This window comes from Eumetopias jubatus, unplaced genomic scaffold (assembly GCF_037043125.1).
Source record: "Eumetopias jubatus isolate StellerSeaLion01/CBP00866 unplaced genomic scaffold, mEumJub1_p1.0 scaffold_9, whole genome shotgun sequence".
NCBI classification, from domain to species: Eukaryota; Metazoa; Chordata; class Mammalia; order Carnivora; family Otariidae; genus Eumetopias; species Eumetopias jubatus.
The window spans coordinates 22019790-22090931 of NW_028274815.1; the positions used below are offsets into that span (position 1 = coordinate 22019790).

At 48.4% G+C, this 71142-nt stretch overlaps 1 protein-coding gene across 1 annotated transcript; it reads left to right on the plus strand.

Annotated features, from left to right (window-relative positions):
* The first annotated feature begins 10464 nt into the window (after nt 1-10464).
* DPYSL5 (dihydropyrimidinase like 5) lies at nt 10465-60143 on the plus strand. Its single transcript, XM_028099628.2, has 12 exons — nt 10465-10737; nt 35550-35708; nt 37971-38150; nt 38970-39038; nt 40554-40598; nt 42368-42443; nt 43439-43595; nt 48654-48795; nt 49987-50129; nt 52246-52453; nt 58100-58268; nt 60058-60143. Exons 1-12 carry the CDS (start codon nt 10477-10479, stop codon nt 60141-60143), a joined length of 1695 nt encoding a protein of 564 aa, XP_027955429.1. The 5' UTR covers nt 10465-10476.
* The last annotated feature ends 10999 nt before the right edge of the window (nt 60144-71142 follow it).

Here is a 71142-nt window from a genome sequence, read left to right on the forward strand (position 1 = left end):
CTCTCCCCATGGCTGGGTTCTGCCTCTAGAATCTCTCAATACATTTTGCACAAAACTCTGCATGACCCAAACCAGGCCCACCACTCAGACCAGCCCTCGATGCTGACGCTGGCCTGGTTGGAGAGGAGTCTAGATGAGTCTCAGGTTTCTGGGTGGATGATAAGGGATGGCGCGGCTGGTTTTGGACAGGCTGAGTATGCCTGTGGAACATTCCAATGAAATGGTCTGTGGGCATTTGAATGTTAAATGCCCTCACACCCTCATTATTGGCATAGAATAGGTTCCAGATTCCTGTTTACCCTGGAAAGCAGGGTCCTAAGTATTGAAGAAGTCAGTCATAAGGCAGGTAAAGTGTGATCATGGGATGTGGGGAGAGGTCATGCAGCGGAAACAGCTGTGAGCTTGTCTTTTTTATTTTTACCTGTCACCTAATTGTTATTTTCATGAGTTCATACAAATTGACTAGAAACGGCGTTGTGTCTGAGGATGGGGGTGGGGTGGAACGAAAGAGATGCAGGGACAGCAAGGGAAGTGACGATGGTGAGTCCACAGGTGTTTGTCATTTTTCTTTATACCTGAGGTGGACATTATAAATACCATTTTAAATCGACTCAGGAGGGCGCCTGGGTGGCTCAGTTGGTTAAGCGACTGCCTTCGGCTCAGGTCATGATCCTGGAGTCCCGGGATCGAGTCCCGCATTGGGCTCCCTGCTCAGCAGGGAGTCTGCTTCTCCCTCTGACCCTCCCCCCTCTCGTATGCTCTCTCTCTCTCTCATTCTCGCTCTCTCAAATAAATAAATAAAATCTTTAAAAAAATAAATAAATCGACTCAGGAGTTGATAAAGCCAATTAAGAATTATAAAATTACACTTGCTTTAATATTAGTTAAGAATTGTTTAGTGCTTTACTGTTTAGAAAGGCAGTTCAGTTTATTACAAAATTAAATGTATTAACCTAAAGACTTAGCTGCTTCCCACTCACCTCAAACTTCCCTTTTTGGCTTTTTGTGTTCCAGCAAACCTTTCATTTGTTCTCATTTTTCATCTCCAGAGAGCATCCCATTCCAGAATCATCCCAAGATGCTCTAAGTGCAAGCACCCCCATCTCCCCCGACAACCCCTGTTAAATTCAGCTCATCCAGCTCTGTTCTATTACTCTTTCCTATGTGTTGATCAGAGGAAGAAAAATAGCTGCATATTTTAGTTTTCTTTTCCTAACCACTGCCATATATTGCCTTTTGATCCTTTGGCAAATGTTACCTGCTTGGAGCAAAGGAAAAGCCACATCATTCAGTGTGTCCCCAGCGACCGGAACTGGCTTCCCCTGCCCCTCCAGTTAGCAGCCCATCTGCCATTAGGGTTGGTTTACGTGTTGTCCCAGGGCGATTGTGTAGCTCTTGCCTTGCATGTGCCTTGACGTCACAATGACCGATGGTCTATATAAAATCACACATTCTTCTGTGGGCTGGACCCAAAGAGGAAATGTGAGTCTTAAACCAATGCCTATTAAAAAGGAAATACAGGGGTGCCTGGGTAGCTGAGTCATTAAGTGTCTGCCTTCGGCCCAGGTAATGTTCCCAGGGTCCTGGCACCGAGCCCCGCATCGGGTTCCCTGCTCAGCGGGAAGACTGCTTCTCCCTCTCCCACTCCCCCTGCTTGTGTTCCCTCTCTCACCGTGTCTCTCTCTATCAAATAAATAAAAGCTTTAAAAAAAATTTAAAAAAAAAAGGAAATACATACCATACAAACCAATTCCTATCAAGTTCGTTTTAAGGTCCCTCTGCAGGAAGTGTTCCCTTTGCACCGTTCTGGCCCCACGTGTCTTTGTGGAGCCCCAGAGTCCCCCGGCATCCTCCAGCTGAGCTGCCGGCAGGAGACAGCTGTGCAGGCCAGACTGCAGGCTCTCCACGTCTCGCACCTCCCTGCAGGCACAAGGGAGCTGGGGAAGGTGATGACAGAAGCAGGCAATTGCAAGACACAGTGTTGGGGTTGGCATTTCCTTGGCAGGACCACACTGCGCGCCTTCTAGGAGCATGGAGTTGTGTGCGTTTCACGAACGAGAAGCAGCAGCTGCCATAACCTTGACCATCCAGCCGGCAAGGTGCCCTCTGTGCAGTTCTGTGCTGGAACAGCTCACGGCAGTAAGAAACAGGAGGGTGGGCAATATGGGAAATTGTCCTTTATCCAGCAAGACGGTTATTAGGTAGCAAATAGCATTCATTGTCACTGTTTTAAACAGAGAGGGGCTTTCTTGGGAAAGACTGCACTCCCAGATTATACAGTGCTGTTTCCCCAGCTTGCACATCACCTTGGCTCTCACCCAGCAGGGGTTCAGGAACATAAGGAATCCATGCCACAGGATTAGGAAATTGGGGGAGATAAGCTGCCTACAGTTGGATAAATCTTGGCATATCAAAGATATCCATCTTGCTGTGGAAGGCATCATTTCTTCCCCACATAAACTGTGGAATTCCTAAGATGTGCACATTTGCAGTGTCCCAGCATCCTGTCGGGCCTGGGCTGCCTCTCCTATTCAAGGTCACTGTTGGTGAAGACCAAGGACTGAAGGGAAAGTCAGGGTAGACTTGATGAATCTCCACAGCTCTAGAATTCCATAGTTCTGAGTTATTCCTCCTAATACCATTTAACTACCTGGCATGTTTCCATTTCTGCCTGGGAGGACAGCCATGTGGTTTGAATTCTTTCATCTGCATAGACAAAATAGCTGGGTGATCAACGTTTTTGGTTAAACAAATGGGAATGTGGGATGCAGCCGGAAGTCCTTAAAGGAGGTGATATTTATTTTAAGGCACAGTTGTTACTTAATGATGATTTGATTATAACATTCACTTCTGTCTAATGTAGTATCTTGGTCAGCTCACGCTGCTATAATAAAAATACCATACTGGGTGGCTTAAATCACAGAAAATTACTCTTCACAGCTCTGAAGCCTGAGAAGTCCAAGATCAAGGTGCTGGCCAATTCACTTGCTGGTGAGGACTCTCCGCCTGGCTTGCAGATGACTACCTTCTGTCTGTATCCTCATATGGGGTGGTGGTTCCAGGGGAGGGGGTGGAGAGAGAGAGGGGTGGGGTGGTGAGAGAGATCTCCTGTCTCTTCTTATAAGGGCACTAATCCCACTTATGAGGACTCCACCCTCATGACCCAATTCCCTCCCAAAGCCCCAGCTCCAAATACTATCACACTGGGATTGGGGCTTCAACGTAGGAATTTTGGGGGTGATACAAACATTCAGTCCACAGCCTATGTTGTAAGCCAGTGGGCCAGATATTGGCTCTGTCTACACAGTAACTGTTTGGAATAAATGAGTGATTTGAAGCATCATAAATTAGTAAAACTGATACCAATCATGACCACTGACAAGAATGTCTTCTGAATACAGAGGGAGAGACAATCATAGTTAGTGGCATTTGCGAAGCTTACGAGCATGTATTTCAACAATTGTGCTCAAATCTTTTCCCTTCCAAGGGACTCTCCTAAGAGGGCCAAGGTATCTTCCCCACTCATCCACCCCCTCACCCCATTATGTTCACAAACTCATACATACACAGACAGAAGAAGGCTTGCTGCAGAAAATGATGCCAGGAACATGTTTTCTTCATTTAGTTTAGCAAAGACTAGCAGGGAAAGCTGGAGGAATGTGGTGCTAATGAGGTTACCGGGGGAGGTGAGAAGCATAATGAATGTCAGCCGTCAGTGGTGAGGGGGACTGGGCGGGATGAGGCATCTTGGCCACCCAGACAATTTGGAAATCCAGAAAGGTGTGGGGGTGGGGGTGCTGGTGTAGTAAGACCATCCCACCATCACCGGACAGCTCATCTCACCATTCACACCTCTGGTGTCTGGTACTCCGTGAGACACCCCCAGTTTAAACTAATCCCTGGTGACTTAGTTTTCAGGCTTTTAGGCAAGAAGTGTCCTGTTACCCGTTAGTCACTTGGTAACAGAGTTTGGGTCTCTGTCAGCCACTAGACCGAAGCTCTTGAGAGCAAGGCCCATGTCTTCTTCAGAGTTGTGTCCGGTGCTTGACACTGGAAGAGAGTGAGGTTCCAGAGTATTTCAGGGCACACAGACGTTCATTTTTGTTCACACGTAGTCCTAGTGTGTTCTGAGGCCTCAGTCACCCCAAAAGGCTGACAGCCTACAGGCAGTTTTGGTGACAGCAGCCCCTAGTCTGAAGCTGGCCGTCTGCCAGAGGGTGGGGATAGAGCTCCCAGCATCCCCAGAAGTGGCTCCACCAGGCGGCCTGAGATCCAGGCTTTGGGTCGCGCCCCCTCCATGTTGGCAGTATGGCGCGTGGCCGGAAGTCTAGGCTCTGGTATTAGTCTGCTCCAGCTGCCGTAACAAAATACCACAGACTGGGGGTCTTATACAACAAAATGTATTTTCTCAGAGTTCTGAGGCTGGAAATCTGACATGAGGGTGTCAATATGGTAGGTTTCCGGGAAGAACTCTCTTGCTGGCTGGTAGATGGCTCCTTTCTCACATGGCCTTTTTTAGGGCTTATGCAAAGGCCGTGGCGGTGGTGGGTGGGGGATGAGCCCTTTGTCTCTTCTTATAAGGATACTAATCCTATGGGATCAGGGACCCATCCTATGACCTCATTTAACCTTAAAAACTTCCTTAGAGGCCTCATCTCCAAATGCGGCCACACTGGATGTTAAGGCTTTTGAGTGTGAATTTTGGAAGAACAAAGCATTCAGTCCACAACAGCTCTGGACAGTTGTCTGGCTTTCGGTCCCTACTTTGTTACAAACTAGCTGTGTGACCTCGAGGACGTTCCTTTAACTTTTCTGAGCCTCAGCCATCCCGGGGCAATAATGGGACATTAATGGTGCCTATCTCAGGGCTTTGTAAGGATCAAGTATGATAAGGTGCATGATGGGTTCAGTGAGGACCCAGTATATAGTAGGTGTGCACTGATTGTTAACATTATTAGCAGGGTCCTCTAAGTTCTGAGAAGGAGTTCCTTCTGATGTTATTCTGGGAATCCTGTCTCTTCAGAGCCAGGTTAACCTTCAGGGATTTCTACAAGGAAGAAGAAAAAGACAGGTTGGGTGGGGGACCCAAGTTTATCCTATATAGTTTGAAAATACAGAAAACTATGAAGAACATAAAAATCACCTGTAACTCTTCTACCCAGAGCCAACTCTGATAACCTTTCCTTTAACTCAGACAGACCTGAGTATGAACTTCTCTTAAAAAGGGGGCTAAGGTCCCTGCCTTGTTCCTCCTTCTCAGGGTTGGTTGCCACGAAGGTTGAACGCATGTGAAGTGCCAGGCACGGGGTGTTAGTTTACTAAGAGCGGTTGCTCTCATTTCTGCTGAAGAAGACATCCTTGGCGTTTGATACCAGCATCAAAGCTCAGACAGGAATTCCCAGTAATTCATTATCACATCATCTTTCCAGGACCCCCACCCTCCAGGTGTACACTCTGAAGCATGTGTTCTAGATTGATAAGCAAATCAATATTCTCCTTTACAACACTGACATAAACAATAAGCCGTTTCCCAGCGTAAATATTGCTATTTTTCCTCTTGCCCTAAAGCAGCTTTAAAAAGTGAGGATTATATATTTGCACAGGGGGCGTGGCGGGGGGGGTGCCTTCTTTCGGCCATCCCTTCCACCACCATCACTTCCCTCCTCTAGTGCAAACTGAGAAGTCGCATCTCTCCTTTCATGGTCACACTTGGCCTTGGCTTCGTAATGAGAGAGAAGGAGATTGCATCTGTCAGCCTTTCTGGGCTTCCTTTGGCCAGAGTGGTTGTGTCCCTCACCTGCAAAGAAACTCATTTCCTAATTGCATATTGAATTAAAACTCCAGTTTTCAGATTTTAGGACAAAAGATCAAATATACTCCGTTTCATCCGGGTTCAGACAATAAGCTTGTGGCTGGAACTGTCCCATCTTCCCATCTCTCCAGCCTGACTCCTCCCCACTGCCTCTTTGCCCACTACCTTCCTCACTAGGGGAGGGGCCCCTTCTCCCCAGAGGTTGGACTGATACCTGGGAGGGGAGGGGAGCAGGTGCTCGTGGGAAATAGCTGTTGCTGTGTAAGGGAACAGGGTTCGCTCCCACCACCTGTCTTGTTCCCCAGCACCAGCCTTGCCCCCAGCAACAGCCCCACAAGGGGCTGACCACCTAACAGCAGGAGAGCCTCGTGGTTGACCCCGAATAGGCACAGCCAACTTTCTTGGTGTGGAGAGTCCATGCACTCCAGCCTGGTCAACTTGACAAAAACAAACTGCTTAACCAAGTGTGTCCAGGGGAGCAGACTAAGATCACCAGATAGTTGACCCGTCTCCTTACAAGAGGGTATTCCTTCAACAGGTTCTAGGCCTTTTCATCCTGGGACACAGCCTTCTCACAGCTTACCTGATGGCAGACAAACGAAGTGGCAAGAATGAGAGGAAATATGTTTCTTTCTCTGCTCTGTCCACAGTAATCTGCTGTATTGGAAAAGGGATGAAAGCTGAGCATTGTCCTGGACATAGAGTTGCCAGATATCCCAGAAAACAAATATGGAACAGCCTACCACTCACTGCTTTAAGCCGTTCGATCGTGTTGGGATGCAACAAGTAGACGAGGCCATTCATTCATTTGTTCACTGGTTTTGAGTATCCTCTACTCGGGGCTGGGGCTGAAGAGGGAGCAGAAACAATGATCCCTAATAAGGCTTTGGACCTTGAGAACCTTAGTTCAGAGGTGTGGAGAGACTCCAGGGCCATGAAGTCTGTGAAGGTGGCAGAGAGGGAAGGCGTCTTTATAAAGGGGGGCAACTGGATTAGGTCCTGGAGAATGAGCAGTTTACCAAGTGGAGAGGTGGGCTTCGTCCATGCCCCGGGGAGACCCTGCAATGGTGAAGTCTCCCTCCTCCTCGTCAGACTTTGTCCTATCTTTCCTAAGTCTAAATGAAAATCATTTCTGTGCAGATACCTAAGGGTCAAGAGAGTTGCAGATGCGACCCAAGGGTGCTCCCTGGACGGGATTCTGATTAGCTCACCATCACGGCGGCTGTCTGAACACCGACCCCTTCCCCTGTATCCAGCCCGCTCCCCGTCTCAGGCCGCACAGCGGCTCCTCCACGTCTCCCCCACTCTGCTCACATCCTCTTGCCCCTTGCTGCTGCCAGGAGCTCCCCGCATCCCACCATTCAGAGCAGAGAGAACACAGACGTGTACCCCCACCTCTTCTGCATCTTCACATATCTCCTTTCTACAAGCCTTGACCTTAACCTCTCTTGAGTCTGTCTCCTCTTCTGTGGATGGGCATAATAATACCTTTGGAAGGATCAAATAAAATAAACCATCTAAGTCGGTGACAGAGACCTGGCTTCCATTAACAATGGCCATCGTTCTTCCATGCTGCAAGACCTTCCATTACAAGTAATCCCTTGTCCTCTTTTATCTTTAATCAATCCTTTGACTCTTTCCTAGCTCTTTGAAAAAAATCTTAGATCTGTCCTAAATTGATCTCTTCCTTCAGGCATGCTGTCCTCAGCCCATTTTATGGCTCCCTTTACTCACAAAGGTCTTGACAAGTTTCCATAAACTTGCCTTCAGCCACCATTTATCAAAGACTTGCTCCACTCCAAAACAGTGGCCAAGATCTCCCTGTGGTCCTTATCCCCCTCCCCTGCATGGCCACATTTAATGCTAAGGAGAGGGAGCTCCAAGAGGAAGAGAATGGTTAGTGGTCAAATGCGGCCACTCAATGGATGATCCGTTTTGAGTTGATTTTTGTGTAAGATCTGAGATTTAAGTCAAGGTTTATTTTTTGCTTATGGATATCAAATTGCTCCAACATCATTTGCTGAAAAGACTATCTTCCCTCCATTGAATGGTTTTTTTGCACTTTTGTCAAAAATCAGTTGACTGGGCGCCTGGGTGGTTCAGTTGGTTAAGCAACTGCCTTCGGCCCAGGTCATGATCCTGGAGTCCCGGGATCGAGTCCCACATCGGGCTCCCTGCTCAGCGGGGAGTCTGCTTCTCCCTCTGACCCTCTTCCCTCTCGTGCTCTCTATCTCTCATTCTCTCTCTCTCAAATAAATAAAATCTTTAAAAAAAAATCAGTTGACCATACTTATCTGGGCTATTTCTGGATCTTTATTCTGTTCCACTGATTTTGTGTCTATCCCTCCATCCGTACTACCCAGTTTTGATTACTGGAGCTAAGGTAATAAATTTTGAAATCTGGTAGACTAATTCCTCCCACTTTATTCTTTGTCAAAATGATTTTATTTTATTTTTTAATTTTTATTTATTTGAGAGAGAGAAAGAGACCCAGCGGAGGGAGAGGCAGAGGGAGAGAGAGAAGCAGACTCCCCACTGAGCAGGGAGCCGGACATGGGACTCGATCCCGGGACCTGGGGATCATGACCTGAGCTGAAGGCAGACACTTAACCAACTGAGCCACCCAGGCACCCCTGTCAAAATTATTTTAGCTTTGTCATTTCACATAAACTTTGACAATAAGCTTGCCTCTATCCACAAAAGATTTTTGCTGAGATAGGAACTTCATTAAACGTGTGTATCAGTTTGGGGAAAATTGACATCTTTACTATGTTGGGTGTTCCATTCCATGAATATGGTGTGTCTCTCCACTCATTTTGATCTTTGATTTCTTTCATCAGCATTTTGTGGTTTTTTTAGCATATAAATACTATATATGTTTTCTTAGATTTATGCCTAAGCATTTTAATTTTTTTGCACGTACATGTGTTCATTGCTAGTATATAGAAGAACGAACTTTTTGTATGTTGGTCTTGTACCTTGCATTCTTGCTGAACTCACTTATTTGTTCTAGGAGATTTTTTTTAGATTCTTTGGAGTTTTCGCCACAGAAACCATCATGTCATCTGCAAATAGGGACAGTTTTATTTTTTTTCCTTTTTGATCTATATGCCTTTTATTTCATTTCATGTTTTCATAGCTGGCTAGCACTCCCTTTGTTGAACAGCAGTGAAAATGGTGGGCATCCTTGCCTTGTTCCCAGTTGTAGGCGGAAAGCATGAAGTCTTTAAGCATTAAGTCTGATGTTAGCTACCAGTTTTTCGTAGATGTTCTTTATTAAGTTGAAGCAGTTAACTTATTCCTACTTTTCTGAGAGCTTTTATCATGAATAGATGTTTGAATTTTGTCAAATGCTTTTTCTGCATCAAATAATATGTGATTATGTGATTCTTCTTCTTTAGCCTGTTAATAGGGTGGATTACATTGATTAAATTTTCAAATACTGAACCTGACATTGCATCCCTGGAATAAATCCCATTTGCATGGTGTAGAATTCTTTTTACTTATTGCTGAATTCCACTTGCTAATATTTTGTTAAGAATTTCTGTATCTGTATTCATGAGGGATATTACTCGATAGTTTTTTTGTACTGTCTTTGTCTGGCTTTGGTATCAGAGTAATACTGGTTTCATAAAATGAGTTGGGAATGTTGGGAATGTTTCCTTCTCTTCTCCCTTCTGCAAGAGATTGGCATTCATTCTTTAAGCATATGGTAAGGTTCTCTAGCTTTTAAAAATAGTGGTTCTGGGGGCGCCTGGGTGGCTCAGCTGTTAAGCTTCTGCCTTCAGCTCAGGTCATGATCGCAGGGTCTTGGGATCGAGCCCCGCATCGGGCTCCCTGCTCAGCGGGGAGCCTGCTTCTCCCTCTCCTGCTCCCCCTACTTGTGTTCCCTCTCTTGCTGTCAGATAAATAAATAAAATCTTTAAAAAAAATCGTGGTTCTGGGGGACCCAATCCGGAGCAAATAAAGCTGAATCTCTGGGGATGGAACTTGAGTGAAGGTGCTTTTCCAAAGCTCTGCAGATGAGCTTATTAACTGTGCGGCCTGCTGTGGAGTTCGGTGTGGTAGTGGCCTTGAGGAAGGATGGGAGGGCGAGCTGAAGCAGAATCCATCTGAAAAATGACATGAATTAAACAACGGGGAGGCTTAGAGAATTTGGCTCTCAGAGACATGCCCCAGGAGCCCCTGATATCTTTGGGACCATATCGTATAATGGAGACATTGGTCATCCAAGGCATCTGGGTTTGACTTGGCTGCTTAGAAGCCATCGATTCCTTACTTAGCAATTTCAGCTTTCTTGTTGGTAAAATGCAACTCCTTGGGTAGTTTCGAGAATAAAACAACACAGTAGGTATGAAAATGCTTTTGAACCTACACAGCATTTTGGGAAGGTAAACATTGATGTTTCTTTGGGCCCCAGATTCATCCTTACTGCCACTGTGTCATGATTCCCAGTAAGTCCCACTAGGAGGTCAGTGGGAGGCTTGTGACCCCAGTCGGTTGTAGGACCGATGTTCTCAGGCTATGGAGAAACTTCCTCCTCTTCCCTGCTCACTTACTCTGCCCATGGAGGTTGGCCTCTGGTGGGAAGAAGTGGGACGTCGGTCACAGTGAAAAGGGACTCTGACCTTGACTGGTGCCTCCCTCTCACCTTCCGTAGGAACATGCTTGCCAATTCAGGCAGCGTGAGGATTCTCATCAAGGGAGGCAAGGTGGTGAACGATGATTGCACCCACGAGGCTGATGTCTACATCGAGAATGGCATCATCCAGCAGGTGGGCCGTGAGCTCATGATCCCTGGAGGGGCCAAGGTGATCGATGCCACTGGGAAGCTGGTGATCCCTGGAGGCATTGACACCAGCACCCACTTCCATCAGACCTTCATGAACGCTACATGTGTGGATGACTTCTACCACGGGACCAAGGTAATGCTCCTGTTTGCTGAAGGTGCCTTCCCTTTGGCTTCTTCCATTTGTGGGGCTGCTCCAGACTAGACCCATGTGAACAGGATTCCCCTGCTGTGTTGCTCAAAGGAGAAGGGTGCTCTCCTGGGGCCACTGTGGCAACTGACATAGGAAATTCCAGGCTAGATGTCCTAGATCTCCATGACTACCGAAAAGGAGGTATGTAGGCCTGTTTTACTGATCACATCACTTACCTGTATACTGAGGCTGGACACTGATTTTATGTTTATATTTCTAAGGCATGTAATGCAGACCTAGAAGAAGAGAATTTGCTGGTGTTTGTTACTGTGCATGTATGTGACAGGAGTGAGGTATTGATCTGATGGACTCCTTTATGTGTGATAAGCTAAATTAATTCCCCAAAGATGGTGGCAAATAGGTATTTCTCTTCTAGACGATTTTAATAGCAGTAATTATGAAACAGACATAGTGAGCCATCTTGTATTATCTCTCCTAGCTTTTTCATTATTTTTAAAAACAGCTAGAAAAAAAAACGTGGTGAGCCTCTTTCAGAGGGCATGGCCATGGACACTACAGTTATTGAGTGGGGCCTGAGCTGCTGGATGTTCCTGAATGCAGAATACAAAACTTCAGGCCTGTGAAACGAATTAGGAGGAAAGAGTCACATGTGGGTTCTTTTATCCCTCTTCTGTGCTCCAGAACCTGTTACTGCTGTCATTCCTTTGCATTGTAATTATCTGTCTCATGCCAACCTCTCCATGAACACCAGACTATGGACTCCTTAAGGCCTGACAGTATTGTTCTGCTTTCCCAGAGCCTGTCCCTGACCAGGAACCAGAGTAGCTACCCAGTAAATGTTTGTTGAGTGAATCAGTGAGTGATGCTTAATCTATGTGGGTCTCTGTACCCAGCTATGCATCAGAGTTACCTATGAAGGTGTTTTTTAAAGATTTTATTTATTTGAGAGAAAGAGAGCACGAGTTGGGGGAGAGGCAGAGGGGAGGGACAAGCAGACTCCCTGCCGAGGAGGGAGCCTGACATGGGGCTCGATCTGAAGTCAGACACTCAACTGGCTGAGCCACCCAGGCACCCCTGAAGACTTTTTTAAGTGCAGAATTAAATCAGAATCTCAAGGACTACCCTAACCCCGGGAGGCAGCCCCTTACACTGTCTGACTTCCAAAGGCCTTGGCCTCTAACACTCCCTGGGAGAAAGGGATCCACTAGCTACTGGCCCAGGGGCTATAGTCAGTCCTCTGTCCTACTTTGGCCCACAGCCTCAAATCCCCAATGGCCCTGCACCCTAAAATCCCACATCTGTTCTACCTGGGGTTCTCAGGGAGCCCTTCTCCCATGCTCAGGTGTCTCCCGCTGTGATCCATTTTCCTGGGGGTTCAGGTGTCTTGGCTAGGCGGTGGCTGACAAGGCTCTCCAAACCCGCCTCTGAGGAGCCTGGCTGGGGCAGGCAGAGGCTGGCCTTGGGGTCACAGTTCTAGGGCTGGCCCATCTCAGGCAGTTGGCTGTTTAGGTCTCCCTGAAGATATCCTCCCTTTCCAGTCCGGGAGCAATAGACCAGACCCCTGGAAGGCTGGGCTGCAAGGAGTCACAGTAGCTGTGGCCTAGCCTGTCCTGAGGCAAGGCTGCTCCCAGGACTAATACTTCAGCATCTGGGGCCAAATCTGCCTACCCTACCGGAGCCCAGAGAAGAGAGGCTGTAGGCAGACCCTTCCCACTTTCCCTTCTGAGAATTCTCCCAGGACCTGTGGGTAATGCCTCACTAATGAAATGGGGAGCCCCGTCCCCATAAACTTGTGCAGGGTCCTCTTGCAGGGCACACTAGTGACAGGGCCTTTCCGGAGTGAGGGAGCATATCCAGTCCCCCATCCCCATGTGCTGGAGCCAGGCCAGGCCCAGCCTGTTTGGTTTGCGGTCATTGTCGTTGCTATTTTTATTGAAGCGTAGCATAAATACCAAGAAGTGCACAAATTGTAAGTATATAGAAGTGTCACAACTGAACACACCCTTGTAACCAGCACCCAAATCAAGAGGCCAGACATTGCCAGACCAGAGTCCCTCCTTATGACCCCTCCCAATCACTACTCCTTACCAAGGATAACCACTACCCTGACTTCTAATACCACAGTTAAAAAAAAAAAAAACAAAACAGCTTCATCGAGATGTAGTTCACACACCATACAATTCACCCACTTAAAGTATAGAAGTCAGTGGTTTTTAGTATATTCACCATAGATTGGTTCTGTTTACTTTATATAAATGAAATTAAGTGGTTTGTTCCTTTGCATCAGCCTCCTTAGCTCAACATTATTTTTGTGAAATTCGTGTTGTATTTTATTCGCTCTTACTGCTTTGTAGTCTGATGTACCACACAGTACTTATCAATGGGTGTTTGGGTGGTTGCCAGTCATACTGTTGCTATGAATGTTCGTATACTTCTTCCGGCAAATCTATGCACACATTTCTGTGGGGCCCATTCCTGGGAGTGGAATTGCTGGGTCACAGGGTACACATGTGCTCAGCTTTAGGAGATGCCACCGAATTATTTTCCAAACTGGCTATCACAAGGTCTACTCCCAGCAGTAATGTAAGAGAGGCCATATTATTTACTATCAGCATAACTCCGATTATCCCTCGGGTTCCTGCTGGAGTCTATTCTGTAGTGTGCTCAGGCCTGGCACCCCAAATTGCAGCTTTCTGGCTCCTGTCCCCGCCTGGGAGACCTTTAGTCCAAGATCAGATGCCATGCTGTCACCACACTGTCTACCCACCTCTCAGAGGGCAGGCTGGCCTTCTTTGTCTTATTTTTCACATTGTCATCTGCCGGGACCTCATTAGCCAGGAGTGACAGCTTTTCCCCTGAGAGCCTTTAGCTCTTTATAGCCAATGAAAACCTCCGCACGTGCATCTTTGTGCAAGGTGGTGAGTAACTCTTGATCTTTTCCAGGTTTCTCATCCATGGGAGCAGCCGCCTCTGGAAAACACATAAAAACCCCTGTGTGATTTAAGGCCCCCCATTCCATCTCAGGCTCTAGTTGTGGAGTGTTTAAAGGCCCATAGATCCTAAGCCACCCCCCTGGCTACCGATGTCACCTAAACCCACTCTATTCTACCCATCCCCTAAGCCAGACTGGATCTTAATGTCCTTGTGCCCCAGCCCTCAGATTGGACATGTTTCCTCATGCAGCCCCTGACTCAGTCTCCCCTGGATCCTGTCCATAGACCCTGCCCCAAGTCCTGCCTCAGTCTCCCGGCCTTCCAAGAGCCTTCCAAGAGCTCTTTTCTTGCCCTGGTACTCCCACCCCTCCACTCCCGATTTCCCCTTCCCTCTGGTGCTCCTACAGCTGGGCACTTGGGCATCCTCTTTCCTCGGGGCGCTGGCGATCTCCCGGGGAGAGAAAATGCGCTCCTATTGCAGTGCCGCTCCGGGGGATGTGTCCACTAAATTATTCACATGGCCTGTGGCGCTCGTTCAGAGGCTCGTTCAGAGGTCCACCCTGGTGGACCACTGCTGACCTACTTTGTACATTCTAAGGAAGGTAGCTTTAAGCATCTGGGTTTATAACTGAATAATAATCCCAAGGAAAGGCTCACCCGAGTGGTTAGCCTAGAGAGAAAGAGAGATCAAGCTGCACCTTTTTGTTCTGATCCGACAGATCCGTGGGGCCTCAAACTCTGCACCCCCTGAGCTGTTGCGTGCCTGTCAATTTGGCAGCCGCAGTCAGGGCTGGGAAAACAAAACAGTTGAAAGCCTGGCTCTTCCGAGAGCATCTGGGTCTCCATTGTACTGGGTCTAAAGGGATTTCTCTAGCGCTTTAACAAACGCCTTGCCTGCTTTCAGAGGCTGTGGCAGGCTCTGCCTGGCTCCCCAGGCTCTGCGTCCCGTGCTCACAGCTGGGCCCTTGATCCTCCTCCTCGTCTCCTCACACCCTCCCAACCTGCAGGCCCTGCCCTCCCCGGGCCCAGAACCTGGGTTTCCTGGAAGCAAAGCACCAAGACCACCTGCTTGTTAATAACGCAGACCCCATTGAAGAAGGAGGTTATCTCCCGTGGGGAAGCAGGGGGCGGGAGGGAGGAGGGAGACCAAGTAACACCAACTGTGTTTATAAAGGTCCGGGATTTCAGTTGGGTCATGAGGTCTTTTATTATTATTCTGCTTAACGTACTTATGAGTTATATTTATTCTCTTGTGTGGAGCTAATGTTACCTAATAAAGAATGTTAATGCAAGCTCTGGAGCTCCACCCCACCAATGGCTCTCCGCTGTGCTCTGGGAAGATCAGAACCAGGCTTTTTAACCTATAGGCACAGCCCCTTCACTAAGATGTTGATAGAGAGGGCAGGCATAGGCAATGGGGAAAAGCTGCCTAGATGCCTTTTCTGCCTCCCGCTCCTCCAAAAATATATTAAGAACCACCGTCTAGGCCAGTGGTTTTCAACCCTTGGAAACAAACTACATTAGAACAACTTGGGGAGAGGCGCCTGGGTGGCTCAGTTGTGTAAGCGTCTGCCTTCTTGGCTCAGATCATGATCCCAGGGTCCTGGGATTGAGCCCCGCATCGGGCTCTCTGCTGAGTGGGGAGTCTGCTTCTCCCTCTCCCTCTGCCCGCCTCCCTACTTGCACTCTCTCTCTCTCTCAAATAAATAAATAAAACCTAAAAAAAAATAAAATAAAATAACGACTTGGGGAATTTTTTTAAGACACCAGTATCCAGGGCCCATGCCAGGTCAGTGAAATCTGTATCTCTAGGTCTGCCTCTTCCCCCATCAGTATTTTTTTAAAGATTTATTTATTTATTTTAGAGAGAGAGGGTGCAAGCAGGGGGAGGGGCTGAGGGAGAGAGAGAATCCCAAGCAGATACCCTGCTGAGCATGGAGCCCAACAGGGGGTCAGTCCCACGACCCTGAGATCATGACCTGAGCTGAAACCAAGAGCCGGCCATCCAACCAACCGAGCCACCCAGGTGCCCCTCCATCAGTATTTTTTTTTAAAGCATCCCTGATGATTCTAACATTGGCAGGTGGATTAATAAGGAACTTGAAAAGTTCCACTCTTGAAAAGCACGCTGTCCTGGCTGTGACTCCTGCGGGAGGTCTGACCCTCACCTTATGTGTCAGGCTGATATCTGAATCCCCTTTGAAAGCTCAGGCCTGCTTTACCTTGCCCTTGCCAGTCTTATTTATTTGCTTCTCTCCTTCTATTCACATGCCTGGGTCCGATCAGTGGGCTCCCAGATCCCAGCCTGGGTCTGAGAGCCCCCGTACTTGCTAGATTTCCCTGGCCCTGTGTTCTCCCCTCCTGTCTGTATCCCACTGACATCATCAGGGAGTGAGAAGTTGGCCATGGTAGAGGTGTCATCAAACGGAAGTCCGGCTGGGTCTGTCCCTCTTCTTTGAGGGCCCAGAGATTCCCTCTCGTTTGTGCCAGGACCATCTGTCAGAGACATGCTCCCATTAACTCAAAATCAGCATCAGCAGGACATCTATTCTTCCCTACGAGGGAAGCCAAATCCAAGAAGAGTGCTTGGCCAGCCTGAGATCAGCCAAGGGGCTGTTCAGTGGCATAGGTTTGGACAGCCTGTCACGTCCCGCCCCCACTGGAGGGTCCTGACCCTCCCTCGCCTTCTCTCACTGCAGAGGCCTGGGCCCTGTCTGGCAGAGTCCTGAGATAGAACAGGCTAAGACATAAATAAATTCCCTTTGGTGTCCAGCCTGCCAACATCCTTACCGAGGAACCCATTTATCCATTGGGCAGACTGTTTTTCTACTTTGCCTTTGAAATTTGCTCTTTTGGAATTAAAACTTTAAATGCTGGTCACTTTTTTTTTTTCTTCCTTTCTTGACTCAGTACTCTGTTTCTGTTCAATTCTGGCCAAAATGTCTTTCCAGTCTTTTAGCTCTGCAATAACACTTCCTGCTTATCAGGACCCAGACTCATATGGTCTTGCTTTTTTTTTTTTTTTTTTAAGTAGGCTCCATGCCCAGCGTGTAGATCAGGTCTGAGATCATGACCTGAGCCGAGACCAGCAGTCAGATGCTTAACCGACTGAGCCACCCGGACGCCCCTATGGTCTTGCTTAGTGTTCCCAAGTCAGTGTTCCCAAGTTCACTCGTGTCTTCATTCCTGTAAAAAGCTGGAAGGGACCTTAGAAATCAAGTTCCACCCTCCCACTGTTGGAAAATGAATGAGTTGCCCCAAGTCCCAGCGTTATTTGGACCAGAATGCAGGTTTCTCAGTCTGAGGGTCTTTTCACCATGCCACTTGGGGGCTCTGCTGAAACCCCGGAGCAGGATAGTCAGCCCTTTCAGACAGCCTGCGGCCTCTCGGGGGGTTCCTTGGCACGATGGCTCTACACTTGCCTGGACCAGATGAAGTCATCCCAGAGCTGACATGCACTGGGCAGACGGTGGAGCGAGCTCTTTGCCTCCCGGCAATGGTGGCTTTAGCAGACACCACTTGTCCTTGGAGGAGTAACATCCTTCTTAGTTTTCGCCATTTACAAATGGGTGTTGTAGGGATTAAATGAGGATGCGTGAAAAACACTTCCTACCGTGCCCAGCACAGAGTAGGCCTACGATCAATGTCGGTCCCCAGGCTGTGATGACCCATGTCCACCCTAGGCCCACCCTTGGCTCTGTCTGCAGGCTCTTAGATCCACCCACTTTGGCTTTGCAATGAAATTGTTCTACTGTCCCATCTAGTGCCCAGGCTGCCTCTCTGTCCCTGGCTTTGCCAGCAGGCCACCCTAACAGATTCTCTCAGAATCCACCCTCCTCCCAGCTTGTTTCCGGGGCCAGCTGCTGCCACATCATGCCTGTCCTTCCTGCAGAGCCGCCACCCTTCTGGTGCTGCTGTGCTAGTGGGGATCCGCACAGCTGGGCTCCGCTCCCCTTTCAAAATCACCGCAGCCCCACTGAAGATCTCCCTGAGTGCCTCATGAAGCCACATGGAGGTCGTCCCTTCTCCTGCCTGTCCCAGTGGGACCCAGCACCTGTGCAGGGTTGTATTCGTCTTCTGCTGCTTCAGTACAAATTAAGACAATACCCACCTGCTAGCTCCCAGTTCTGTAGGTCAGAAGTCTTGGCACAGTGTGACGGGGCTCTCTGCTCAGGGTCTCACAAGGATACGGTCAAGGGATTGGCTGTGCTGCTTTCTCATCCGGAGTTCAGAGTCCTCCGCCAAGCTCACGTGCTTATGGCAGAATTCGGTTGCTTGATGCTCAAGTGCCGAGGTCCCCGATTCCCTGCTGGGTATCAGCTGAGGGCCCATCTCAGGTCCTTGAGGCTGTCACCATTCCTCGCCATGTGCCCCAACCATCGTCAAAGCCACAGAGACTCTTTCACTTTGAATCCCTCTTCTATTTCAAATCCCTCGGACTTAGAATCTCTTTTGCCAGAAAGAACCCTGTCCCTTTAGGAGCTCACCTGATGAGCCTCAGGTCCACTGAGATCATCTCCCTTTCTTCTTTTTTTTTTTATTGTTATGTTAATCACCATATATTACATCATTAGTTTTTGGTGCAGTGTTCCATGATTCATTGTTTGTTCATAACACCCAGTGCTCCATGCAGAACGTGCCCTCCTCAATACCCATCACCAGGCTAACCCATCCCCCCACCCTCCTCCCCTCTAGAACCCTCAGTTTGTTTTTCAGAGTCCATCGTCTCTCATGGTTCGTCTCCCCCTCTGACATACTCCCCTTTTCTTCCTCTCAATCATCTCCCTTTCTTAAAGTCAGCTGTGCCATATAACAAAACACATGGGTGATGGTGCCCCATCTTATTCCCAGGGCCCCTTCCATACTCATGGGAGGGGACTGTATGGGGCCTGGTTCACTGGGAGTCATCTGCCTGCCATTGGGCTGGGGGGATCCCAAGCAAAACCATGGCCATCCTATAGACATCTTGCCCTGGTCCATCTCCACTCCACCAATTTTGCTTCGACTACTGAAATCTTTTGAAGGCTCCATATTTACATATTTTAAATGAAAAATCACCTTGGCCACCCTTCACTTCACAGCTCTCTGCTCCCTGTGTCATGCTCCTGCTTGAGAACCTGCCGCGACTCCCCATTGTCTAAGATGTCAAGTTGGGATTTCTGGGTCTTCACCCTGGGCAGCTCCCCATCTGACCTTGCCTCTCCCTCCAGTCCTCATTCCCAGCACATGCACATGTATCAGCAAAGGGGTTTTCTCTCCCGGTGAATGTCCCACGCTCCCCGCTGCTATCCCTTCCCACCATCCAAGGAAGCCTTCAAGGCCTACCAAGCCCACATCATGTTCTCCCTCCAGCTAATTCAGATCCAGGATCCCGCTTTCTCCTCCCCAGCTGAAATAATTTGTCTTCTTGGGGCTTTCAGATTGTTTCCTGCATAGTTTGTCTTTCAGCTAAATTGAAGAGTATTTGTGGGGCAGAGACCACAATTTATATTTAACTCATGACCCACCACAGACCCACATAGCTTGAAACATAGAGTAGATGTTTGAGAAACAGATGAATGTCAGCACAGTGTGGTGGTGATGAGCACAGACTGGAGTGTACCATTAGAATCTGAATTTTAGCTCCATATTGACTGTGTGATTTGAACAAATTAATCTCTCTCTGTCTCTCAATCTCTTCCCTGGGAAATGGAGATTATAATGGTATTTTATGTGTGTTAATCAAGTTACTATCTGTAAAGAACTTAAAATAATACTTGGTGCTTACCAAGCACTATATGAGGGTCCATTAAATCAACCAATCACTTGATCATGCTACCAACCCCTGGAAAATACATTTGTACAGTTTCCTCATGAGCCTACATATTAAACTGTTAGGCATCAAATAGGAACTAAAAAGGTTGATTCTGTTCCTACTGTTGGGTCAACTACGTGTGCTTTAGATTTCAAATGGAGTCTAATAGTAATGGTGACGAATTCTAGATAATTTTCTCTCTTCTCTCTTTCTTTTAAAAGCAGAAATAGCCAGTCATAGTCCATGCCTATCTTCAGGCATCAGGAGCTATTTAAAGATGTCCTGCTTCAAATCAGTTACCTTGCTTAACAATACCTTGCTGGCAACTTTCGTTCTACACCTACATTAATTGGTCAGGCAAAATGTAGGCCAGGTTGACCCTTCTTAAATAAATGTAAGAGGAGATCTATTGTTTCTTATAAATTTTACATCTAGTATTGGAAAAAATCTCCTATGGTGACCAAGCAGCTCCTCAATTTCTAGAATAGTGTTTGCAAAGAATTTATCTATACAGAGATTATCGCATCTTAAAACCTTTGGTTCGAGAATAGAAGTAAACCACCCCCCATGATCCCAAACATACTGGAAACCTTTCATATCTCGTACAAGAAGTTCTGCTTTTATATTCTCATCCTTTGGAGTTTAAAAAAAGAAAATAAAGAAAAAAATACATGTATTGCATGTATATTTCAATGATACATATAATACATGAATGATATATTTTTCTTTCTTTTCTTTCTCCTTTTTCTTTTCTTAAAGCCTGCATATTTTTTAATAGTTCAAGAAATATTTGAACATAGCCTTATGGAAAGCCCCAAAAATCTTAATTGTAAATATCTCTTTTCCCAGACCTTGCTGTAGTTGCCTCTGATGTGAGGTTGTTATAGTCTTATGTTGAGTGTAAGGTGCACGATTTAGAATGATGCCCTGACTGACAGGTAGGAATGTGTGTGGATGCCGAATCTTTTCCCTTGGTGGTTTTAGCCTCGTGATTCCTTCAAGTGATCAGTGCAGCCAAGCACATTTTTTCTCCTTCTGATCCTTTTTTATTTCTTATTAATTAAAAATTAGGAGCTATAATGATCCTTAGTGACTATACGAAGACAAAACTATGGGCCAACTATAATAAGAACTTTCTCACTGATCAGTTTTTCTCTGTCATACTCACACATGTTCATACACTTACACATTCTCGCACATGCTCAATCACAGACACAATTTTAGAGCTGGAAGTACCACTAAAGATTAATGAATCCAACCCCGATCCATAAATAACTTTCGTGTTTAGATTTGAACTCGCCACAGTATTCTCAATTAATATTTAGAAATAAAATTAGGGATGCCTGGGTGGCTCAATCAGTTAAGCGTCTGCCTTTGGTTCAGGTCGTGATCCTGGGGTCCTGGGATCGAGCCCCACATCCGGCTCCTGCTCAATGGGGAGTCTGCTTCTCCCTCTCCCACTCCCCCTGCTCCTTCTCTCTCTGACTCTCTCTCAAGTAAATAAAATCTTTTTAAAAAATTAAACAATATATGTTGGTGAACTTTATTTTGGGGAGGAGTATGAATAGAATGAAGAAGGTCATGATTAGGCAACCTAGGAAACCACCTTTTTTTGTTTTAATCCGTGTATTTTTTTTTCTCAACAGATTGATTAAGGTATAATTGACATACAATAAGTCACGCATTTTTAAAGCATATATTTTGAGGGGCACCTGGCTGGCTCAGTTGGTGGAGCATGCGACTCTTGATCTCAAGGTTGTGAGTTCGAGGCTCACGTTGGGTGTAGAGATTACTTAAAAAGATAAAATCTTAAAGTGTACAGTTTGATCCATTTTGAAATATGTATACACTGTGAAGCCATCACCATTAATATAATAAACATATTCATCACCCCCAAAAGTTTTTTTGTGTCCCTTGTCATCCTTCTCTGCCCCTGATAACCACTGATCTGTTTTCTGGTACAGTAGATTAGTTTGCATTTTCCAACATTTTTATATAAATGGAATAATCCAGTATGTATTTCTTTTTTGGCCCGGTTTCTTCCACTCAGCATTATTAAGTTTTTGGTTATTGTAGATAAAGCTACTAGGAACATTTAGGTACAAGTGTTTGTGCAGATGTATGCTTATTCCCCTTACGTAATTACCTAAGAGTGGAATGTCTAGGTCATATGGTAGGTGTATACCTTTACAATAAGACTTGAAAGCAGGTAGTGTAAGTCCTCCAGCTTTGTTAATCTTTTTTTTAAAAGATTTTATTTATTTACTTGGCCGGGGCCGGGGTGGGGGCAAGCGGTGGGGAGGGGCAAAGGGAGAAGAGAGAGAACATCTCAAGGCGACTCCGTGCCAAGGACGGAGCCTGACGCAGGGCTCCATCTCACAACCCTGAGATCAGGACCTGAGCCAAAATCAAGAGTTGAACGTTCAACCAAATGAGCCACCCAGGTCCCCCTGTTCTTTTTCAAAGTTGTTTTGTCTTTGGGAGCAAACTTTTTTTAATACAGGCTATAAGCTGCAAACTTAAGAGAACTGTAAACTGAGTGCATTAACCAAACACTTGATAAACATTCTCTGCCCTTAGCATGGTCCCTTTCTGCTAGCTAAAAGTTAAGACTTTTCTTTAAAATTTTCTCAAGTTATTTGGAGGGGGGGGGAAGCTATAAGTGTGTGTGTTTGTGTTTGTGTGTGTGTGTGTGTGTGTGTGTGTGTGTGTTAAAAGAAACTTTGTGGGGTGTTGGGGGTCCAGGGGAGGGCCTCGAGGATGTTGTCTTCCATGAAACTGGGCTGCACACTGATGTAGACATACTATCTTCACGTGATGTGTATCTTACTGAACAGTGAACTGTGAGGACGTCATGGGGGAGAGTCCAACCTGCCCCCTCTCTGCCTTACGACTAGTCAGTGGCGAATAGGGGTAGGCTGGGGCGTGTTGAGGGACCTAGAGGAGGATAAAGGTTTTGTGGACTGGAATTCTAACCACTGAGCCATTGCCACCCTCTCCTGGTTCCTCTGTCAGGTTTCCATTCTCTTTGGTATCCCTTGTTATCACCAGGCTTGGGCTGTGGCTGGGTCAGTGCCCTGCGTCACTTGCCAGGCTTAAGATACTCTAGAACTCTAGAACTCATGTTTGGGAGAGCATACTAGCTCTGAATCTCTATGCCCTAGGCATAGTAGCCCATCAAAGAGTATATTTTTCCTGCTGTGTGGAAAATACAGGGTTCAGAATGGAGCATATTGAGCCTCTGATGGGCTCTGGGATCCCAGGCCCCCAGGTGGCTCCTGGTGGCACAGTGGCTCTGCACAGGACCCGCAGATGAGCTTCTGTCCCCTGCCTCCTACAAGAGCGGTGTGTGGAGCTGTCCAGGCCCATTTGTCAGAGCACCTATATATCCATTATTCACTAATTTTGATCTTTAAAGCCCCCCCTCGGACAGGTCTTATTATTATCTTATTATCTTTTCTTTTTCCAGGTGGGGAAACAGTCTCAGAAAGTGAAATATTTGCCATGCTAATAAGTGCAGGGACAGGTCTGCTTGCCTCCCAGCCTTGCCTCCAGCCCCATTCCTGGGCGCCTTGTATCCAGGAAGGCCCCCAGGGCCACCTCCCTCGGCAGTTTGATGATATTGTTGTCACTTAGCTTTGGGACAAACACGCGGACTCGCCAACATCAGGGTAGACTGGGGCAGGAGAGCAAGTTGGGTTATATGTGGTTTATTTCTGGATGGTTGATAAATCCCTCTTCTCTGGCATCCGTGGGCAACCTGGGCTTTTAATAAAGATGGTCGTGGCCTGCTTGCCTGTTAACTTTCCCGCTTTGGGATTAGAAGGGGCTTTGCTAAGGAGAAGGATGACAAAGGGCCCCTCTGTCCGGCTCTATTTTAGAATGGTTTCCCCAGGCCCCTTGGCTTCTTAGAAGCTGGCAGCCACTTTCTCTCCGCCACATAACTCCCTTTGAGGATCATCTCCAGTCTCCATGGCAACTGCATGTCAGGAGACAGCCTGCTCTGTACTGTGGCTTTGTATTAAACACAATGAATTTAAATTGGATGCTCGGCAGTGAAGATAATCATCCTGGGTTAGAGAGAAGCCTGGAGCTCCTCATTTCATAATTTTGGATGTTGGCACAATTCTCATATTTAGCCCTGTAATTCAAGCTCTAGCCACACCTACCCCTCTGTTTCTAAACTGCAGTTAGGTCCAATTTCACTTGGGCTTTTCTCCGTCGTGTCACAGAGGAATCTTGGAAACAGGGAGCCCTTCAGTCAGGCCAGGACTATCCTGAGCTCTAGAAGGGGCAGCATGTACTATAAAGGAAACGTGGGGGCTCTAGAAGCAGATGGACCCTCATTCAGTCTGGCTGTGCGATTTCCTCTGAGTCCATTTTCTTATCTATCAAAGGAGAAGAGTAACCTCTACCCTATAGAATCATATTTTTAAAAAAATTTAATGTGCTAAAATAGAACATAACATTTACCATTTTAGCCATTTTTAAGTGTACAGGTCAGTAACATTAAGTACATACACAATGTTGTCGCTGCAGTAATCCATCTCCAGGGGCGGGCGCCGGGGTGACTCAGTCGGTTAAGCGTCTGCCTTCAGCTCAGGTCATGATCCCGGGGTCCTAGGATTGAGTCCCGCATCCTAGGATTGAGTCCTGCGTCAGGCTCTATACTCAGCCAGAAGTCTGCTTCTCCCTCTCCCTATGCCCCTCCGCCTGCCCATTCTCTGCTCTCTCTCAAATAAAATCTTTAAAAAAAATCCATCTCCAGAATTTTTTCATTTAACTAGCTGAAACTCAGTACCCATTAAATATGACTTCCACATTCCTGCCCCCAGCCCCAGGCAACCACCATTCCACTTTTTGTCACTGTGAACTTGACTACCCTAGGTACCTCATCTATGTGGATTCTTACAGTATTTGTGCATTTGTGACTGCCTTATTTCATTGAGCATAATGTTCTCAAGTTTCAACTACATTGTAACATGGGTCAGAATTTCCTTCATTTTTAAGGCTGGATAACATTCATATATACCACAATGTGTTTATCTATCCATGCGACACCGGACCCTTGGGTTGCTTCCACCTTTTTGCTGTTAGGAATAATGCTGCTATGGACACATATATCTGTTTGAATCCTTGCTCTCAATCACAGACAGACTCATTTTGAGGATCAAACAGGATAAGAAATGTTAAGAACACTGCACGCAGGGATGCCAGGGTGGCTCAGTCGTTAAGCGTCTGCCTTCGGCTCAGGTCATGATCCCAGGGTCCTGGGATCAAGCCCCGCATCGGGCTCCCTGCTCGGCAGGAAGCCTGCTTCTCCCTCTCCTGCTCCCCCTGCTTGTGTTCCCTCTCTCGTTGTGTCTCTCTCTGTCAAATAAAAATAAATAAAATCTTAAAAAAAAAAAGAAAGAAAACTGCATGTAGTAGGCCATCCGTCAGTGTAAACCCCTCTCCTGAAAGTGCGTGCAGCCCCGGGGGTTAACTGCCACAGCGACCTGCTGTCTTCAGTGTCAGTAATGTCACTTTCTCCGGAGCAAGCTGCTTCTCTATCCCTGCAACACGCCCATCTGCCATGCCTGGAAATTAACACAATTCATTCCAGGGTTTAGAGGAAATGTCTTAACCGTGAAAATGTGCATCATCTCATGCATGCTTTAACATTCCCCCTCCAGTTGGTATTCATATATTCCTCTTTCCAGAAGCGAGAGAATGTTAGGGCTGATGTATATACTTCCTTATCAGTTGTCTATTTTAAGTATTCCCTCTAGGAGCTCTGAAGCAGGGTGAGATCACCCCAGGCTCTGAGGTTCTGGGCTTAGTTACAATTTCATAGGTATCAGATGTGTTCTGAGCTTACAAAAGAGAATGGGATTTGGAGTAAAAATATCTAGCCCCCAGTCTTGGCCCAGCTCTAAGACACCGAGGTAGGCAAATGGCTGTCCCACGTGGTGGTCGTGGTTGATGAGGGGAGGACTCTGCTGTGCGGCTGACCCACTCCTGGAGCACTCCGTGCATCGAGGGAGAGAGGGACCGGGTCCTTGGGCTGGGGCACAGCCCTCCAGGAGATTCTCTCTGGGTCTAGTTTCATCCAAAACCCCTGGAGTAGGGGTGACTCTCTGCAGCCTTGGGCGCCTCCAGGGATGAGAATCCTAGAGCTCAGGAACCATCATCCTTCCGTGCGGGGTCCTCTGAAATCAGCGGTTCTGCCGCCAGCACTGCCGAGTGAGCAGCCCCCCAAGAGAATCGGCTAGCACCCCTTTGTACTTAGGAATTTGAGACAGAAGGGAAGGAGGAGGAGAGCTCTTGCCAGCCTCCCGACCTGGGCGTGACCCGGCTGCTCCGAGCAGCAGGGCCCAGGGCCGGCGGGCTGATGGGAGGAGGGGAGATGAGGATTTGGCACGGAGTCTCAGACCTTTCTCTGCCTTCTCTGCAGTGCTGCTGCTGGGGGTGGTGTGTGCGCCCAGAGTGTACCTGTTGAGCAGGCACCAGACAGGCTGACGTCAGGGCTTCCGGAGCAGATGCGTTTGTTCACTGTCCCTGAGACCCCAAAACTGCCCTGGTTTGTTCACTCCTGGGGAGCGGGTGCTTAGGCCTCCCGGGGCGGGGCGGGGGGGGGGCAACTTAACCTCTAGGGCAGATCCCCTCTTCTTGAAGCTGTTGAGCCAGGGAGTTTCGTGCCTTGGTAGGAGGGTTTGCTCGGCTTCCATAACCCCATGCCAGCCTGGTCTAACTCCTGCCTCTTGGCTCTTCTTCCCAGTGTTCCTCCTGCTCTTACCTCCATCTTAATCCTCTCCCATGTGCTGCCTCTCAGAGCCCTATCCCACATCACCTCCTCTGACTCACCTTGTCCCCCTGGGTGACCTGTTAGTGATGACTAACTGTTACATCTACAGCCTGGACACCCCTGTGTGCCTCCCCAAACGCAGCACGTCCACCACAACCCTGCTCCGCTCCCAGGGATCCCACCTTCCAGGAATGGCACCCCCATCCTCTCAAGCTGGAGCTCACTTGCCGAAGACCACAGGACTCAGCGATACTGCCAGAAGTCGGATCCAGGTCTGCCAAGGCTCCAGAGTTTGGGCTTCTCTCACCAGAGAGCCCGCCTCCAGACACTGCTAACAAGCATAAAAATGCAAATGTCACCCTAAGCCCCAACCAAACTCTGGGCCAGCCCTGAGATGCCTCCCCCTTTATTGCTGTGTTGGATCTCTGCCCGGACCCTTTTGTGGGCCAGCCCTGCCCCACCCCCACCCCCGGGCTCCCCACTCCTTCAGCTCTCCCGGGCTGCTTCCTCTGCCCCTGCTGCTGGCTTCCCTGGCCCCTCACGATGGCATGTTGATTCCAGCCCTCTCTAGTTGATTCTGCATGCAAGTCCCGTAGGAGTGTTGGCTCAGCGCCACACTCCTCTAGTTTTTCCAAACCTTGCCCCTGGGAATTTGACGCCATTTCCTGTTTTGCTAAGAGGTCTGGGACCAAGGGTCCGGACACCCTCTGATCATCTCCTCCTTTCTCGATTTCCTACCACTCTTGAGTGGATAGGAAGAGGGGTCCCTCCCAGCCTAATAGATATGAGGATCAACCCTCATTTTCCTCATCGGAGCAATGGGGACAGTACATTACTGTCTTTCACAGGGTCATTGTGAGAGTTAAAGGGACACATAACATGTGCTCAGGGGGTGTTGGTTATCATTAGGGATGTTCATCTCCACTTGGATGTCCCTCAGTGGGCTCTATCTTAAGATGAACAAAAACTCCGTTCCCTCTCCTCATACTGTTTTTTCAGCCACACAAGCATGAAACCTCCCTCATCATTTACATCACCTCCCCTTCTAGCATCAAACCTGGCTGTTACCGCTTCTTCCGAGAAACAGCTTTCACATTTGTCCCTTCCATCCCCGGCCCCAGATTCAGGGCCACGACACTGCAGTGGGCACTCCAGGGCCAGAGTATCAGCAGTCAGACTTCATCTTCTTCCCCTGCCCCGCAGCCTGCGGTGACTACAGACTTGTCCGGGGCGGGGGGTGTGGCAGCGTCCTCCTATAAACCCCACACTCCCTCACCGCCCTCAGGACCACCACCTCCTCAGCACACAAGTTGCTAAACTTTGCTGACCCGATGGAATCCAGGTTCAGCAGGGTCCTCACAGTCTGGTCCTAACTAGACCTGCCTCGGCCCAAACCAAACGGGTCTACTGTCTGTCCTCTGGCTGCGCCCCTGACTTTGCCCACATTATCATGCCCACCTTCCAGCTCTTAGCCTGCCTGTCCAGTATATTCTTGCCTTCCTTTGGCCTTTTGCACTTGATGCTGCCACCAAAAAAAATATTACTTTTTTTTTTTTTTAAGATTTTATTTATTTATTTGAGAGAAAGCATGAGCAGCGGGAGGGGCGGAAGGAGGGAGAGGGAAAAGCAGACTCCCCGCTGAGCAGGAAGCTCGCCCAGGACCCCAGGATCATGACCTGAGCTGAAAACAGACTGACTGAGCCACCCAGGCGCCCCAAGAGGAATGTTACTTTTGAGGCCTTGTACTCTCACAGTACTTCGAAATCATCTCTACTACAAATGAACCTTTTTCTTGTCCTGTTTGCCAACCACATTTCTTGCTTACATTTCTTGCTTCTTCTGGAGCATCTGATACGTGTCCTAGAGGGCACGTAGTGTATGTACTAATGCTACCTACAAATTATATACTTATTGGCCATAAACACTACTATTTATTGGGCTCCTACTATGTGCAGGCACTGTGCGAAGTGTTTTACATGCATTTTCTCATCTAATAAGAGTAACCCCATGGGTATATATTATCTTCATTTCACAAATGAGGATATGGAGCTCAGAGATTAAACAACTTGCCCAAGTTCTTACAAGTAAGTGATGGAGCTAGGATTTAAACCTGGATCTGCCTGCCTTAAAGTCCGATTCTTGTCACTATACTGTTTTGCCTCTTAATATGCCTGTACATGGCAACCAGGGTAAGTGTGGGGAAAATGTCCTTTTCCCAAAATATACTGTGGATCGAAGGTTGCCTGTTTCCTCTGCAGAAAATTCAAAGAATGAAATGTGAGTTTTAGATAGGGTAATGCTTAAAGTAAGAGCATTGCAAGGTCAGACATGGGACCAGGCTTCCCCGGATGGTGTGGTAGAGGCTGTGGACACAGAAGGCAGGAGTGGAAAGTGAAAGGACGTTTGGGAGTGCAATTAATTGCAAATGTACAATTTAGAGAAAACCAGTCAGCTGCAGGATGAGCTCCACAGGCTGTAAATTATGGGTCAAGAGAAGGCTTGAGAGCTGTCTGCAGCCACAGGGACAGAAAGGGTAGCCCCAGGGAACTGATCACACATCAATCGGATGCCCTGCAGAAGAGCTAGGGGGTTTTTTGGTTTTGGTTTTGTTTTTTCAGAGAAAAGAGGCGTTTGATAGAAAGGGGTGGGGGCAACTGCAAAAGAGACTAGAGCAGTGGTCAGTACTCTGGAGGCCTGGAAGGGAATTGTCAGAGAAAGAGTCGATGTCCCGAGCCCCCCAGTGTGAGCTGGCTGAGTTGGTGAAGCTCAGTGTAAACCTGTAAGAGCCGGATCACCCTCGATCAGGCAAGTGTAGCTAATAAAAATGTGGTACTCCTTGTTCAAAAATTATGAAGAATTTTAAGATGATGACAGCAAAACATAAAATATCAAGCAGAGAGCCCCTCTTCATGCAAGGCACGGTGGGACCCCTCAGGCCATGAAAGATACGGACTGAGTGCCAGGCATGGTTCTAAGCACCATGCATCTGTCATCTCCCTTGATGAAATGCTCAGGTCCTTCTTTTGGAGAGCTTCTCAAGTCCGAAGACATGGTGGTGCTTAAGTGCTGGCTTTCCAGAGGGCCCATAAGCAGCTGACAGATCCCTGATGGTGAAGGAAGTTACTCAAAGCAAGAGAGAAACCACCGAGCTAGTGATTTTTTTCTCTTGTACTTTGGGAGATTGTGAATAAAAGATAGAAGATCATTTTAATGTGCAAAGGAAAAGAACTGGTTCAGCACTTCCAAGAGAGACAGATCTAGCTGAACCAATGCTGCCTTTTTCAGTTGCTTCAGTAGATGTAGAAATGTTTGCAACACGTTCACTAGTCAATAAAATATATCCAAATACTTACTTGACTCTCCATGCTGGAGCAGTCCCTCTTTAAAGACTGAGTTGCCCTTGGGGCGCCTGGGTGGCTCAGTTGGTTGGGCAACTGCCTTCGGCTCAGGTCATGATCCTAGAGTCCCGGGATCGAGTCCCGCATCGGGCTCCCTGCTCAGCGGGGAGTCTGCTTCTCCCTCTGCCCCTCCCCCCTCTCATGTGCTCTCTCTCTCTCATTCTCTCTCTCAGATAAATAAATAAAATCTGTATCCCTTAAAAAAAGAAAAAAGACGGAGTTGCCCTTGATCTATAGGTCTAGGCAAAAGCAGATCCTGCTTTTCTGATTCCAGTCACCTCCCCGAAAACAAACCCCCTTTTCTTTTTTTTTTTAAGATTTTATTTATTTATTTGAGAGAGAGAGAATGAGAGATAGAGAGCACAAGAGGGAAGAGGGTCAGAGGGAGAAGCGGACTCCCCACTGAGCAGGGAGCCTGATGCAGGACTCGATCCCGGGACTCCAGGATCATGACCTGAGCCGAAGGCAGTCGCCCAACCAACTGAGCCACCCAGGCGCCCAAACCCCCTTTTCTATAAGATGTATAGAGCATTCTATACACTCCAGGAAGCCCCTCCCCCTTCCGCAGTGAAAAACCCCACGGATTAGCTCTGGCCCAACTGCCTTCTCAACAGCAGAGCACAGTTTGTGCCTTGACCTATAGGTTCAGCCTTGGAACAAGCTTCTTCTTTGGGAGAAGGGTTGCAGGGCAGGAAGTGGTGTGGAATTGGAAGATAAAAATCTGATGAACTTCTGAAGCATATAGGCGAGCTTTCTATCAGGTTTGAGTTTCAGTACAAGTTCTGGCCAAGTGTGCGCCTGGAAAGTGGGTCATAAAATGGATTACCATTAAGTATATTGGGTTTTATTGGGAAACAAATGGAGGGGATCATTACTGAACATCAAGTAATTCCAGATTTACCCAGCAGAATATCACAAATGTCAAAAACAAATAACAGTAACCGTTTGAAATACTCGTTATGTTTCATCTCCTGCCAAATGTGTATCATGATGCTGTGCCTGTTGGTTAAACAAATGGTCCCAATATCCATATTAACTTAATAGTGAGAGATGTGAAGTCCCACATTCACAATAAAAACAAATGCCACATACTCAGTGGGGGTGCTTGGCTGGACAGCAGTTTACGTAAAAACTTAAGGACCTGTGTTGGTAAATGGGCAGTTGTGGTAAGCCACGAGGCTCCGGGAGACCCCGGTAAGTTGGCTGTTCCCTCGGCCAGGACGGTATAATTGGAAGTGCGCGTGCGCCGCGAAGCTACACATCCGCTTCCTGGTATCGTATACCCTCAACGTGGGGACTGTTCATGTGTGAGCGGGAATACTCCCGCACCGTGTGTGGTGGTAAACATCCATGAACTCGGAATTGAATATCTACGTGGAGAAGTATTCATACAATTAATTAAAGTGAATGAAATAGATCTTAAAGATGTTGAGTTTTGGGGCGCCTGCGTGGCTCAGTCGTTAGGCGTCTGCCTTCGGCTCAGGTCATGGTCCCAGGCTCCTGGGATTGAGCCCCGCATCCGGCTCTCAGCTCAGTGGGAAGCCTGCTTCTCCCTCTCCCACTCCCCCTGCTTGTGTTCCCTCTCTCGCTCTCTTTCTATCAGATAAATAAAATCTTAAAAAAAAAAAAGATGAGTTTTTTTAAAAAGCAAGCTGCAAAAAAGTATGGACAATCCAATACCATTTGTGTAAATTTTTTAAATTCGCAAAACAAACATAGTCAAAGCATAAAAACATAGATGGGAGCAATTCATATCAACCTCAGGGGAGAGGGAGGGAGAACAAGATGGAGGGCTTTGGTTGGATTGCTTGTATTCCATTTTTTTTAATGTTTTTTAAAAAACAGCAGAAAGTGTTAAATCTGTTATGTTTGACTAGTGGGCTCATGCCTATGTGTTGTATTATTTTCTATACTTTTACTGTATGTTTGAATTGTTTCATAACTTTAAAAGAAGGTATTTTGAACACATAAGCATGGTTAACTAAATTTTTTTAAGGATTTATTTATTTATTTGAGAGAGAGAGAGAGTACAAGCACGTGGGGTGGAGGGAGCGGGGAGGGGCAGCGGGAGAAGAGAGAGAATCTCAAGCAGACTCCCTGCTAAGCAGGAAGCCCGATGGGGCTTGATCCCAGGACCCTGAGATCATGACCTGAGCTGAAACCAAGAGTCAGACGCCTAACCGACTGAGCCACCCAGGCGCCTCACATGGTTAACTAAATGTTAAATATTTAGCTTCCTCTAAATTTATGTTTAAAAAGGATATTATAAATAAAGTCATATAGTCTATTAAATAGATTTCAGAAAACTAGAAAAAAATAAATAACTCAGACTCTCATCACTCAAAACAGCCCTTGTTAATGTTTTGGTCTATTTCCTCCCATGTTTTCCCTTGTGTGGGTGCTTGTGTGTTTAAACATACTTCTCAGCATCTTGGGTACACATATTGAATTCTGCCTTTTTTGCTCATTATAGTATCACCCTTTTTCCATGTTATGACTTAGACTCCATGAACATCATTTCTGTTGACTTCCATTAAACATCGTCCACAGCTTGCTCAACCAACACCATTTTTGCATAAAACCAGGAACGTTCAGCAGTCACACAGCCCCGTGTTTGTAAACATAATCCCTTTGAAAGCCTCAGGAACAGGATTGGGTCATGCTCTCTGTTGATTTCTACAAGGCTGTTTTGTGTGGGATGACAGTAAAAAGGTCTGTCACATCTGTGATATCACACTCCCAGGAAGACAGAGCTTGTCGGCATTCATCCCGTGGGTTGGAACTGTACATATTTTCAAAGCCAGCTCTGTATATCTTGCCTGACAGGAAACAAGTGCTCGTACATCCTTGTACATCCAGCATCTGGTCTGGATTCCTGAGCCTGCAGCTGGGGGAGTATTTGCTGATCCTGTTAAACTCTTGTTTTGAGGCCAGAGGTTATAGCAGAAATAATTATTCCAGATATTTATGTGCCCCTTCCTGGCTTGCAGATGCTCTCACATCCATTGCCACTGGATCATCTCTGGGCCCCCAGGAGGTGAGGTGCAGAGTGGGCACCCAGCTGGCCCTGGATTCCAGCCAGTAAGTGGGAAAGTCAGCACCACCGTCCTGGGACACCTACCAGAACTCTTCAGTTACTGTCCTTAGACTCAGGCAAGAGGGGCCATGTCTGCCCAGAGCCCATTGTCCTCTTCTAGACTCAGGATCCCTGGAATTCCGTAACAAGTGGTCCTGGGCACTTCCAGGACCTATGAAAGCTTGAATCCGTCCTCTTGGGGGCCAGACTACCAGTGTGTGCACGCCTGGGTCCAAGGGCAGCATTTTGCAGGTAGTGAGCAGATCTTAGACCCGCAGGCTGCAGGATGAACCCCAGGGTCAGGGGTGTGAGCTGGAGGCAGGTGCAAAGGCTGAAGGCCAACATCCCCTGCAATGTAGCTCAGAGCTACAAGGACTCCCAAGAGCTCTAAATTCAGGCCTGGCCTTCTCAGCCATACATTTGTCAGAGTAGTAGGAGGATAGAATGTATTCTGTGTAACAGCTTGATCTGTAACTTTTAACTATTTAGAGATTCACCACATGGACTCCTTTTCTACTCTTGCTCTGGGATCCACAGATCTTAAGAAAAGTCTTGGCTCTCTTATCATACTGTGCTGTTTCCAGGTCCCCCTTTTTCTATCCAAGGCCACACACATACTGAGGGGAGCGCAAAGGAAAGCCATCTAGAACCAATAAAACAAGTGTATAAAATAAATAAAACAATTTAGTGTATAATTCCCAATATCCGACACACCCCATGTCCACGTGTAAAGGCAAGAAATGCATTTCAGGGCAGAAGAGAGTACAACCACCTGCTGCAAGGATGAATCAGCCTGGCAGATCCAGCCAGATCACAAATAGAAGCCAACTAGTAAAGCTAAATCTGCTGCTCCTCCCCTTCCCTCATTTCCCTGCCACCTCACCCCCATCCCGGTTCCCCCTTTGTGTACCGCAGAACTACCGCCCTCTGTTGGTTGTTTTAAGCCATCCAAGAAGTGGGATCCCTGACATCTTTTTTTTTTTTTAAAGATTTTATTTATTTATTCATGAGAGACAGAGAGAGAGAGAGGCAGAGGGAGAAGCAGGCTCCCAAGGAGCAGGGAGCCCGATGCGGGACTCGATCCCAGGACCCCGGGACCACGACCTGAGCCGAAGGCAGACGCTCAACCATCTGAGCCACCCAGGCGCCCGGGATCCCTGACATCTTGACAACATGGAGAGTTTTCTCCCTGGCCAAGTCAGGGTCAGCGTGGAAAATCTGTGTTGCAAGAGTTTTCATTTTAATTGTTGTTTGGCCACTGAACTGAATTTTTTCTCAGCTCCCCATTCCCCAGCAATATTTCCGATTTGTGATCAAGGATTTGACTAGAGAAGCATGAAATCATTAAGACAATTTCATTGTCCTGTTTTTCTCCCCTACAGAAATGGAGATAAACAGCCAAAGTCTGGATAATTAAACACACATTAGGACAGACTTCACTCCATCCATTTTATTCGAGATGTTTCACTTGACTTCCCCAACTATCCAGCAAGGAAGCTAATTTAGGTAAAGCTTAGAGAGGTTAAGTAACTATTATAGTAGCTATTATAGGTAAAGCATCTCAGACAGGTTAAGTAATGTGGCTGAGGTTATCCAGCTGGGAGGTGGTGAGTGGGACTCAAATTTTGGCCCAAGTTGAAGGACAGGTTTTGTCCAAACTTTTACTCATTGGAAAAAGAGAGTCAGCTTCTATCAGAGCACTCACAGAGTAGTGGAGACCTCTCTTAATTATTCTATTTTGATGAAGTTTTGTTTGGGAACAACACATTAGCCTGGAACAGCCTTTGGTCAATGCTAGTTCTGGAAGCTTGTGCAGGTCACCCAAACAAACTGGTTTTAAAAAAAGTATGTGTGGGGGAGGTGGATCTTTAATACAGATTTGGTAATTATTCCTGGAGGTATGCTGCTTTTTTTTTTAATTACAAGTGAGGCTTTTTAAAGATTTCTCTTCAAGTTGGTATCTTGTCTAGATTGTGAATAGGATAATTTTTCATTGATAAATCATACAGGGACCTAAAAAGTGCTCTATCTCAAACAAGATAAATGGAAATGAACTAAATGTGCTTGGAAAAACTGACAAAAACCCCCATGTGGAAGGTGCATGTGAAAACTTTGAATAAAATTGTTTCATGAAGGGGCGCCTGGGTGGCTCAGTCAGTTAAGCGTCTTCTGCCTTCAGCTCAGGTCATGATCCCAGAGTCCTGAGAGTCCTGGAATCGAGCACCGCATCGGGCTCCCTGCTCAGTGGGGAGCCTGCTTCTCCCTCTGCCCCTCCCCGAAGCTTGTGCTCTCTATCAAATAAATAAAAAATATTTTAAATAAATAATAAAATTGTTTCATGAAATAGGAGAGAATAAAACAAAATGATATATCCAAATTAACATTTGCTTCGTTAGGATTTAAATACGTCCGGGTGACTAAATAAATATTATAAATAGACACATTACATTAAGCATTGGTTGTGTCATCTATATAGTCCAGTTGGCCAGAATCGTTGGGGGTGGGGGCAGTCTGCTCTTTGGGAAGGAGAGGCTGGCCTCAGGCTCTGGTAACACACAAAGTGGTTTTTCCAAAGCACCGAGCCACACCCCGAGACGAGGAAGAAGCAGGTTTGTGTGCTGGATCCACAGTGGGGGTGAAGGTTACACACTGGGTCCTGCATGTCCAGCTCCTTACAGTTTCCCAAGCGTTGCTGCACTGGGGACTCTTGCTTGATAGGGTCTGTAGTTGGACCCCGTGTCTCCCTGCATCGGTGACTCCCGTGTGGGAAGGGATGTGACAAGACTGCTCTTCCTGTCCCCTGCAGGCGGCGCTAGTTGGAGGAACCACCATGGTCATCGGCCATGTCCTGCCCGATAAGGAGACCTCCCTGGTTGACGCCTACGAGAAGTGCCGGGGTCTGGCCGACCCCAAGGTCTGCTGTGACTACGCCCTGCACGTGGGGATCACCTGGTGGGCACCCAAGGTAACAGTGCTGGCCGGAATCCCAAAAGAAGAATGAATGCTCTCTGAGGCAGAAGGGCAGTCTGGTCGGAGTCGGCTAGGGTGGGGTGCTCTCCCATAGGTGTGGGGACCCTCCACTATCCTAGCCCCCCCAAAATGCCAAAAGAAAAAAAAACACAGATTCCACAAGGGGGTGAGAAGACTTGTTCTTAATTTAAAGGGCCAGTTTTCCATCAGACACAGAAGGCCTAAGAGAGAGGTGTAGGGAGCTCTGAATCCTTGCTCAGCCCACAGCAGCATCTCTCGATGGCAGCGACACGTAAGGGAGCTGCTGCTGAGTAGTGGGCAAGAGTCAGGCTGCAAGGGTCGTGTCGTTTTCGTGCTGGAAGGGACAGCATGGCCCTGAGGGCTCAGAACAGAACAGAGGGTGCTATCCTGGCTCAGTGCTGCCCGAAACAAATGGACAGGGCCCCTTCTTCCCTCTGGGGGCCCAGCCCCCACTCTGAGAGCCCGGAGGCTGCTCCTGGCACATGGCTGAGGCTGCCTCCCACGGAGCCATTTCTCACTTCAACCTCTGTGGCCTTCACGGCTGGCTTTCCTGTCCTCCCACTGCCCCAGGCCCCAGGGCCACGCCCCGGATTCCCACCTCCTTGCTCTTCCTAAAAACAGATAGGCGTTTAGATTTTGCCTCATTTCTGGAGTTTTACTGCTTATTACCCCAGGGAAGCAGGCTGGGTGTTCGTTCTTTCCTCAATTCTGTATTAATCACCGTGTGCCGGTACTTGTGCGGGTGCCCTAGAATCATAAAAAGAAACAAGCATTGGGGCGCCAGGCTGGCTCCGTCGGTAGAGCATGCGGCTCTTGATCTCAAGGCCGTGAATTCAAACTCCACATTGGTCATGGAGTCTACTTTAAAAAAACAAAACAAAACAACAAGCATTAAGACATTTTACAAAATCCTTCAGCTGTGGAGCCTGTCCTAAAGGGCCTGACTGCCTTCTCAGATGGTAATTAAAAGCCTCGTGTACTTCTGCCCTTGGGTTTTAGCTGTGAGTGTGGGGCTCACCCAGTCTCCTCCGTTATTTCCGACCTGGTCCTTAGGAAAGGCCTCAGAGGCCCCCAAGCCTCACACCACGAAGACCTCCCTCCTGGTATAAGGAAAAGGCGCAGACCACCCTGAATGTCAACCAGCCCCTACCACAAGTGGGGTTTTGTTTATTTGGACACCCTCCTGGGTGGACAACACTACCCCAAGCTTCTCTATTCCCTCCCCCTCGAGTTGGCCTGGAATAGAGTGTCCATTCCGATTCTCAGTCACACTGAGGCCCGGCCAGCCATCCCTAGGTCCCCGGAGGTTGTAGGGACTTCCATGCCTCTAGAATTTCAAATTCTTTTTTGTTATTATCAAAAAAATTTTTTCTAACTATAGATTTTAAAAATAGGAAAGAAACCCATCATCTGGTCACCCCCCAACACAACGACTATTGTTTTAGCTTATTTCCTTCCAGTCTTTTTTTCACAGGTGCTTTTTACATAGTAACTCTTTCGCTTAAGCCCGAGCATTTTTTATTTGGCTGCATGGTCTTCATGGAGATAAACTTCAAGCTGTTTTCCTATTGTCAGACCAATGTTGCTTCCCTTTTCTCATCCCAGTTTCCAATTTACATCCTAATAATGTTGGGATGAATCTTCTTACTCACATAGCTTTATTCATATTCCTAAATTCGATTTTTCCCAGGGTCTCAGGATTTTTTTTTTTTCTTTAGATTTTATTTTTAGGTAATCTTCATGCCCAACCTGGGGCTCAAACCCACAACCCCAAGATCAAGAGTTGCATGCTCCACTGACTGAGCCAGCCAGGCGCCCCCAGTCTCTGGATTTTTAGCATTATTGTGCCTTCTTTGTAACGCCACTTCCATTATGGGGGCAGGGGGCACAAGCCGTGGGAGTAAAAGCTGTTAGTGCATTCACCAAGAAGGCTGACTTGGAGTCAGAAACACAGGACAAGCCTCTGGGATAGCAGAAACGTGCCTGGACAGTAACAATATAGGCTATATTTGTGTCACGCTTGACGCTTGACGACTTACCAAGTAGTTCTGCATCGTTTGCTCATGTAACCATACAGCTACCTGTGGGAGGAAAATGAGATACTGCGAGGTGGCGGGTGGTCATACAGTCACTCTGCCGACTGGCCCACATCCCCACCATCCTGAGCCAGCATCCGCCAGCCCGCCTCTTGAACATCTGTACTCACGAGGCATTGCCTTTGCATTTTGCTCTCCAGGTGAAAGCAGAAATGGAGACACTGGTAAGGGAGAAGGGTGTCAACTCGTTCCAGATGTTCATGACCTACAAAGACTTGTGCATGCTCCGGGACAGTGAGCTTTACCAAGTGTTGCACGCTTGCAAGGACATTGGAGCGATCCCCCGAGTCCATGCTGAGAATGGGGAGCTCGTGGCCGAGGCAAGGCAATAGAGAATATTGGGAAGGGGGGAGGCTGGGGCGCCAATACAAACAGTTCTCAGGGGGACTCCTGACCACCCCCATCACCCATCCCACAATTTCGTTCAGAGAAAATAAGTTATGAAAGAAAGTGTGAGATGTTGACACCCCAGGTGACAAATCTTAGTCAGAAAATCCAAACTTTTCTACTGTCTATGAAACAAAAATCTCTTTACAGTCCAGAATGGTGTCTGAGTCTTAGATAATGATGTCTTAGTTCTAATGATAGGATATTTAAATTCCATTATGGCAAAAGAATTTGGAGCACCTCTAAGAAATATTTTTAATGAGATTTGACATCAGAATAAATCAGAGTCAGCTCTCTGCTTTCCTGTTGCCCCCCTGCCCCCCAAAAAAAGCTGAGATATTATTAGCGATCTCCTCACTGGTAGATGAGCCCCTTTTTACTCCTGGAAATTAAATAGGATACTTGGGTTAATCTAGGTGTTGCTGGAAGCTAGAGATTTGACTAGACTTTCAGTGGGGGCAATTCTGAGTTTCAGACCGATTATCTTGGATGTCCCAAGCCTGTGGGCTAATTACAGAACTGTAATTTTAAGAGGAAAAAATATGTTCAATCCTTATGAAGTGAAACTCAAGAGAGACTTACTGCAAGGGAGCCCTTACTAGATTCTGCCTTCTTTGGAAGATGAATACTACAGAAGTAAGAAAAGTAGGAAGCCTATTGGAATGGGCTACGTCCAGCATATTTTAGTGTCCCTGGGGTTTCTGATTTTCTTGTATCTATATGGTTCTCTCAGTTTTCTGTCTTCTATTCAGGGTGCCAAGGAGGCGCTAGATTTGGGTATCACAGGCCCAGAAGGAATCGAGATCAGCCGCCCAGAGGAGGTGAGGAAAACTTTCTGTGCCTCTTGTCAGCCTCTTTCCTATGGATTCATAGACTCTTTAGGATAGAAGAGACATCAGTAAATATAAGTTGTGTATTATCGCTTTCTCCATGGGTGAAATTCTCATCTGAAGCTTTTCAGAGAACACCCTCCTCCCTGCTGAGGTTGACATGGCCTTGAGCTTCCTTGGGAAAGACTATTTGGGGGAAACCAGACCCACCCAATTTGATTCTGATTTCAGGGATCCGAGGGAGACAACGTGAGCACAGAGGGAATTGCTTTCCCCAAAATTGAATGGGGGGCGGGGGGTTGAGGGGGGAGACAGAGTGAAAGGGCCTTTCAGGTGTTAGAAGAAATTCTAGACTATAAGGCAGTGATTCAGCATTTTCTGAATGACATCCCTTGGAGCATCTGAGGAAAACTTTGGACCCTTCCCACCGGAAACCAGAGGCACACCCGTGTCCATGCTCTGCCCCTCACTACCCTGTGAGCCACGGCGATGGTAATGAAGAGCCGTCCTTCTAACCTGTGCTTTCATCCTTGCTCAGTGCTGCAGGGCGTCCACACACGTCCCCAGTAGTCCCCCTCCCTGCTGGAGAATTCTCCGGAGGGACCACACTGGACTTCTGGTCCTGTGACCCTGTTCAGACATCCTCCACCATTCGTGAGGAGAAAGCTATTTTCCATTTCTTCAAAGCCTTCAGTGCAGAGTGGTGGCTGCATGTCCCTGAGGAACGAGGAGCCAGAGACAGGATGTGAGGGCACTGCCATCAGAACGACAAGGCCCTGGGTGTGCCTGTGAGAACGGGAGTGGGCGGGTGAGCACAGGACTGGGCTTTGCTCAGTTATGGGAGGGCAAGAGCAAGGCTTTGACTGTAGGATATTAATAGCATGAGTCATCACCGTCATGGCCTAGTGGTTAAAGGCTCCACGCCAGGGGAGATTTTGCTCTCCGGAGGACCTTGGGCGACGCCTAGCGATGTTTTCGGTTGTCCCACCTGGGGGTGGCACCGCTGGCCTCTAGTGGGTAGAGGTGAGGGATGCTGCTTCTGGATCCCACGGTGCCCAGACAGCTCCCACCGTGAAGAATTACCTGACTCAGAGCGTCCGCAGTGCCAAGGTTCGGAAACCCTGGTCTGGGTTAATTTCCAGTTTGGTATTCGTGAGCACCGTTCCTTTGCTACCGTGCTGAGGTGGCTGTGGAGAGAATACACCAGAAAACACGGAGAGATGGGAATCTAGGTTTCCGTTTGCTTTTGTTTTGTTGCCTTTTACTTAAGGCCTGAGGAGCATCCAGCGAGGATATGCCTGGTGCTAAGTTCTCCGATTGCCTCAGGGGGAGCAGAGTGGTTGGAGCTTGGTGCTCTTGGGATGCAGCCCCTATGGGTACAGTGGACGCTTTCAGCTCTGTGTTGGATATTCCAGAACTTTCTACAAAGTGGGCTCTTGAGCAGATGTGGGCTTGCTTGGGAGAGATGGTGAAGCTTGTTTTCTCCCGGTACTTTTTTCCTAACAGTTGGAAGCTGAAGCCACTCACCGAGTTATCACCATTGCAAACAGGGTAAGTGGACCCCGGCTTGCCCTCAACCTATTCTTGACTCTGGGATCAGAAGCCAGACTCTTCAGTCTACACGGTGGAGTCCCATTCTGCCCTGGCTGCCAACACCATGCCTGACTCGCAGGACCCCAGAACCGTTGGCTGGGTGAATGTTGTTACTCCCACAGACCTGGTGCCTAGGTCCTTGCTGCCAGTTCTCTATTCCACCCCCTTGAGTTTGCTGAGTCTGGCTTCACTGCTCAAGTGGAAATGGCTCCCATGGGAGGCAGGTGGGTTCGGGGGCCACAGAACCTCCCTGCAACTGAACTCTGCTTCCTGTAGAGGAATTCGGTAGATATTCGCTTAAACCTCCACCTCTGGACCACTTAGAAGTTTTCCTTGGTATCGCTCAGGGTCTGGGGGTGCAGGTGCAGTGTGGTGATGGGAACCGAGCAAGGGATGTGAGGCCTTTACCAAATACAAGCTCTCAGGTGTATGCAAGTCACTCAACCACTCTGCTGTACTATTTTGTTATCTAAAATTGGAGTGGTAATATCACTTCTCACAGGATGGTTGTGAGGCTCAAAGGGGGCAGAGCAGGAAAGGCAGTTTATAAACAGCAGAGCCCTAGACCAAGGTTATTTCTCCTTCTAAATGATCAATAAAGAGTTCAGTTTGCTCAGAGAATCTGAACCGTAGCATCTAGAACACCGGTTTTCTAAGTGTGGTGCCTGGACCAGCAGCATCAGCATTTGTTGGGAGTTTAGAAATGCAGATTCTCGGGCCCATGCAGCCCTATTGAATCAGAAACGGGGCATGATGCCCAGCCATCTGTTTTCAGTAGCCTACCCCTGATTCTAGTGGGCACTAATGCTCCAGAACCTCTCCTCTGGAAAGACACGGACTCCCTCCAAGGGTGTAAGCCTGAGGGGTGGTGTTAGGAACACCAGGGAAAACACAGAGGTTGGAGGTCCAGCAGATCTCAGAATCAGACAGTAAAGTTGTGCCAAGCACATGACCTGTCGGGCCAGTTCCTAAGCTCTCTGTCCTCTCATTTTGATAAGCAGAGTAGGCATCGGAATAACATTTGGGAAAAGTTTCCCGTTAGCAATTTACAATGGACAGGGCCATTGTTTTACTGGCGTAATGAGAGTTACAATATCAATTACTGCCTGATGGAAACCCCAGAGTAAGGACAGATCTGAACAACACAAGTCCAGCTTCCTATTTTTTAGTTCAAACATATGCCCAGAGAAGCAAAGACATGGATCTTTGTCGTCCAGCTCAGCAAAGGAGAAGCTCATCAATGCTACAATCCAGGTGTCCATTTGTAAGACCAGTCCCGTCTGACATGGACCCTGAACCCTGAACTTCCTGTATTTTGTTTCTTGTCCAGGGTGCATTCTGTCTACTGATAAAGCAGCCCTCATATAGCAGGCTTTGTCGTTTTAGATACGGAGTGTAATCCACGACTGTCTCTAGGTCCTCACACCCGTGAACAGAAAACAGTCCCTTGTTTTAAGTTATAAATCATCTTGATTTCGGCTGACCGCTTGCCCTGACATTCCCACTGACTCTGGGGCTGGGTGCTGCCTGCCTCCTCCCTGCTTCACACAGTCCGTGCTCTGGCCGCCAGCCCCGCATTCCCGGTGGAAGACCCTCACCCTGAGAGTGGGGCTGAGAGATGCAGGGGAAGGTGCTGTGGCCAGCACTGGTTTGGCTGCGGCTGCGCTCGTGCTTGGCAGGTTCATGGCATTGATGCGCTCTCCTTCCCACTGGGTTTCCTTATTTAGACTCACTGCCCGATCTACCTGGTCAACGTGTCCAGCATCTCGGCCGGTGAGGTTATCGCAGCTGCTAAGATGCAAGGTGAGTCCCGGGGCTGGAATGGACATGCACATGTGTGGTGGGATTGCAGCCCCACGGGGCCCGCCAGCCCAGGGGCCCAGTGTACGCCTTGCTGTCTCCTGTCACCCTCGGAAGCACTCTGCTCTAGCCTGGGTCCAGTGCGTTAGAACCACTGTTTTCCTCTGCACATCTGTCTGCCTAACAGCTTTATGGAAGTGTCTATCACCTCCCCTGGGTCTGGTCAAATTTTCCAAGTTTTCAGGCAACTCCTTAATTGCTATCTTTTTTGGCTTCTTGGGTTTTACTAGCGGTTGCCTTGGTAACCGACATAAAATCCTGGACCAGTTCCAATGGACGTTTCAGGGGATGCTTGGGAAGTCCCTGGAGGAATAACAGCATCTGAGCCCAACTTCCCTCACAGCCCCCCCCCACCCCCGACCCCCGGCACCCCGCATACAAGCCCCGGGGCACCTGTGTTTCTGCTATTGCTGAGCACCCGGCAGCACCTGGAGGTTTTTATCTGTGCTTGTGGTCTTGGCCGGCTCAGGGTGCCAGCGAGGTCCTGCTACCAGGAGAAACCAAGGCATGGTCACAGACCTGGGGCTATAAATCAGAGCAAGGGCTCCCAGCCTTCTGGCAGGACGGCCTGCGAGATCCCGCCCCCTCCTGCCCCGTCCCGCCACTCCCCTCCTGGGAGCCCCTGGCCTGTCTCACCTGCCCTGTTGCCCCTCCTTCCTCCCAGCAGCGCCCCGCGGCCCCTGAGCTCCAGCCAAGCCGCGCTCCTCCAAGTGCGGCACTGCCCCTCCTCGGCGCCCCTGCCCTTCTGTTCTTGCCTGGAGCCAGCCTGGCGAGATGCAGCGCTCTGGCCTTGAACCCAGCTGTGCTCTCAGACACCCTCGTGAGCTCGGGCAAGTCCCTTCCTCTCTGACTTCAGCTCCTTCAGCGAAGACCATTCAGACCAATGGTCTCTCAGTTCAGTTGGCTTCCTACTCCTGCTCTGACCTCTCTCCTTGCAGGGAAGGTTGTGCTGGCCGAGACCACCACGGCGCATGCCACGCTGACCGGCTTACACTACTACCACCAGGACTGGTCCCACGCGGCCGCCTACGTCACGGTGCCTCCGCTGAGACTGGACACCAACACCTCAACCTACCTCATGAGCCTGCTGGCCAAGTAAGGCGCTTCCGCCGAACACTGTGGCCCCAGAGCACAGCACTAACTCGTAATAGGCGCCTTCCCGGGAATTTACGCATCTTCACCGTGATGTCCTCGCGGCCCCAAATCTGACCTAGAGTTACTTTCGTTGTGCCCGTGGGATGACTTGGCCCTGGTGACCCTCTCCGGGGCCCGTCAGATAACTGCCACCCTATGGGGCTTCGCTGACCACTCGATTTGGAGTGAGAGCTTCCGAAGTGTAAGAGGCAAGAGCAGCCTATAGAAAAGCGTGAACAGTGGTGATTCAGAATTTCAAGGGACATTGCTTTTTATGCTGAAGACCACTGCAGGGCTGTGGGATGTGGCCTCTGACGGTTCTAGAATGTATGTGGGCCTTTCTGCCTCTTTGTTCTTCCCCTCTCCCTCCTCTCGTTGTTTTGCAGCAGTGTCTCCCCACACGTGTCTCCCTCCTTTCTTTCCTCTCTTCCCTCTGCCTTCTGCCCTCTCTCCCTCTTTCCCCTCATCCTCCCCTTCCAGATCTCCTTTTCTCCAGCTTCTTTTTTTCTAACACTACTTTTTCCCATGTGATCTGAATCTAAAGGCAAAAGTTTAACCAACAGGTTGAATTCAGAGGGAAACAAACATGAAAAGCTTTTGTTTGCAGCTTCTTTCTTTCCTATAGTAACATTTTGGGTAGAATCCATTGCTTTCTCTCCCTTTTGGTTACTAACGTTCAGTCTAGTTTAAAGGTCCATCTCCTCCCTTCCCCACGCCCAGTTCGGGGCTGGGGGATTCTTCTCCATGCCCAACCACCAGCCTGTACTCCTGCTTCTCAGGCAGAAAGGGGCTGGCCTTTGGGGCTGGGCACGGTACATGGCCAGCGTGGGCTCTCTTGTGCCTCCCTCACACAATCCCCTGCTCCAGGAGATGGGGTCCAGCTTGACCTCTTCCTCCTGCATCTTCCTAGCTTCCAGGGCTAGCGGTGTCCCTGCAAACAAGGGCCCCGGAAGGCAGCTCAAGCCTGGCCACCTTCTACAGTGTCTGGGGCCCAGCGAGAGCTCTCCCAGCTTGGCCACTCTCCACAGCGGGAGGGCAGACTGTTCCCACTGGCTCTCCTCACCCAGAGGCTCAGGGCAGGTCCACAAACCCACCTCCCAGGCAAAGGCCCACTGCGATCACCTCCGCCCTCTGTGGGTGAACCTGTTGAAATGTGCCCTCCCTGACTGCTAGGAGAGAGAGTAGGGAAGCCCACTCAAACCATGAAAAGAAGGAGGAAGGAGAGACAACAGGACTCTCCATTCTGCAACACCTCAGTCTCCCTGCCTATCCTCTGCTTTTATACACCTGGGGGTGGTGATAGGCCTCTTCTCCTCTAGGGTGATGGTGGGGATGATTGAGGGAAGTGGCCAGCCCCGACTGAAGGTGGCTGAGAGCAGAAATGCCAGATCAGCTCGTACTTTTAAAGATGCTTTTCAGGGGCGCCTGGGTGGTTCAGTCAGTTAAGCGTCAGACTCTTGATCTCAAAGTCGTGAGTTCAAGCCCTGTAGAGCCTACTTTAAAAAAAAAAAAAAAAAGCTTTTCATTGGGAAAAACCAGCCTCCTTTTCATCATTATCAACACAACAAAAACAAACATGTATCAAGAGCCCACTATAATACTTTGGGTTCAGTTCCAAGGTCAAAAAATCTTTTGAAATACCTGCTTGCCACAGGCAATTTAACTGAAAGAACAGAAAGGTGGTAAGTGCCCCCACCCACCCAACTAGGCTGGGGGATAAAGAGTATTATTAATTGAATAATTTAAGTTTTTATGTCTAGCCTATTTTTAATCTAAATTATGTAAATAAATTCGCTCAAGTCAAATTGTAATTTCATGTGAACCATTATGAGAATAGTTTCAATTCCTTTTTAAAATCAGTGCATATTATTAAAAAACTGCAATTTTATAGAATTTGGAGCATTGTTTTAACATTCTCATGATTCACAGGAATTTATGGTTACTTTCTTTTTGTCTTTAGGGCGCACTGTTGGTGATAAATGATATTATACAGAATACTTGATTGAAAACCCAGACACCATTTATCATAATCCTATAAGAGAATCTGTGCTGCTTCATCATGATCTACTTTAGGATATGATTTTTTTATATGTCAGTGTAAAAACCATAATCTATGGATGGGAGGATTTATCTTTTATTTAAAATCTAATTTCTTTTTCCTTTTTTTTTTTCTTTTTTTATTGAAGTACAGTTGAAACAGGATGCGACATTAGTTTCAGGAGTACAACAGTGATCCGACAGCTCTGGGGGGTACGCTGGGCTCACAAGTGTAGCTATGATCTGTCACCGTGCACCACCATTGCAGTACCACTGACTAGATGCCCCGTGCTGTGCCTTCCTTCCTGGTGACTTACTCATTCCAGAACTGGAAGCCTGTACCGCCCCTACCCTTCACGCATTGTGCCCATCCCGCCACCCCCCTCCCTTCTGGCAACCATCAGTTCATTCTCTGTGTAAAATCTAATTTTTTAAAGGGGCCAGAAGTTTTTTCATTTGAATATATAAAATTTCAAAGGACCTCACAAAGCCAGTCATGTTTGAAAGTTTGGGTTTTTTTTTAAGATTTTATTTATTTGACAGAGAGAGAGACACAGTGAAAGAGGGAACATAAGCAGAGGGAGTGGGAGAGGGAGAAGCAGACTCCCTGCTGAACAAGGAGCCCGAGGCGGGGCTTGATCCCAGGACCCTGGGATCACGACCCGAGCCAAAGGCAGACGCCCATCGACTGAGCCACCCAGGTGCCCCTGAAACTTTAGAGTATGGTTGGGTGTGTCATATCTCCTAGATTCAGGGCAGCACTAGGTGACCTCAAAAGCCCCTCTGGAGGGGGCGCCTGGGTGGCTCAGTCAGGTAAGCATCTGCCTCCGGCTCAGCTCATGATCCCAGGGTCCTGGGATGCAGCCCTGCGTCATCCTCCCTCTCCTTCTGCCGCTCCTCCCCCAACCCCTGCTCATGCTCTCGCTCCCTCTCAAATAAATAAATAATAAATCTTAAAAAAAAAAAAACCTGGAATGTGACCACATTATTCACACCTGCCCCAAGGGCACCTACTTGTGTGGGAATCTCTTTTGAAGGTGGGTGCTCAGTAAGACCTGGTTGAAGAATGGGAGTTGAGGTCCCTAACCCTCCGCTGGTGACTCTAACAAGCACCTCTTCTCATCTGATCCCTGCCTGAGCGTCTGGAAGACCCCTGAGAAGAAAGTGAAACTTGGTTGGGTTCTGCAGGCCCAGGGAACGTGGGCAGCCCTGAGACACCCTAGAACAAACTGTCTGCTGTGTGGAGAGTCCCTCCCGCAGTCTCTCAGAGCAGCCGCTTTGGCTAAGGAAGACACCAGCCCATGCCTCAGGAAGAACTCAGTCATCTCACTGTGGATCTGGCCAACATTTGGCAACAGTGGTGACTGATGAGCCCTGCCAGGCCCCCGGGAGAGACAGCCCAACATGCAGCCTGACCCCGAATCATCTGAGGGCCTTACAAATATGGTCACCAAGCCAGTGAATGCCTTCTCCCAGATTCCCCTTCTGACTCGAGCGGCCATCATGGCCCACAGGCACTCCCCAGGCTTTTTCACCTCCTACAAATCAGATTCTCAGGGCTCCTGCTGTGTGGTCCCAGCAGTTGCCCCCCTCTCCCACGTGACGCCCATGCTCCAGCCTGGACCCTGCCTGCCCTCCAACAGTGTTTCTTCCTGAGGTTGCCCCAGCCTGGGCAACGTGGGCTTCCTTCCTCCTCCGCCCCTCACCACCTCTGAGTCCTCAGCCTACAGAGATCTCTGAACATGGCCCGGCTCTCTGCCGCCCTCATTTGGCAGAGTCTGCCGCCTCGTGCACGGTCTCACCGTCCTGAGTCGGCCCTGAGTTTCTAGTGAGCCCAGAACCCCCGGAGAGCCCCACCGCGCCATAGCCACCCGCAGCCTTGCATGGAGGCCAGCCTCAGTAACCGTCTGACGGTCATGGAGGGCAGGGGTGATGAACTGGTTGACTTGCGCATCATGGCTGGTTTATGAAGGCAGACTTCTCTTCCGTCTTGTACCTCCTTTCCCCTTCTGTCATTAGAGCCCCCACATCCAAGAAAGGCTACAGCTGCAAGTTATTTAGCAAAGCTTAACACTGAACCTGTAAGTGTTTTGCCCAGCACATGCTTGTCGCCAGCAGGAACTGGTAGGGGTTGAGGAAGGAGATGAGAGGAAGTTGGCATCTGGGCCTGTGGCAGTGAAACCACCTCACACGAGCAAAATGCTAAGTTCAGTCTTTCTCTGCCCGCGGTCTTCACTTTTAAAAGTTGATGTCCCAGGGCGCCTGGGTGGCTCAGTTGGTTAAGCGACTGCCTTCGGCTCAGGTCATGATCCTGGAGTCCTGGGATCGAGTCCCGCATCGGGCTCCCTGCTCAGCAGGGAGTCTGCTTCTCCCTCTGACCCTCTTCCCTCTCGTGTTCTCTATCTCTCATTCTCTCTCTCTCAAACAAATAAATAAAATCTTAAAAAATGAATGAATAAATAAATAAATAAATAAAAAGCATCATCATACATTTAAAAAAAAAAGTTGACGTCCCAAAGGCTCTTATCAGTGTCTCCTGTGACATTGACAGTCGGTTTCACACTCAGCCCGTATTCCCATTCTGCAGATGAGTCAACTGAGTAACTTGTTAGAGTAACTTGTTAGAGTAACTTGTTAAGTAACTTGTTAGAGGGGTGCCTGGGTGGCTCAGTCGTTGGGCGTCTGCCTTCGGCTCAGGTCATGATCCCGGGGTCCTGGGATCAAGCCCCACATCGGGCTCCCTGCTCCTCAGGAAAGCTGCTTCTCCCTCTCCCTCTCCCCCTGCTTGTGTTCCCTCTCTCACTCTCTCTCTCTCTGTCAAATAAACAAAATCTTAAAAAAAAAAATGTAACTTGTTAGATATCATACTTCAGAGGTCAGCTTTGCCTGGGTCCCAAGGGAAGGCTTTTCCCCTGCATCTGTCCCCACCCTCTGGGACCCTGGCCTCCCTCCCTTACCGGTCACATCCTTCTCTCTATCCAGTGATACTCTGAACATTGTGGCATCAGATCACCGGCCTTTCACTACAAAGCAGAAAGCTATGGGCAAGGAGGACTTCACCAAGATCCCGCATGGAGTGAGTGGTGTGCAGGACCGCATGAGCGTCATCTGGGAGAGAGGAGTGGTATGTTCCAGGGACCCCTCCCTGCTCAAGTCCTAACAAGAGTTTTCATTCTTTGGAGGGCTGCGTCAATGGCTCCTTGTTTCACTCAAAAACAAAACCACAAAGGTCTTCCCCGCCCCAACACCCCCACCCCCACGCCCCCGCAAACAAAAAGGTAGTATGGCCTATTATAGAGATTTGGAAAAATACAGAAAAGTATTAGGGGAAAAAATGCCCATAATTCCATTCTGAGAAATTAAATGATTAATATTTTGATATATTTACTTCTAGTTCTATGTATGTGCTACATGTTATTTTAATAACTGGGTTCATCTTTTTTTTCATATAACAGTCTATCTTGAGTGTTTGCCTATATCAGTAAAAATTATTTTAAAACATCTTTTTGATTAGCTAAATAACATTTCCTCCAAGGGAAGTACCACATTTGTTCATCCTTCCCTGATGTTTGGAACTTTGAGCTGTTTCAAAATTTTACACTTACAAATAATGCTGCAGAGAATTTCTTTGTTCATGAGTGTATGTATTGTCAGCATTTCTAATTATTTCCCTAGGGTAGATTTCTAGAAGCAGATTTCTGGGCCAAAGGATATGGACGTTTTTAAGGCTCTTTATATATTTTGTCTAATTGCTTTTCAAAAAAGATAGGGACCTAGGACTTCATTTGAATACCACCTGTTCTCCCCATGAGGAATAAGTATTTTTGGTCAAAGTATGAGCCTAAGGAGATCTGAAGTCCTCAAAACAAAGCCACCAGCTCAGGGGGGCACAGGAGTGGCTGAGGAATCCCCCTTGAAGGGAGTCCATGGTTCTCTCACTGGTGGGTGAGGCAGGAAGATGTTTTTGAAGAGAACAGAATATATGTCCCTTTGTGGATGAAAGGAGGCTACCGACCCATCCGTAGTGAGCATATGAGTAGAGCTGATTGTACAAACAGGAGGTAGATTTCCACCGGGTAGACAGCCTTTTGCAAAGGGCCCACTCACCATTGTTGCTGGATGGAGGAGTAAGGAGTGAGCAAGGGCTGAGGACCAAGCCAACCAGGTTGGCTTGATAGACATGGTGCCCACGTCATTGTCCTTCTAGGCACCATTGACCCGACCAACTAAAAGGCCACAGGCCCGAGGCAAGGATGACCAGGGGTTTGAGGCACACGCAGGGTTTGGTTGACTTGACACTCCTGCAATGTTTCAGGTTGGAGGAAAGATGGACGAGAACCGTTTTGTGGCCGTTACCAGCTCCAATGCAGCAAAGATTCTCAACCTGTATCCCCGCAAGGGCCGCATCATCCCTGGAGCCGATGCCGACGTGGTAGTGTGGGATCCAGAAGCCACCAAGTAAAGCCTGCTGCTAGCTTCCAGGATGAGAGGGACATGGGGTTTTAAGGAACTTATATGACAAAACTCCACAAGCTTATTGTCTTTGCCCTGCGTTTAGCATAGCGAAGTCTGACCCTGAGGACCTGCCATGGTCTGGGCACTAGGAATACAGCAATGAACAAGACAGTCTTTTTTTTTAGAGAGAGAGCGAGAGCAAGTGGGGAAGGGCAGAGGGAGAAGGAGAAAGAGAATCTTAAGCAGGCTCCACATGCAGTGCAGAGCCCGACGCAGGGCTCGATCTCACAACCCTGAGAGCATGCCTGAGCCGAAATCAAGAGTCAGATGCTTAACCAACCCCGAACCTGCTACAGTGCATCTCCATGTGCACAGCTCTTTACAGTATTTCAAAGCGGCTTCACATCAGTGAGCTCATTTGATTTCCATGAAGCCCCAAGAAACACTCATGCTAGAGTTTTCATTTCATTCATAGAGGGTTGGTTTCATCTGAGGCCTTTCCCCTTGGGTTGTAAATGGCTGTCTTTCCCCTCTGTCTTCATATGGGCTTTCCTTTATGAGTGTCCATGTCTGGTGTCTGAATTTCCTCTTCTTATAAAGACATCAGTCAGATTGGATTAGGGTCCACACATATGACCTTTCCTTTTGAAGAAGCTAAGACCAGAGAGTAGAGGACTCCCCACATCACAGAGCTAAGAAGCAGTTGAACCAGACGGATACCCTGACACTCCAGGCTCTCCCACCCGCCCCCTGCTTCCCTCCTGGAGGGTGTTGGGTACTCCTGAGTGCACAGTGCTCAACAGCCACAACATTAATGACCACAAGCTGAGTGAATATATGGAGTGTCTCAGTAGTCAACATGCCACAGGATACAGAGCATGCTTTTTACTCAGAGATTCGGGCAGGGGAGATGGAAACCGTTTTTTCATATTAAATTTCATTCAATCACTCAACAGATTTTTAAGTGCCACTCTTTCCAGGCACTTTTCCAGGTACACAAACTAGAAGTGACAAGATAGGCAAACATTGAATAGAATTTTGAAAATACAAAGTTGAATTGAAAAGAAAGCCAACACCATGTACCACCACCCACCCTGATGCCAGGGTACCCACGCTGTCTTCTCCATAAGAGCATTCGAGAAGCTGTGTTCTGCATCCTGATGCCTGGGGCTGGTCCCTGCTGCTGTCAAGGTGTGGCTGTCATTGATCGCTATTGGCAGAAAAACCCCTAGAGTTTAGGGGCACCTGGCTGGCACAGTTGGTTAAACGTTGGACTCTTGGTTTCGGCTCAGGTCATGATCTCAGGGTCGTGAGTTTGAGCCCCGCATCGGGCTCCATGCTCAGCACGGAGTCTGCTTGAGATTCTCTCTCCCTCTCCCTCTGCCCCTCTGCTCGTCCTCTCTTTCTCTCTCAAAAATAAATAAATAAATCTAAACACACACACACACACACACACACACACACACACAATGCTAGAGTTTAGCCCAGTTGGTTAATTTCCTGGGGCTGCCCCAACCCTACCTCAGACTGGGGAACTTACACACCAGAAATTTATTTTCTCAGTTCTAGAGCCTAGAAGTCCAAGACCAAGGTGTCTGCAGGGTTCAGGAGGGTTGGTTTCATCTGAGGCCTTTCCCCTTGGGTTGTAAATGGCTGTCTTTCCCCTCTGTCTTCATATGGTCTTTCCTTTATGAGTGTCCATGTCGGGTGTCTGAATTTCCTCTTCTTATAAAGACATCAGTCAGATTGGATTAGGGTCCACCCATATGACCTCATTTTACTTTAATTAGCTCTTTAAAAGCCCTGTCTCTAAATGTAGGCACATTCAGAGACTGGAGGTGAGGACTTAAGTATATAATTTTGGGGGGTAATACAATTCAACCTGCAACAACCAGCTTTGGGGGATCATTCCTTCCCACTGAGCATCTCCCCTTCCCACTGAGCATCCCCCTTCCTACTGAGCATCCCCCCTTCCTACTGAACATCATTCTTTCCAACTGAGCATCACCCCTTCCCACTGAGCATCTCCCCTTCCCACTGAGCATCCCCCGATTCCACTAAGCTGAGACATCTTTACCTCTTCTCAGAGCTTTCTCTCCCACCACTGCTTCTCCCACAGGACCATTTCATCCAGCACCCAGGTGCAGGGAGGAGACTTCAACCTGTACGAGAACATGCGCTGCCATGGCGTCCCGCTGGTCACCATCAGCCGTGGGCGAGTCGTGTACGAGAACGGCGTCTTCATGTGTGCTGAGGGCACTGGCAAGTTCTATCCCCTGAGGTCCTTCCCGGACACTGTCTACAAGAAGCTAGTCCAGAGAGAAAAGGTGAGATGGGGGAAGGAGAAGGGTGTGGGAGGAGGCGGAAGCCCCCGAGGAGGGGGCGGGGAGGGGGAGCGGAAGCGGAAGCCCCTGAGAAGGGTATGGGAAGGGGTGGAGGCCCCCTGTTGGGGAATTCTATAATGACTGTATTAAATCTCAAAGATGTTCTCACTCTCTTCTCCCACTGAATCCTATTGCCTGGAATGGTCACTTTGGGAACAATTGAAAGAGCAGAAAGGGGTACTTATAACAAAGTAAAACGTAGTGGGCACAGTCGCTAATTCCCCTGGAGCTAAGGGAATACTAAAGGCTGCTCACAGATGTCCCCCGCATCTAGTCTATGGGAGGATTCTTGCCAACCCTCCAGTGGGATTCCTGGCTTGGCCTGGGTTACCATATGTGCCCTGGAGTTGCTCTTTCCCTGAAACCTCCCCCTCCCTTGTGACTGTAGTGAGGTGGGTGGGATTTGCCAGGTTTGGACGCCCCTCCCCCAGCACGGCTAACGGTCAGGTCAGGTCTGGGACAGTTAATATCTTAGGGCCCCCACCCGGTCCTTGGATTCCATAAGCACCCTGTTCACTAAAGTTTTGGGCTTCTCCTCATCCCCAGGGGTTCCGTCCTCCGAGCAGACACAGTTACCCAAAGGAAGACTGGCTGTACCTTCATTGCTCGGGGATTGATTGCCCAGCCTTGTCTTTGAGAGCTGGCCTGGAGACTCTGGCCTGAGTTCTTGCTGACAACAACAGGTGCTGGGCATTGCAGGCCTGGCCTCTGGGCGGAGGTTGCAGATCATCGGGAGAGAACAGCTCTGACGCCCCGAGAGCTGAAAGCCTCATGCTGTTTCCTCTCCCCTTCCTGTGGCCTAAGGAGGCTTCCGAAGGCTCCTGTCTAGAGAGGGCGAGCGTTCTTCTAGCATGACCGGGGGCCCAGCAGCTCTCCTGCCTAGGCTCTGGGATGCTGTGGTGGGAATCATGGCGCACTTAAGAGATGTTGAACTTCTTTTTTTTTTTTTAATTTCCTCATCCGGCTTCCCCGGTGTTCTGTTCTTCTGTTCCTTCCGCCCAGTACATCCCAGTCCTCTGTACACAGCAGGTGCTCACTGTGCGTTCTGAAGGTAGTTCAGTGCAGATTTCTGGTAAACTGCCCAGCTCAGCCTTGTCTGTCAGCTGCTTGTCTGTGCAGGGGTGAGGCCCAGCAAAATGGTCTGTGTGTTTTTCAGCCGGAGGCCCTAAGTAGCAGCTGGAAGGGGCGCGTCTTCTGGACCCTTCCAGGTGACCCTCCTGCCCCCACCCCACTCCCCATATTGTGGTCACTGTCCCAGGCCGGCATCAGCTTCCTACTCCCAGGCCCCGTGCTCTCCACTCCTCATCAGCTCTGGCTTCCAACAGGGACCAGAGATACAAAGGACCCTGACTGAAAATAGACTCAGCTGCCATATGACTGAGCTCTAGAAGTCTGCTCAATAGTACCTCAGGAACAGGGCTTTTAAGAGCTGCCCGGGGCTTGGCACACTTGCCATAAAATGATCATACGACCGCTCATCTTCAGCCAGACTTTCTTAGTCTCTTGGTTCTCTCGTCCTTTATGCAAAAGCCAAGCTTCTTTACTCAGTGCCTCAGGCCTCCCCTCTTGTTCCCCTTCTCAATTCCTTCCTGGAACCACCCAAAGGCTTTGAGGAGCAGCTGTTTCAGCCTGTGCCCTCCCAGCTGTTCTCTGAACACCCACTACTCTGGCTGGCCTGTGAGACCCCAGCCCCGGCAGGAAGGTTCCACCAGCTGGGATGGGAGGCAAGTAGGCCTTCCTGCACTTTTCGGGGCCCTCACCAAGACGTCGTTCCACGTGAGTGTGGTCCTCGGTACAAGCGCGTTCACGAAAACTACAGCTTTCTTTCACAAACTATGGCCCAGCCCTCCTGGGCTGGGAGGGCTGTGTGGGACCGGAAGGGGGACATGCCAGAGCAGGGGAGTGCCAGTGTCCATTTCCCATCTTTGTTGATCAGATAGAAGTTGTTTTGTTTTTTTTTTAAAGATTTTATTTATTTATTTGAGAGAGAGAGAATGAGAGATAGAGAGCACGAGAGGGAAGAGGGTCAGAGGGAGAAGCAGACTCCCCGCCGAGCAGGGAGCCTGATGTGGGACTCGATCCCGGGACTCCAGGATCATGACCTGGGCCGAAAGCAGTTGCTTAACCAACTGAGCCACCCAGGCTCCCAGATAGAAGTTTTTTTTTAAGTATTAGTTATTTAAGTCATCTCTACACCCCACGTGGGGCTCAAACTCACATCCCCGAGATCAGGAGTCACATGCTCCTCTGACTGAGCCAGCCAGGCGTCCCTGGTTTCCAGATAGAATTTTAAGTGATCGGGCAAACAGGGAGTTCCGGGTTCCCAAAGGCACAGGAGGCAAATGTGAGCATGTCTGTGACCGCTGAGTTCCTCTTGATTCGCCGGCTTGCGGGGCCTTCAAGGTTCCGCCATTGCCTGGTTCCTTCCCAGTCTCGATGAAGTAAGGGCATGTAAGACTGATATTTGAGGAGCAAGCATCTAGAGCGTCAGAGTAAACAGGGCATGTGAACACCAGAAGATCAATCCTGCTGGGTTTTTCCATGTGTGAGGGCCCAGAGCTCTCAGGATGACGATTAAACCCTTCTCTGCCGAAGGCCAACAAAGGAAGAAATCCAAAGCCAGATCTGCTGTGGGGGAGCAGACTTGGGTTACCTGAAAAACAAAACAAAACAAAACAAAAAAAAACCATGACTTCAGTTATCACAGTGTTCAATCCAAAAGCAAACTCAGGGTCTGTCGGGAGGTGAATAGTCCCATCTCCAGTCTGCTCCTGGGATGTGGACAGTGGCGGAGGCCTCAGCCAGCCTCTGGAAGGCATACCAACAAGAGCAGGAAGAGGGAGGCATTCATACACCGGAATGTCTGACAAACGGTGGCTGTCATTTTAAAAAGGAAACTGGAAAATAACATGTGTCGGTTAGGATGTGGAGAAACTGGAACCCTTATTCATTGCTGGTGGGAATGCGAAATGGTGCAGCCACTTTGGAAGACAGTTTGGCAGTTCCCCAAAAGTTAGATATTAGAGTTACCAAATGAGCTCTGCTCTTGGGTCTAGCCTCAAGGGAAATCAAAATATATATCTACACAAAAGCTTTACGTAGTGTTCATAGCAGCATTATTTGTAGAGGCCAAGAAGTGGATACAACTCAAATGTCCATCAGCTGTTGAATGGATGAACAGAACGAGGTATATCCATAGGGTAGAGTATTATTGAGCCAGAAAAGGAAATGGAGTGCTAACATACACACCACATACATGAGCCTTAAAAACCTGATGCTAAGTGAAGGAATCTAGTCACAAAAGAGCACATATTTTATGATCCCATTTATATGGGATCCAGAAGAAGGAAATCCGTAGACAGAAAATCTATCAGTGGTTACTCAGGGCTGGGGGCTGGGGAATGGGTGTGGGATTGCTTTTGGGGTGATGAAAATGTTTGGGAATGAGAGGGTCGCGGGAGTGGCCCAATGTTGTGAATATACACCACTGAAACACCACTGAATTGTATACTTTATTAATTTTTTTTTTTTTGAGGAAGAGAGAGAGAGTGCTAATGGCAGGGGGGTGCCAGAGGGAGAGGGAGAGAATCTTAAGCAGACTCGGTGCTGAGCACAGAGCCCGACGTGGGGCTTGATCTCACGACCCCGAGATCATGACCTGAGTGGAAATCAAGAGTCGGACACTTAACTGACTGAGCCACCCAGGGACCCCTGAATTATATACTTTAAAATGGCAAGTTTCATGGTATGTGAATTATATTGCAATTTGAAAAAAAAAAAAAGAATATCTGATGACAGTCCTGTGGTCTTTCCAAAAAAAGATATTTTAGTCAGGAAATAGGGTCAACAGAGGGCAGAGAAAGTATTGTAAGCCCTTCTAAATGCCAACCTCATAAACACGTGAGATGGATACCAATTCACAACATCTGGCTCCTCAGGCCAGCCGAGGTGCAGGAGCACCAGCTGCCAGGATTGATGTAAATTCAACCCAGAGTCTCTTTATCTGAAGTATTTATTACAATGACAATGTAAGGTTCTCAAGCAAAGGCGTGTTCTATTGCCTGTTGTCACAGCCTTTCTGTAAAAGAATGCACGTATGCAGGGGCGCCTGGTGGCTCAGTCGTTAGGCGTCTGCCTTCGGCTCCAGGTCATGATGCCAGGGTCCTGGGATCGAGCCCCGCATCGGGCTCCCCGCTCAGCGGGAAGCCTGCTTCTCCCTCTCCCGCTCCCCCCGCTTGTGTTCCCTCTCTCTGTCAAATAAATAAATAAAACCTTTAAAAAAAAAAAAAAGAATGCACGTATGCAGAAAAAGGAAACTAACAAAAAAATCTCATTTTCCAAAAATGATGAATGATCGGCCCCTAAAGAGCATGGGCCTTGGGGAAGAAAGCATCTTGGTGGAGGGTTGGGTGTGCAGCCAGTAGCGAGGGGGCTGCCAGAAGCCGGGGTGTGGCCTGCCAGGGTCACTCCCTCAGGATTCAGCCAGCCCGTGCTTCTACGAACCGCCCCCCTCCCCGCCGGGACCCCGGCCTCCAAAGCCAGGATGCCAAAGTGCAGCCCCGAAAAGGCCGAAACAGTTCAGACCAGGCTTGACATTCTGAGGGTTGAGCTGAACTATGGCTCTGTTGTGGGAGACTATAAAGGAATATGTATGTAGGCGGAAGCCCCTTCAAGAAATTCCCCGTATGTATTGTTTCAACAAGATTTGCAGTAAGCAGCAAGCAGCAAGGAGGTTGAGGTTCTGTCCCTGACGAGTGCCTGGGGTGTAGATCATCTACACTGCTGCTTCAGACCCTGTGTGCACACGCCAACTCGCTCTGTCCTCCTCACGGTAGCACCTTCTAACGTGAACAAGCACATATAAGTGACCTCTGCCATAATTAGGGCTGCTGGTCCTTTATGTCACTTGCCACATGCCAGAGCTGTTCTGAGAGCTTTATGTATATTAATCCATTTGATCTCGTAACAATTCTATATGTAATACTAATACGTACTATCTTCATCCTAATTTGACAAATAAGGAAACAGACATAGAGACATTAGGTAACTTGCATAAGGTCGCAGAGCTGGGATTGGAACCCATACTGGATGCAGAACATAGGCTCTTAACTTTACTGCCTTTGTGAGTACAAAACTAATTAGTATTGCCACCGGGGGGGGGTGGATTCTCATCTCCAAATCAGCTGTATTTTGCTTCTGTCCCCATAGAGTTGTCAGGTCACGGTAAAAGTCATGGCCTCTTGGGAGCCTGGCAAGAGAGGGGATAGCATTGCTCCAGGTGAGGGGAATACTCCAGAAATCTGCCCGCTACCTTGGAAAGGATTCTACCAACATTGAGGGGGAGCCCACAGGGGCCCCCGTATGCAAGTGTGCATGCATGTGCTCGCACACACTGTTCAGGAGGTAAGAGAATCCTCCACTCCCTGAGTTCCAGATGTAAGGAACTTTTGTCGCATCCAGTCATTTGGGTCCTGAGCAGAGCGGCAGCATCAACCTCCTGCCAGCCATCCAGGAGGCTCTGGTGGCAATGGCGTGTGGGGTCTGACAGTGTCCTCTCTTCCCGTTTTCTCCTTCTCTGTCCTTCACTAGACCTTAAAGGTTAGGGGAGTGGACCGTACGCCCTACCTGGGGGATGTAGCCGTCGTTGTGCATCCTGGGAAAAAGGAGATGGGCACGCCGCTCGCAGACACCCCCACCCGGCCCGTTACCCGACACGGGGGCATGAGGGACCTTCATGAGTCCAGCTTCAGCCTCTCTGGTAAGAGCAGGGGCCACTCCGCCCGGGACCTGCGTCTCTCCCGCAGTGGGGTAGCAGGAGCTGAGGGACTTCTGCAGCGTTTCCTCTCCATCTTCTCCCCCGCCCCGGCCCCCGCATGTCTAGAGACGAGTGCCGCATCCCACAGCAGAGACACAGCAACATTGGGAGGGGCAGGAGGGCTCTCCAGGTCCCTGGGCACCAGCCACTCCAAGAGGCCATGCCTTGTCTGGTGCTCTCCCCATGGCTCCTAAGTCCAGATACTTTTTTTTCCCCTTAAAACATCTTGAGGGCTCTGCACGCAGTGGGTGCCCTGGGGATGATCAGAGCTCAGAAGGGTTAACCCTCTGTGCTACGTGGGACTGCACCCCCACTGCAGTCTCTCCGTCCCCATCCCTGCTCCTCACCAGCCTCTGAAAGAGGTGTTTCCCTTACTCCCTTTCCTCCCTCACCCCAGCCCCATGTTTGCCCCTCCAGCACCTTCTGTTTTGCCAACAATTGTAATATATGTGATACCACAGATGATACAGGGGGTGCGTCTGTGCTCTGGGACTTTATTTATCCCAGGTGCTCTGCAGTAGTGAAAGGGGGGGGTCATTGTCACAAAAACGGTAGCCCTCCCGGAGAACGAGCAAGGCTATAAGGTGGCTGGGGCAGCTCTGACGGACACTGGGACCCCCGCTTGAAGAGGGCAGGGCCAAGTCTCCCTGAACTCGCTGAGCGGCCTTCGGAACCAGACCAGGTGGAGGCCTGGCATCGCTCTGCAAGGGCCACACTGGGGCCTGAACAGTGAAAGGAGCAAGATCCACATCCTTCCACACAAGGCGTGGCATTTACCGGTACATACAAGCTGTCCTAATACGAGAGGCCGAGGGGTACCAAGGGAGCAGGGCTGCCCCCCGAGCTTCCTCTGTGCCCCGCTATGTGCTGGGGGCAGCTCAGGTCAAAGGACAACATGCTTCCTATTTCGAGGACCTTGCAGTTTCGAGGGGGGGTCCTCTCCATCCTCAGAGCCAGTCTCATTGCCAAGGTAACTATTCCCCCACCCTGAGGGCCACTGCCATTCACACCAGCGACAAGACACGGGTGCTGGCAGTCACAGAGGAATCCGTGGTGTGAAGTGCACTTCCACTCTTCCGGCGTCAGCCACCCCTCTGAGAAGCCTCAAGGCGCTCAGAGTGTGGGTCCACCGGCCAGTGGCTTCTGCCACATCTCAAGGCACAACATCTCTCAGACTCAGCAAATATCAGGCATCTTCCCACCTTCCTTCCACCCAGCCTTGTCTGTTCTGGATGGGCTGGACTGAAGAATGTCCCACTCATTCCCTGGGACACCAAGCCTCTTTTTTCTAAGTCTTGGGATTTCAAGACACTGGGCCCCTGGGGTGTGGTTCTTTGGTTTTCCAGAATAATGGAGTGCCCAGTCTTCTCCCTGTCTTACTCACCGGGGCGTGTGTACAAAGGTCCACATGCTGACAGGCTGATTCATGGTCTGTGTGCACCACAAAAGCCCACATGCCCAGGCTTGGGAGCAGCGAAGGTGGCAGAGGCCCTGAATCAGAAAGACCCGGGTTCAAATTCAGGCACTACCACTTACACACACTGTAACCCTGGGCGAGTCACTTAACCTCCCTGAGCCTCGGTGTGCTCATCCAGAAAATGGGCTGAAGCTGTGAGGCTTCGGTTAGAGCGTACCCACAGAGGGCTTAGCAGCTTCCCCAGCTAGATGGTGCCTCTGCGTTCATAGCCCGGCCGAGAGCCGCCGAGCTCACCCTCCGCTTCCTTCCCGGCAGGTTCTCAAATCGACGACCACGTTCCAAAGCGAGCTTCGGCTCGGATCCTCGCTCCCCCCGGAGGCAGGTCAAGCGGCATTTGGTAAAGGCACCGACCAGCCCCCCAAGTGAGGACGCACCACTGCCACCAGCCCGCACACCCTCCGGCCACGGCTGCAGGGGGCGGGAGAGGCTGGGCCGGGCGGCACACCACCTGAGGGGGCCACGGGACCCGGGGAGCCCTCCCCATGTCTGACCCGTGATTCACTGTGCTTCGAGCCAACCCTAACAGGCACTTTGAGATGTGTTCCTCCCGCTGCAGTCCTTTCCTGCCTCGGCCCCGGCAGGCTTTTTCGGGGGCCCAGGAAAGCCACACTATGCACCGAGCCCACTGCATAGAGCCCGGCCCAGCCCCTCCTCTCACCCCCCGCTCCACATGCTGGCCTTCAGTGCCCTGCCCCCTGGCCGACCCACCAGCTGTCCGGAGCACTTTAGCAGGTGGGTGTTGGAGGAAAAGGACCCCCTCCCCTGCAGGAGGCCCTGTGGTCACTTTTCCCAAGTCAGACAGCTGTTGGCTTCCCAGCCATGCCCAGGGTGTCCCGTTCCTCCTGACTCAACGCTGGGCCCCGTGTGCGTGTGCTGGGGACACTCTGCACCCCTTTGCCAGCTTCTTCCTCCTCCCACCCCAGCCTCTGGGAGTCACAGGCCCCGAAGGGCTCGCTGGGCGGGGCACAGGGCTGGTGCCAGGCGCGTGTACATGATTTTGTTTTGCACGTTTGGTTTGCGCAGTGGTTTGGTTTGACTTGTTTGTGCATCCTGTGAAGAATAACGGTGCTTCGTGTCACTAGCATAGCATAGAAACAGGAGTAGTTGTGGACCTTAAGAGACGCTGCACTCGACGCCGACCAGACAGCCCAGGGCACAGACCAGGAGCGGGCTGAGGCGCCGGGCTCACGGGCCCTTCTTCTCCCCACCCGGAGTCTTCCAGGCTGCCGCGGCCCTGTCCCAGGCCCTCCTCCCATCCCCCCCCCACAATCCTGGGGGTAGTTGTCTACATTCTGGGGGGGGCCAGTAAGCCAGCCCTGGGGACCTCCGGGGAGCAGAGTCGCCCCTCCCAGCACTAACACCCCCAAACACCCGGCTTCCTATAAACTCCCCCCGCTGGACAGAGGCCCAGCCGCTCCTCCCGTGTGATTGGCAAGAGGCCTCACGCCTGCTAAGAGAGGGGGAGCAGGACTCGGGAGTGAGCGGGCTAGAGGCTGGGCCAGCGGCACCAGGCCGGAGAACCCACATTGCTGCGCAGGTGCTGTGGCCTCCTGGGGTCAACACCTCCCCTGTCCCTGCTTGTGGCCTTCGTCCCCTCCCACGTCCAGCTGGGCTCTCCCTGCCTCGGATGCTCCGGGAGGTTTCCAAGGAAATGCTAGAGGCTGGGTGATCATCCACCCTGAGTGAGCTGGGAGGCATCCCAGCCGCCTGCCCTTCTTAAGCCTTGCCGTCCAGGCAGGGAAGTGATTTCATATTGCACATTCGCTTTGCGCACCCCACGCTTGCCCTGGGGCTCTTGGGCTGGTGGTCCTACCCTGCACATTTCTTCAGTGCTTTACAAGCTTTCAAAGCACTTCATATACGAGCCCTCGATTGCTCCGCCCGACTGCAGAGCATGTTATTCTCCCCATTTCACAGACGAGGCCCAGAAAATTTAGGCCTTCTGACCCCACGAGTGTCCATGACGGCCCTTAAGAGCTTGGCTTGTCTACCCCAGCGTGGAAAGGAAGGGGGGGGTGTCTCCTGTAGACCCCACCCGAGAATTGAACCATCCAGAAGACTTACTCCCTTGGTAGGCATTCTGCTTTGTTTTGCACAGGTAGATAGATCTTTCTTACAAACCAGCTGACGCCTATTCACTGTCTGAGCCAGAACTAGTTAAATGTTGGGGGGCTTGCCCTATGGCTTGAGCTGCCTCCATATCCTCCCTTCTCCCTTCTTGCTCATCTTCCTCACTTAGGAGCTGAAAGGACAGAGACGGTACCCCAGGGAGCAGAGGCAACAAAGGCACTCATGGGGGGTGGCAGCCACGGGGACAGTAGGTAGAAATATGGGCCTGGGAAACCATGACACGGACCCCTCAGTACAACGCACATCATCTTCTTTACCCCAGCCCGTTGCTGGGTCATGGGCCTTGGGCAGATGCCAAAGAGCCAAGCAGTGGTGGCAGCCAGAGGGCACAGCATCCCTGCTTGGGCTAAGAAAGCTTTACCTTCTCTGAGTGCCTCCGCCCAAGAGATGCATGGTCCATGGGATGGCTCTGGGAGACCACATCTTGGAGTGGTCCACAGTAGACCTTCCACTTCATCTTACTTGCCCCACACACACATAGCCCCCGATCCTTTCACAGACCCCGCCCTTGCCCAGGAGCTTCTAGATGAAAACCAGAAGGAGGTTCAAGGGACCAAAGGAACGGTCAGCCCCACCCCCCACCCCCCACCCCCCACTCCTTGCCCCTGCGCAGAGCTCCGGCCAGCTCCATCAGCAGCCCCACCGCTCCTGGTTGGAATGACGAGGGTCTCTGGTTGCCCTGAACGCAGCTCTCAAACTGGTCCTGTACTTGCTGAATAAATACTGTTGTTCTTGCCTTAGCTGCTCTCTAGGTTTGTGGGATTAAGTTACCAGAAAATCGTGCTACCGTGTGTGCGTGTGTGCGTGTGTGTAGTGCTAGGAGTCCACAGTAGGTCTCTGTCAAGCCAATGACGTGATGAGGGCTTTTCCGATACTGACCCAGAAACCACTGACCCAGAAACCACAGAAGCACGCGAAAACCCAAACCCCCTCCAGCTGCCCCGGGCGGCAGGCACAGCCTGGGGGCGGGATGGAGCCTCCAGCACCCAAGTGACTTCTCACTCCTCTGTAAACGTCATGGTGCTAAGATTGTGTCAACCCCAAGACGACACATGGTCCTGTGCTTTGGCCACCTGTTTGAGGCAAAGACAAAACAGCCCGACACATTGTGTTCTGGTGCAGGTTTGTATTAAACTGTAGCGACTTCTCACTTGGTCTCCGTTGTGTTTCTTCCAAAGAAGAGAGAGTTTGGCAGGGGACCTCCTCCCCAGTGGCAGGGGCAGAACTCAGTTGCTAAGAAAACTCAACTTTGGTTCTTCACTCGTATTGGGTGGCGGGTAGCCTCTCACCGGGAGGCCTGAGCAGAGCTCAGGCCTCCTGGTGGGAACAAAACCAAGGCTTTTGGTGCCAGATTCCCAGAACAAGGTTGCTGAGTTAACTCAAACAGGGATAATCGGGGGAAGGCATTACATACAAAAGGCGGGGAAACTAGGCTTTCTACACTTACCCGTTGTTGCCTATTCTTGGCTACCATTTTGGAAACCCATAGCCCCCCTCTTCACACGGTGGAACTCTCTGTGGCCTCATAAGATCACAGGACAGAGTGCTGTCCCAAGGCCGGTGCGTCTTTGAAGGACCTCCAGGCTACTCTCTGGTTCTCCAGAACCGCCTCCCCTTTGGATTGGTCTACTGTACCCTCCAACCCCTTCCACCTGCACCAAGACTCCTCTGCCTTCTCTCTAGATCTCAGCCCACTGTTGGAAGGGATTCCTGGATCAAACTCCCACACTGAAGAATGAAACTGTTGCTTCCATTACTATAGGGTCACTTGTACTTATTTCTTAGCCCCCGAAGATAAAACCCTAATGAGGGAATTTTAGGCAGTGTTCAAAATCGTTGGTGGCAAGGGAATTTTCCCAGCTTTCATCAAATAAACAACTCTGCAAATAAGACCACGACCGAAAGTAATACTCCGGGTGCTGCATTTGGGGCAAAGCAGTTGGCTATTATGACATGAGCCGTATGTACTAGCTCCAGTGGAGTTTCTGAGCCAGATGGAAACACTATTACCTGGCTTGTGAAGGATGCCGAGTCCCTGGGATGGGACTGGGCCAAAGTGTCTGTGTTAGCCTGATTTCCCATAACGTGAGAACACACCAGAATTTGATTAACTGCCAAAAATACATGGCTTCAAGCGTTTGGATGAAAAATAATGTGGCCATATGTTTGCCAGGCCATGTGTACCGTATGGGGTGATTGATAGAGAAAAAAATAAGATACCCAGAAAGACACAGCAGGCCTTTGTGTGCATGCAGTTGAGGGAAAATAAAAAAACACAGACTTTAAAATAAAGTTTTAATTTTATTAAATTTATATTTTATATATATTTATAAAAAAAAGATCATTTATAGGATTATCTGCATTCAGGGAAACCTCACCAGCCATGGGCTGGGGAACTTTCACCCTCAGTCTCTTTACTCAGAATTACAGGAGGACTGTTTTTTTGTTGTTGTTGTTGTTGTTTTAAGATTTTATTTATTTATTGAAAGAGAGAGCGAGAGAGCAGGGCACCAGCACGGGGAGCGGCAGAGGCAGAGGGAGAAGCAGGCTCCCCGCCGAGCGGGGAGCCCGACGTGGGGCTCGATCCCAGGACCCTGGGATCAGGACCTGAGCCACCCAAGGTGCCCCCAGGAGGACTTTTTTACAAAAGCATAACCTAACACTAAGAATTGCCTTGTAGTTGGTGGAGATGGGAGAGTCTCATAACCCCCTCAGGTCTAAAGAAGAAACCTCATGATACACAGGGAGGGGAGACCTTATAGTGCTAGGTTAATAAAATATTATTTGACAGTGTTGTTGATAACATATTTGAAAGGGTTTTAGTGCTTTCCCATTAAAACATGAAAGGATCTAACATTCTGTTGAGACTTGATACCATCTTAAAATGGAAGCCGACTTGTTCCTTTCTTTCCGTGGCAGATTTATGAACCACACCGTTATACCTGCAGGGATAACTTGTTCTGCTTGTCCCAGGATAGTTCTGGGTCAGGTCTATTGCTCCAGAATAATCATGAATCGTGCCCCCTTCCGTATATGTCGTGCTTTGGGCAGTAAATCCTATGGCCACCTCATGCATGCCTATTTATTCGTCAGGCCACTCATATGCCTGTCCAGGAGTTAAAGAGTTATCCACCACTGAAAGCTGAGGGGCAGGGCATCGTGAGAGGTGGGGAAAATGGGTCCTTCTGCAGGGAGTGGGGACAAAGGTGTCCTGTGACAGCCCTGAGTCTTCACAGCTCCAGGAGGTTTCATGAGGTCTCAATGGCTGTGGATACAGCAGAGCGGTGAAGGTCGAGGGCACTTTCCTAAGCCTTTCAGTTTAGCTTGTAAATTTACTGTTCCATTAAAAATGGTCAATCTATCAACTTTTATCATTTACTTTTAAGGGGACTTCGACCCCTTTGATCCACTTAATTGGACACTTTACAACATTTCTAACTACATTTGAAATTCTATGTCCTTTTTAAGAAACTTTCCTAAGTGCTAAATAATTACTGCTAATCTAACCAATGAAACCCATAAAGATAGTGAACTTAGAGGTTCGTTAGCTATTTCGGTGCCAAACATAAACTTAGATTCCATCTCGAAGTTCTAAATCTTAAGGTACACATTTTAAATTAGTTATGAGGCGCTCACTCTACCGGGCCCTAATTATTTTACAAGTACACAAAATACCTAACATGTGCAGATTCTCTCAACACAAAATTGTTAATACTATGGTTTGGGTTTGTTAAAGTCTTTCTTTTCTCAATTCTATCCTTGTGCCAAGTCTAAGTTCCCACTGGGCTTTGGCTGGGAGTCCTGGCACCTAAGAGGATGTGAGGGAGGCCTGCTTCCTCGCTCCACTCAAGTGGCTCAGATTTCCAAAGTGATGTACCAGATTTTCACTTACCACTCTCTGGCTCATGTACACCAACCACATAGTTATTAGCGCAAGATTTACATGTAAGTTCCAGCCAAATGAATTCTGCCTCCTTTTACATTTTTTTGACTACATTAGATCCTTTGTATTTTAAGGTTTCTTTAAATTTTAACTTAACAAATTCTGGCCTTGTAGAGCTTTCTTTTAAAAATAGGCTTTATTTTTTTTAGAACAGTTTTTGATTTACAGAAAAATTGAAAAGATAGTACAGAGAGTTCCTGCATACCCTCCACTCAGCTTTCCCTATTATTAACATTTTACATTTATGTGGCACTTTTGTTACAACTAATGAACCAATATTGATACATTCTCATTCACTAACACCCATACTTTAGGGGCGCCTGGGTGGTTCAGTTGGCTAGGCGTCTGCCATCGGCTGGGGTCATGGTCCCAGGTCCTGGGATCCAAGCCCCATGGCTGCTCCTTGCTTGGCAGGGAGCCTGCTTCTCCCTCTGCCTCTACCTGCCACTCCCCCTGCTTGTGCTCTCTCTGTCACACACATAAATAAGTAAATCTTTTTTAAAAAATGCAACTTTCTTAAGCAAGTAAACACATATGGCATATTATGTATTGTACTAAATTTTGTAGGCATTTGCAAAATGATGCTCCTAGCTATGACCTCTTTTTTATTTGGTATCCATTGCAAAGTCTTATTCACATTAAACACAGGCGCTTGAGGTTTTACCTGAACTCTTGACTCCTGTGTCAAAATGTAGACATTTACACACACACACAAATGCACGCATGCACACACACACTATTTTTATTTTCACTATATAACCCCAATTTCATGAAGCCTTTGGAAATATTGCATAAATACAAGGTATCCATTACCTTAATGCTACTTGAATTCAAATTTCCAAAATTCAGTTAGAAATTCTAGGACACTAAGCAGATAAAGTTAATAAGCTAATGTTGGGGAAACATATATTATTCTTTTTTTTTTTTTTTTTAGAAGTGGGGGGTGAGAGGGGAGGGGCAGAGGGAGAGAAGAGAGAGAATCAAGCAGATTCCCCACTGAGCGGGGAAGCTGATGCAGGGTTTGAACTCACGACCTTTGAGATCATGACCTGGGCCAAAATCAGGAGGTGGATGCTTAACCTACTGAGCCACCCAGGCGCCCCAACATATATTATTCTTTTAATGCTACACAGGAAGTTAAGTTGAAACTTTTCTATGGATTTATATAATTTTGGATTATCTGAGTTTTAGTGAATGAATTGATAAAAGATACATTTTTCCAGTTGCAGCACCTTTCAGTCTCAATATCTTTCACTGCTATCAAAACCCTGTGTCTTACATCATATTTACAAAAATGCTCTAGCTATTTCATTTTAGAGCAGAAATTCAAATTCGTGTTGAAATCAGTTATGCCATATCCAAAATCCCTGATTTCACATTGTAGATTATCACCTCGGGAGGAAAGCAAAATTACATTTAAAAACGAACTCACTGAATTTTCCAGCTGAAACATTATATAGTATATTTTAAATACCTTTTGAATTTGTGGGGCAGTTAATCCTGAATTCCCAAATTTGAAACAGTATTTTAAAACACCTATAAGAGTTATAAATGATCCTCTTACCAACAAAAGGAGTGGAGATCACTGGGTCAACTACCAACTTTCTATTAAAGTCTTTGCCTTGGGGCACCTGGGTGGCTCAGTCGTTAAGCGTCTGCATTTGGCTCGGGTCATGATCCCAGGGTCCTGGGATCGAGCCCCGCATCGGGCTCCCTGCTCCGCGGGAAGCCTGCTTCTCCCTCTCCCACTCCCCCTGCTTGTGTTCCCTCTCTCGCTGTGTCTCTCTCTGTCAAATAAATAAATAAAATCTTTAAAAAATAAAATAAAGTCTTTGCCTTTTATTTATTCTTTGCCCTATAACCTGTTTGAGCTTAAGACTCTTTTTGAGCTTTTTTTTTTTTTTTGAGCTTAAGACTACGCTAAAAATTTGGTTTAAAAACTTCTTAATTTTCATAGTTTTTAGCTTTACCCAATTACACTCACACAGTCATACTGCCTTTCTAGCTCAAATCACACAAATGCCTTGAATATTTCCCTGTACATGCAAATTCTTCACATTTTTACTATGATCATCCTTGAGACCCTGAGATTTCTGAACACTATTTTTCACGTTATATGACAACATGTTATATGAATTACAGCCCTTTGAGCCTTTCTTTGGGAGGAAACAGATCCTTCACCTATAAATTGAAGATCGCCTCAAAGTGGAAAACATTTGCTTACACTGATGCACATTTAGATTTCACCTGCTACTCAGTGCCTCTTGCTTTATTAGAATTCTTGGTTTTAAACTGTCCCCTGAAGTTTTGCAGTCCCCTTACCTTCAGGGGAGTTGTTCCCTTTTGATCAATTCCAAGAGACACCAAATTTCAAGGTACTGGGGCAGCCCTTTTCAGTAAACTAGATTTCTGCAGTTAGTCTTCGATCCCTTTACAGCTGTGGGAGCAGAAGTCGCTGGGGAACAATATCTTCGGGCATTTTGAGCCCCGAGGGAAAGGAGACGTGGGTGGCAGGACCTCTAGAGCCTCGGCTGTACAACAGAATTCCAGATGCCCACAGAAGGAGAAGTCCGGAAGTTCCATCAAGGGTGTTTTAGGGGAAAGCACCACGTGTGGGGGTTGCTGAGGGTTATTTACTCACTTTTCCAATGGCCAGGCTTTTAGAGTTAAATTTTTCCCACTGTGGGCTGGTGGACAGTCAGGGCCTGTCTCTTATCTAAGTTGTGAGGGCTTAAGCTTGTGCCTTGGGAGCACTTCATAGTTTTTACTTGATGTCCGTAATATGGTTTTATAATTTCTCCCAGGTAACTGGGTGGGGAGCTATGAAAGGATTTGGCCTTTCTTTTTGAACTCACCTTTTCCTAGCCAACCCACCTTCACCTGGCAGCATGGTCACAGAGACTATCAAGACAAAAACTGTACTTTGGGGCATCTCTGCTGCACCTGTTCCATCCAAGTTGGATAGGTTGGGGTTTATAATGGTTTTAACATGATCTGGCAGGGGTGGGGCTCCCTTCCAAGCTCTTGAGCTGAAGTAACCCATTAAGTCAGTCTGGCTCAGTGGTTGTCAACCAGGGGCGATTTTGTCCCCCAGGAGACATTTGGCAATGTCTGCACACAATTTTGGGTTGTCAAAACTGGGAGGGTGAGAGAATCCAGTGGGTAGCAGTCAGGGATGTTGCTAAATATCCTACAATGCACAGAACAGCTCCCCACAATAAAGAATGGTCCAACCCAAAATGTCACTAGCACCAAGCTTAAGAAACCCTGGTCTAGCCTAAGGGTGAAAATAGGGCATTCAATCATCTTACAAAATCATGCGGGAAAACTTTAAGAAAAGGGGAGAAGTCGCTCCATTTATGATGATTACCTTATATGGCAAAGTTCTTTTTTAACTAAAAACACCCCAGGAGTGGAGCTGAACCACAGCATCCCCAGGCAGCAGAGCGGGGTAAGAAAGATGCCTAGAGAGTAAGACCTCAACGAGTCTTACCATGTGTCCACCCGGGCCTCAGCCGGCAACCCCGTGCCACCACTAGCTGAGTCCATGTTGTGCCAGATCCTGCCATAATGATGTTAAAATGTTGCAGGAAGGGGTGCCTAGGTGGCTCAGTTGTTAAGCATCTGCCTTCAGCTCAGGTCATGATCCCAGGGTCCTGGGATCGAGCCCCACATCCGGCTCCTGGCTCAGCGGGGAGCCTGCTTCTCCCTCTGCTTCTCCCTCTGCTTCTCCCTCGGCCTCTCCCCCTGCTCGTGCTCTCTCTCTCTCTCTCTCTGTATCTCTGTGTCTCGAATGAGTAAATAAATCTTTAAAAAAAATTTTTTTTAAATGTTGCGGGAAATAAGAGACAGATACAGAATTGAAAATTAGGTTTTGTCATTTACTGAGAGTCTGCATGCAGGAAGGAAGGAAGTTAAGCACTCACCAAGTGACAGCTTGATGACTATCATATCTCAATTCCTTAACAATCAAAAGTATAGGATTTCTTTGATCCATGGGTATAAACTAAGACTCTCAAGGAATTGCCTTATGGCCAGTAAAGGAAGGAGGCTTCTTAAAACCCAGGAAGGGGAAAGAAGATCTCATGATACTCAGTTGGAGAAGGGTAGATATTATGGTTAAATCAAGACTGGAGGGGTGCCTGGGTGCCTGGGTGGCTCAGTTGTTAAGCGTCTGCCTTCGGCTCAGGTCATGGTCCCAGGGTCCTGGGATCGAGCCCCGCATCGGGCTCCCTGCTCAGCGGGAAGCCTGCTTCTCCCTCTCCCACTCCCCCTGCTTGTGTTCCCTCTCTCACCTGTCTCTCTCTCTCTGTCAAATAAATAAATAAATAAATAAAGTCTTAAAAAAAAAATCTAGATTGGAAAAGGCTATTTGAAGGAGTGACAAAATATACATCTGTAAAGGGTCACAGTGTTCATACCTTTAAGAATGTATCTTTTTTTCTCAATTAAAATGCTTTAACTTTGAGTGTAACAGGCTTACAGTAAAGCACATGACAGTGTCCCATGCTGCACGCAAGGAGCTTGGAAGTCGCCACTCCATCCTAACAAGTAAAAAGCTGAACATACTGAAAAATCAACAATGCTTCTTGGATCTGTAAGAGAGGGGAGGACACGGGGCAGATCAATGCCCCCAAGATCGGAAAGAGAGGTGAATAAAGTTGGAAGAACCCAACTTCATGATTTTATTTTATTTTATTTTATTATACTGGAATTTCTTTATTTTTAATTTTAAAAATTTGAGTACAATTGATACATAATTTTTTCCACTTCCTGACTTTGAAAGCTACTACAAAGCAAACTGGTGGTTCCTAAAGGGGAGGTGGGTGGGAGGACAGATGAAACAGGTGATGGGCATTAAAGAGCACACCTACCATAACGAGCACTGAGCAATGAGCACAAGTGCTGAATCACTGTATTGTTCACCTGAAACTAATGTAACATTGTACATTAATTATACTAGAACTTAAAACACAAATGATTTTTTTTTAATGAAAAACTACTATGAAGCAACAGTAATCAAGACTGTAGTGTGCAGAGGACAGGCTAGCTTGGTTGTTGGAGCATGCAGCTCTTGATCTCAGGGTTGTGACTTTGAGCCCCAGGCTGGGTATAGAGATTACTTTAAAATCTTAAAAAAAAAAAAAAAAAAGACAGTACTAAGCTATACTGGCACAAGGATAGACATGCAAATCAATTGAGTAGAATATTGAGAGTCCATTAAGAAAAAGAAAACAAGTGCCTATGGTCACCCGATTTTCGACCAG

What these genes read in the sequence shown, in the direction of transcription:
- DPYSL5 (XM_028099628.2), top strand. Translation starts at nt 10,477, where the DNA reads ATGCTTGCCAATTCAGGCAGCGTGAGGATTCTCATCAAGGGAGGCAAG. An exon ending in TCACCTGGTGGGCACCCAAG is followed by an intron (nt 35,709 to 37,970) that starts GTAACAGTGCTG and finishes TTTGCTCTCCAG; the next exon opens with GTGAAAGCAGAAATGGAGAC. An exon ending in TGGGATCCAGAAGCCACCAA is followed by an intron (nt 50,130 to 52,245) that starts GTAAAGCCTGCT and finishes CTTCTCCCACAG; the next exon opens with GACCATTTCATCCAGCACCC.